Raw genomic sequence first — 72,089 nt, forward strand, 5'->3', positions numbered from 1 at the left:
CTAGCTTCTATGATCTTAACTTCTTTCTGCCTTTCCAGACTGTTCATCTGTTGGAGCTGTGCCTCGAATTCAGCTTCAATTTGATGGCTTTGTGCCTCCATTTGAGCTTCCAATTGATAGCATTGTGCATCCTTTTCAGCTTCCATTTGATGGTGTTGTGCATCCCTTTTAGCTTCCATTTGATGGCATTGTGCATCCTTTTCAGCTTGCTTTTCAGCCATCAGTTGACGCTGCACCTCAATGGCAGCTTCCATCTCAATTTCTGCTTTCTTGACAGCAAGTTGTTCAGCTAATTCCTTTCTTTTGGCTGAAGTATTTGAGGACTCTGATATGTGGGTGGCACTTCTGCTAGCGAAGAAAGTCACACTTGAGATTGTGGTTCCCCCTAAGGACCTAGCATAGTCTCTCATAAAAAGCTAGTTCATTCTACTTCTTGCTTTAACTTCATCATAGTTTGCTGCAGATGATTGTTCTCTCATGAGCTTTACTAAATCTTTAGTGACCGCAGTACATGTGTCCATGTTCCTTACAATATCCCGGGAAGGTGTGGTAAACGACCGCAGGTTGACATATGCTGCCATAAGCTCTGATTCAGATTCTTCTACCGTCTCTACCATATCACTCAAGTTCCCTTTTATACTTTTTTGCTTTAGCTTTCTACGAATGTCTTTAATGTATGATTTCCACCTATCATACATCCGGGCAAACTTTTTCCCTTTTAATGCTGCTTCTTGCTCCAAGTTTTCCAGCATCTTTGAGGCCGGTTTCCTGACACGTGATGAACGTCTTAGTTCATCTGTTTGGGCTATATTTGCTTGAGGCAAGACTAATGCTGCATCAGACTCTTTTACCGCAGACAGGTTCCCTTGCTCTTCAACTTCTACTCTATCTATCTTTGTATCCTCTAACAGTGACATGGTTAATACTAGGCTTAGACATTTTACTTTAAATGCTATAACAATCAATACAAATATTAAGATGCTTTTCACTTTAAATGATATAGGATCCGTGTAATACAAACTGTCCTTTGTTTTACTTTAAAGTCTTTATCTGAACACAAAAATGTCTCTTTATGCCAAAGCCTATATGCAATGATAAGTAATAAAAGGAAAGCTCTGACCTTATTCTGAAGAGCAGGATACTGCGATCTGAAGGTTGCTGGAACAAATGTCTGTCTTAAAGGAGACTTGTCTTTTCTTGATGTGATGCGATGTGACTTGCGATGCTCTGTGCAGACTTGCGATGCTCTACACTGAGTTACGATGCTCTGTGCAGACTTGCGATGCTTTGTGATGCGCTGGCTTGGATACACTGCTGCAGGCTTTGGGCCTAGTGGCGGGAAACAAGCTGGCTGCAGTACGTGGTCTCTCTGGGGATAGCGGTCCAGGCACTCTAGCTCTGGACTTTGGCCTCCCACCATGCGTCTCTTTCTCTCTCTAGGGATCGCAGGAGGGTTGGCGCTCTGACTATTCTGCCTTTGCCGTTCTGCCACTTTAAGAGTCGGCTGCAGTTTGACTAATGCGCATGTTCTATGGCCCCTATGGTAGCTCCACTGAGGTGTCTTTGCTTGCTCACTCAGGGAATAGTTGCTGCGCGGTGGTATATGCTGGCGCTCTGCTGCTCTAATGCGCTCTTTACTGTGCAAGTTGAGGAGCACTATCACTTAGCCCTCTGAGGGCAATAGTTCCACTGTGGCAGGCGCAGCACTATGGAGTGCCTTTTGCGCTGTGGCATTAGAAGAATTTTGATATCTCTGACTTTTAGTTTAACCAAATTCCTCTAGCGCCGGTCTATGGAAACAGTAGGTTTAAAGAGCACACCAAATGCTTGAAATAACTTCTTTATTAACTTCAACTTTACTTCATACAGTATATAACACTGCCGCCTCTGCAGCAGATAGTCCATCTACAAAACACATGTTGAAAAGATATCACAAAATGGCGGTATGCATAAGATGGTGGTTCAACTGTTCAATCTTGTCATTCAACATAAAATGGTGGATATATTTCTCTCTTGAGTATCTGTACTCTCACTTTAAGTTATTTAAGCACTTTATGATCTCTCTGAGAGGTACAGTACAGACCAAAAGTTTGGACACACCTTCTCATTCAAAGAGTTTTCTTTATTTTCATGACTATGAAGGCATCAAAACTATGAATTGACACATGTTGAATTATATACATAACAAACAAGTGTGAAACAACAGAAAATATGTCATATTCTAGGTTCTTCAAAGTAGCCACCTTTTGCTTTGATTACTGCTTTGCACACTCTTTGCATTCTCTTGATGAGCTTCAAGAGGTAGTCCCCTGAAATGGTCTTCCAACAGTCTTGAAGGAGTTCCCAGAGATGCTTAGCACTTGTTGGCCCTTTTGCCTTCACTCTGCGGTCCAGCTCACCCCAAACCATCTCGATTGGGTTCAGGTCCAGTGACTGTGGAGGCCAGGTCATCTGGAGCAGCACCCCATCACTCTCCTTCATGGTCAAATAGCCCTTACTTTCAAAGTTTTCCCAATTTTTCGGCTGACTGACTGACCTTCATTTCTTAAAGTAATGATGGCCACTAGTTTTTCTTTACTTAGCTGCTTTTTTCTTGCCATAATACAAATTCTAACAGTCTATTTAGTAGGACTATCAGCTGTGTATCCACCTGACTTCTCCTCAACGCAACTGATGGTCCCAACCCCATTTATAAGGCAAGAAATCCCACTTATTAAACCTGACAGGGCACACCTGTGAAGTGAAAACCATTTCAGGGGACTACCTCTTGAAGCTCATCAAGAGAATGCCAAGAGTGTACAAAGCAGTAATCAAATGTTTGTTATGAATATAATTCCACATGTGTTAATTTATAGTTTTGATGCCTTCAGTGTGAATCTACAATTTTCATAGTCATGAAAATAAAGAAAACTCTTTGAATGAGAAGATGTGTCCAAACTTTTGGTCTGTACTGTATATCTGAGGTCTAACTAATAGTTCTACTTGCAGTTAGCAGTGACTATTTGCAGATTGGTTGAGTATGATCTGGTATGGTTGTATGCAATTTGGATTGCAATATGGAATTTGGATTGTGAACTTTGTAGTTTGCAAACACACATAACTGGTTCAGTATACATTTCTAATCACAATACTAACAATATGAACATTATATAACTGTTCTAAATACCTATTTTGGCCTCTTGTTCCCATAAAACTGGACTCTGACTGGAACTATGTGTCTGTTCAGCTCCTCTCTCTGGTGAGTAATGATTTCCAGCTAGGCTGTGTGTGAGGCTGGCTGTGATTGGTGAAAACTCTTGCTGTGTGAGAAGCTGGCTGTGATTAGTCTAGACTTCTGCCCAGCAACAACAGTTTAACACTATGCTTTCTGTTGTTTTTGCTGTGTCACTGAGCTTACCTTACATTACAAAATGAATCTTAAAGGCATATTATCTTTTTCTGCTTCTGCGAACAGTTATATGACATCCAAAACATGATGTCACAGTAAATAACTCTGCTTTTGTCTTTAACACATAAACATAGGAACTGTATTAAGGTTATTGGCAGTGCTAGCTGTATACACATATAAGCTATACTAGCAACCTAGGACAGGTCTTAGCTGGCCAGCTACAACCTTTGGTTGGCCAAGTTCCGCATTATCTCCTCTGCAAGTAAGCATATGGTAGTAGACGGTTCCCATATACAATCCAACTGGGTACCTCCTGCAAGACTAATTCGCTTAGGTAACATGGTTGCCCCTGTGCCCTGGTGTCTGAGGTAATCAGAAAGCCCCCCTGGTCCCCTTCAGTACCAGTATTATAAATGGCCTATAACAGACATGTTACAGATTTTTTCATTTGCACCTTTTGGGGACTCTCTTGCCCCTAATGAGCCATGGCGTTTGCCACAGACCAGACCTAACGACAGAAACCTTATGCCCCACCCCCACCCTCATATTTCCATGTTTTATATCAAAACATTGAGGGCCATAAAACAGGGAGGTTTGGAGCACTGAGTAGTAAGTCAAACACTGGCCAGATGCTTTAATTTTCTACTGCAAACAGCAGATCTGTAAATATGCGAGCAGAAGGTGGAGAAGTCGAATATTTATAGAAGAACCAACACAATTACTGAGAACGCTACCAGCCAGCTAGTGGACGTGGGGAAGGGTTAATGCCAAAAATATGTTGGAAAACGGGTTTAACCCGTTGTGTTCCTGCTGACCTTAAAGGGTTTCTGTCACTGGAATTTTCACTATTAAACTGTCTGACATTAGCGATGTGCCAATGTCAGCTGCAACTAACTATGCTATTCTTGTGATTATTCATGCCCCCATTACACACCCCCAAGTCTTGATTGACAGGGCCAGGCAGCGTTCGCATCCTCCTGCCGCCTCTGTGCGCTGGGGAATTCTCGCGACGTTCAGTATTCGGCGCAGGTGCGGTGAGGAAGCTGGCAGCAAGCGAGCATCCTTCCCTCACCACGCCTGCGCCGTATGCTGAACGGAGCGAGATTGTCTTGCTCTGCTGAACATAAGTTTTTAAACATCTGAGAAGATCAGTGTTAATATTTGGTACAAAAGCCTTTGTTTGTAATTACAGAGGTCGAACGTTTCCTGTAGTTCTTGACCAGGTTTGCACACACTGCAGCAGGGATTTTGGCCGACTCCTCCACACAGATCTCCTCTAGATCTGTCAGGTTTTGGGGCTGTCGCTGAGCAACACAGAGTTTCAGCTCCCTCCAAAGATGTTCTTTTGGATTTAGGTCTGGAGACTGGCTCGGCCACTCCAGAACCTTGATATGCTTCTTACGGAGCCACTCCTTGGTTATCCTGGCTGTGTGCTTCGGGTCGTTGTCATGTTGGAAGACCCAGCCACAACCCATCTTCAATGCTCTGACTGAGGGAAGGAGGTTGTTGCTCAAAATCTTCTCCTTAATACAGTGCAGTCGTCCTGTCCCCTTCACAGAAAAGCACCCCCAAAGCATGATGTTCACCCCCCCCCCCCCCACCCCATGCTTCACAGTAGGGATGGTGTTCTTGGGATGCAACTCATCCTTTTTCCTCCAAACACAACGAGTGAAGTTTAGACCAAAAAGTTCTACTTTGGTCTCATCTGACCACATGACTTTCTCCCCGGCCTCCTCTGGATCATCCAGATGGTCATTGGCAAACTTCAGACGGGCCTGGACATGTGATGACTTGAGCAGGGGAACCTTCCGTGCAATGCATGATCTGAAACCATGACGGCGTAGTGTTCTACCGACAGTGACCTTTGAAACTGTGGTCCCAGCTCTCTTCAGGTCATTGACCAGCTCCTCCCTTGTAGTTCTGGGCTGATTCCTCACCTTTTTTATCATCAGTGATACCCCACGGGGTGAGATCTTGCATGGAGCCCCAGTCCGAGAGAGACTGACAGTTGTCTTTAGCCTCTTCCATTTTCTAACAATTGCTCCAACAGTTGATCTATTTTCACCAAGCTGCTTGACAATTGCCCTGTAGCCCTTTCCGGCCTTGTGGAGGTCCACAATTTTGTCTCTGGTGTCTTTTGCCAGCTCTTTGGTCTTGCCCATGGTAGTAGTTGGCGTCTGACTGACTGTGGGGTGGACAGGTGTCTTTAAAGAGCTCAGACAGGTGCTACTAAGTAAGATTAATGAGTGGAGTAGAGGTGGACTTTTTAAAGGCACAGTAACAGGTCTTTGAGAGACATAATTCTCGCTGTTTCTCAGGTGTTCAAATACTTATGTTCAGCAGTGCAAAGACAAATACATTCTTTGAAAATCAGACAATGTGATTTCCTTATTTTTTTTTATTTTTTTATTCTGTCTCTCAGAGTGGAAATGCACCTAAAATGTAAATTTGAGACCCCTTTGTGATTTCTAAGTGGGAGAACTTGCAGTGTTCCTCACTGTAGGTGCAGCCGACATTAGCACATCGCTAATGTCAGCCAGTTTAATAGTGAAAATTCTAGTGACAGAAACCCTTTAAAGACTGATGCAGCCCTTCACTTTTCTGTTCCCACCACGTATATATATGTGTCCTTTCAATATACACAACCGTGTCCTGATGGTATAAAGAAAGTTTGGGGCATTTTGATTTCTAATATTCCTGATAGTCTTGTTCATCCAGGAGATAAGCTTTATAATAGGAGTCTGGCAACTGCTTATCTCTCCTTCTTTTGAGCTACACATACAATTTGGACAATCTGGGAGTGCACGTCTATGGGAGAGGGTTCAGCCAACAGCTTGTTTCGTGTATGGTCAGCTTTGGGTTGCACCTGGATGGCTGCAATAGAGCATTGTGCCACCAACCCATCATACCATAGAGGGCACATTGCAGATGCCATGGGTCCTACAGAGAGTGAAGACAAGTAACTCCATCCCTGCAACTTGCTGACCCTTTCCAATGCTAGAAGAACATGATTAAAGGAGGGCAAGCACAACTGGCCAAGGATGGGACTGTGAAGAAAACAGGTTTGAAACCCTCCTATCTCCATAGTATGTGGTGGCGCAAACCAGGAGGAAGATCCCTGTAATTGGCATGTGTTTCCTGAGGAATCTTTAGGTGCTTTCACCATCTAGATGCCCAAGTGTATCATAGACCCCCTATACATTAGTCTATTGTCAGCCAAACCCTCCATTTTCGTCAGGGCCGGCAGACAATCTTACGTATATGAGAGCTCCCAGGGGAGAGAAGGATTGTGCGGCGTTGAATTTCAATGCTCAATCCTTTTGTTCTCCCATGAGATAAGTAGCTTCTGGTGAAGTCTTTCTCCACTCTTCCCATTAGACAGAGTGTGTATATATGGGGGAGTTGGGAGAGAGAGAGCTGTTGGACGAGTTGTATGGGCACCTTGAAATATCAAAGAGGACCAGGTTCGCCCAAACATATTATCCGTTCCCGGCCAACCTGAGTTCTTGAAGATTATTTGGGATGAGACTACATTTGTAATCCAGGATTTACCTGTTGATTCAGACTAATCCCAAAGAATTGATCAAGATCAGTCATACACTTAAGAAGCTTGATCCTCGGGAACCAAGTTATTACTTCTGGGGTGGCGGTAACAGGGCTTAGATGCGTGTGTGCTATCTTTCAGGGTGCTAAGGTGAGCGAGTACCCAACAAACAGGCAGTGTAGGGTGACTCCTACCATGGGCACCATATCTAATGACATATGTCAGGTCTACCACGATGCAAATAAGTCATCTTCTTATACGTTAGGGAGCCATTAATGCGGTCCAGTCAATGTTCCATCCTAGGGGTCTGATCTGAAGCTTGGCTTGGACCCATAACAGCGTCTGGCATAGTGAAAGATATTTCCAGTAAGCTAAGCCAGCAGCTTTGAGGGTTGAGAGGCATGGATGTTCTCATGAAGTTCTTCAGGACTTGTGTAGAAACTGTCAAGCAGAGATGGTCAAGCAGACATGTCTATTGTTGGAGCAGGGAGGCTCAATAGGAGCATCTAGAACTAGGTTGAAGTACATTTTTCTTAGGATACATCATAGAAGGTGACCTCCAAAAATGAATTCAGACCATAGTGGTAAGCGATTGGCTCCAAAGTCAGTTCCAAATGGGTTTGTCTTCTGCATGACTTGTTGTCTCCAAGCCTGGGCCCAGCCTATGGTCCCATGGAAATTTTATGGGCTTGAGAATTGGATGGAGAACCTGAGTTCCCGCATCTTCGCCCAAATCTAAAGCCCCAACAATACACATAGTCTCCAGTTATATTCCTGCAGCTTCAGCGGTAAACCCCGTACCCTGCATCGGCCGCCCCCTCCTTGCATTGCCTCCCTGTTATCCCATGTTCTTGTCCATTCAGCTGCTCTTGTTTTTGTTTTCATCTGCAATGAACTGTGGAAAATGTCAGTGATAAACATGCCACAATTCTATCACTATCTGGATATCTTCCATGCTGATAAAAAGCCGCAGCTGCCCGAGGGCTGAGACTTGTTTAAGATTCCATTGAGCTCCATTGACACTGCTGCTGGCTAAATAATGCCCTGCTACATCAAGACTATGACCGCAGTGCACAAAGGTGAAAATATGTGTAACGTCCTTCACAAAACTCTCACCAGACAGAAAAGTACTAGAAATGGCTGCGCAACAAGCCACATAGAGTGCGCTATACTGTTCGTATTAAATGGGGTTTCCAAGACCCGGCAGGTTCCGCAAACTCACCTTAATTAACCAGTACACACCGTAGGAGACAGTTTGTAATATACAGTTGCAAGAAAAAGTATGTGAACCCTTTAGAATGATATGGATTTCTGCACAAATTGGTCATAAAATGTGATCTGATCTTCATCTAAGTCACAACAATAGACAATCAGAGTCTGCTTAAACTAATAACACACAAATAATTAAATGTTACCATGTTTTTATTGAACACACCATGTAAACATTCACAGTGCAGGTGGAAAAGTATGTGAACCCCTAGACTAAAGACATCTCCAAGAGCTAATTGGAGTTAGGTGTCAGCCAACTGAAGGCCAATCAATGAGATGAAATTGGAGGTGTTGGCTACAGTTGCCCTGCCCTATAAAAAACACACACCAGTTCTGGGTTTGCTTTTCACAAGAAGCATTGCCTGATGTGAATGATGCCTCGCACAAAAGAGCTCTCAGAAGACCTACAATTAAGAATTGTACTTACTATCCAGAAGTTGGGTGGATTAGCCTCCCAGGAACCCAATCATGTGATGCTCCTCTTCTGAAAATCCAGCTTCCGCAGACGGCACGTCTTTTACCAGATTTCTGGCCTGGGCTATGAACGGGATGTCACTTCCACTGTGGACAGGACCAGAACTACTCCTCTCCCTGGTGCATGTACAGGTGAGGTGTATTCAGGAGTTTGCGCACGCGCCACGTAGAGGAATAGTTCTGGTCCTGGTAGAAATGAAGTCCCCTCCTTAGCCCAGGCCAAAAACTTGGTAAAAGAAGGAGACACCCGTGGAAGTTGGATTATCAGAAAAGGGAGCGCTACCTGACCGGGTTCCTGAAAGCCCGATCCAAACGATTTCGGAATAGTAAGTAGATTACACAGAATACAACTATAGCAGAAAGTTTGCAATTGAGGTGGCATTGTGGGACCTGCCGGGTCCTGGAAAAATCCTATAAGGACTGAATATCAAGTGTGGACAGCCTTGTCTGTATGTATTCTGTCTAAAACCCATGTCAGGCAATGCTCTATGTGAGCGTGCAGTACACCACAGCTGGGCTCAGACCATGTGTTTAGTGCCCTCTGGTGGTCATGCTCAGCTTTGCAGTTGTCACTGCTGAGCGCTCTGCTCCACCTCTGTGACAACACAGACTAGGTTAGTTTTATCTATTGTTCTCATGTACTGGAAATGTCTCACTCTCATTCTGGAGAACTGTAAACCGCTGCGGGAAAAAATTGATATTTATATGTATCTGGAGCATATCCATTTTCCATGCCCAAAGTAAATAAGTATCATATTTTCATACTCATACATTACCTGTTGTATTGGCATCTGGACCGTAGACGGGACACAACAACGACTTCATTTAAAGTGCGTTTACTTCTTCAGACAAAGTTCTTCATCACAGTTTCACAGCACAAATTCATATGCGTTATCCATGGCAATTGAAAAAAACGCAGCATCTGAATACAGTCCAAGACCATCCATTAGTTCTTCCATTTCAGTTCAGGTGGAAAGGCAGCGTGTTCACACATGCAGCTTGTGACATTTTTGGGGGTCACGCTCCCTTCTTCAGGCATTCGCTGTATTGGTCCTATAGTATTTAGGGTACTTTCACACTAGTGTTTTTCTTTTCCGGCGCTGAGTTCCGTCCTAGGGGCTCAAATCCGGAAAAGAACTGATCAGTTTTATCCCCATGCATTCTGAATGGAGAGCGATCCGTTCAGGATGCATCCAGTTCAGTGTTTTTTACTGATCAGGCTTTTCAGAAAACCGTAGCATGTTGTATTTTTACCTCCGGCCAAAAATCCGGAACACTTTGACTAAACGCCGGATCCGGCATTTTTCCCCATTGACTTGCATTAATGCCGGATCCGGTGCCGTGTGTTCCGTCAAACCGGATCCGCCTTTTACATGTTAAACCCGAAAAATGTGAAAAAAAGTTAAAGTCCATAAATGGCGGATCCGTTTTTTCCAATGCATTTTTTCATTGTGATCAAAATCCTGATCAGGATTCAAATGTAATCCGTTTTCACAAGTTTTTTCCGGATCCGGCGGGCAGTTCAGGCGACGGAATTGCCCGCCGGATTCAAACAACGCTAGTGTGAAAGTAGCCTTAAATAGTTAGAACTGGCAATAACAAAAATATACAATAAAACCAATTACTTTTTACAAATAAACAAACACCAATACTTATAAAAAGACCTTTCAATTACAAGCTTCATTTAATCCTTTCAGGTCACTAACTGGTAGAGAACTACGTGGGTCACACAGACAGGACTATATTATGTATTCACTGGGAACCTAACACCGAAACATGTATCATACCCTGGGCACTGTTTTATTCTATCTATCTATCTATCTATCTATCTCATATCCATCTGTCTCTCTATCTATGTCATATCTATCTATCTATCTATCTATCTATCTATCTATCATCTTTCTAATGTCTATCTATGTCATATCTATCTATCTATCTATCTATCATCTTTCTAATGTCTATCTATGTCATATCTATATATCTATCTATCGTCTATCTCATATCTATCTATCTATCGCATATCCATCTGTCTCATATCCATCTGTCTCTCTATCTATGTCATATCTATCTATCTATCTATCTATCTATCTATCTCTATTTCTATCTCATATCTATCTATCTATCTATCTATCGTGCCATTCATAACACTGGTATCTTCTCACGTGGCAGGCACCAGGTCTTGGGTGGAGCTTCTACCTTCTAGCAGGGGTGCACTACCTGCAGCCCGGGGGCCACATGTGGCCCTCAATACCATTCTGTGCGGCCCCCAAGCATCTGGCAAAAGACATGTAGGTCTATGTCTTATGGCTTCTTTCATGTATTCTCCTATTAGATGGGAGTCTTAGAACTGTAACTATGACATTTATAGTATATACTGTATGTTCAATATGCCAAAAATACAGTATTTCAGTTGGTAATACCCCTTTAAGTTTTATTTTCGGCCATTGGAATTGGTTGAGGCTGACAATGTGGCCCCCCCAACCAGAAAAGGTTGTGCCCCCCTGCCTTATAGTATTAGGCGGGGCGGCTCCTCGGTCCCTTCTAGAATCTTTAGATTTGCAGCCTGCACCTCCCCCATCCTCTCTCTCTTGGATAAGTTGCATTGAACACAGAAGACACGTGTATTGTGTAGGGGAAAAAAAGTCTAATTATCTTGGCACATGGCTTCTGCCCCCCCTCCCCCCCCCTCCATGACGGTGGCGGCTGATTGGCTGGAGCTGTGAGGACTGCAGCATAAAAGTAGGAGTTGCAGATGAGAAGTTGCAGGTTGTGAGCTGTGGGTGTGAGGACTATTAGTGACTGAGGAGCCGAGGCGTGCAGAGCTTCTCATCTGATACAGACGTGTACAGGTCACCTCTGCAGCACATCAGCTCCACAGCTCTCCTCTAGCGATCCAACTCCAAGGAGACATCACCATGTCCATCTCGGTGCAATCCAATGGGACAGTTCGCCTGGTCTTCATGGGAGCTGCCGGCGTGGGCAAAACAGCCTTGATCCAGCAGTTGTTATATGACCGCTTCGAGCCAAGACACCGGTGCACGGTGGAGGAGGTCTACTGCTTGGACCCGGAGCCAAATGCCCTCCAGTTACGTATCGAAATCGTGGACACCAGCGGCAGCTACTCCTTCCCGGCCATGCAGAAGCTGCGTATCCAGCAAGGAGACGCCTTCGCCTTGGTCTTCTCGCTGGCAGACCTAGAGTCCTTCCAAGAGGTGGAGAGACTAAGGGAAGAGATCCACCGGATCAAGGGGGAGACCGACGTGCCCATCGTGATCATTGGAAATAAGACGGACTTGTTCCCCGGCGTGGAATCTCAGACAGGACAGCTCATGGCACTACAGGCTGCGGCTACTGCAGAACTGGAATGGGACAGCGGCTACGTGGAGACCTCAGCCAAGCTCAACCAAAAAGTCCAGGAGGTGTTTGAGGAACTGCTGCGAAGGGTTAACCTCCCTTGCTTACTGAGCCCTGCCTTAGAGCGGCGCCGAGCCAGCGCACAACCAGAACCCAGGAAGAAACAGCCTCGCCGGAAGCAGCAGAGTTGTATCTTGTCTTAGAGGAACCCTGGTCCCCTGAACTGACGGAGATGGAAAATTTAGGAGAGGCTGCTCGCTCCTGAGGAACGCAAGTCATGTTGCCTCTTCTGAGCCATAGATCGCCAAGTGTGGCTCTTTGGCGTTTGCGGGACCCAAAGTCCCTGTACATTGTGCTAACCAGATTCTGATCTGTGCTGCTGGGACTTGTAGTCCTATGGTTGGTTACTGGTTGCCTTTAGGTCTTGTGCACACTATGTAGATTTGTGAATATTATGGGGAGGGGGTAATATCCGTAACGCAATACCGACTTCTTTGATCACCATAGAGGTCAATGCGATCATTTGTTCTATGCTATTTGCGATTAAAAAATGTTAAAAAAAAAAAGGGGGAAATGGGTAAAATCTAGTGTGCATATCACCTATAGGTGCTGGCGAAGTGGTGGATACAGTAGGAAAGTTTTTAGGCATTGATGACTTGGATCAAATTTTGCTGCTGATTTTTTATTTTTTTTAAATGTAAAAAAACCTTTCTGTTTTTGTTTTTGTTTTACTATAGATATGTAATTGTATTTTACAAGTGATCTGGGGAGAGTTAACTTAAAGCGCCTGCAAAATCTTCATCAGGCCCCCTATGTATATGGTATGTCACCTATGGGTCAAATACTCTTTGGGGGCCCCCCTATAGGACCTAGGCAGCCTCTGCCCCCCATAGCTAAGCCCCTGATTGTGTTGCTTGTGTTTCGGCCACATACCGTAGTACGCCTGGGAATCAATGATCCTGTGTGGACTGAAAATATTTGCACAGTGTGGGCCCGGCCCGAAGCTTTTTATAGACCCGGACAGAATGTAATGAGCCAAGCACGTTCCCTTATCCGGCGGTTTAAAGGGCAACGCTGATTTTTGTTATTGTTTTTTTTTATTATTTCTTTGCTGTGTAATGTCATCCATTGTATTGATGGTTGGGAGGGGGGGTGCTTGCACTTTACCGATCATCCACCGATGGCATCAAAGAATGTACAGTTTGATGATCAATCAATAAACAATGTGAATTTAACAACTTGTGTGCAGAGTTTCATTTTCTTGTTATTTTCACCCATTTGGATGCAGAGAAGTGAATGTAAGAAAATGCCCTTGCAGCCACAGATTATAAAGTACATCCTCTATTGAGGAGGGATTCTGACCCCGGAACCCCCACTAATCACAAGAATGGAGGCCCCCATATGAATGGAGCATGCACCCTGTCGCTTCTTTCATATGGGGGTTGGGGCACAGGAATCCCCAATCTCATAATTGGTTGGGGTTCCAGGGGTCAGGCCCAGATAGGGGAACAACCCCTAGAGTTAAAGCAATCACGAATTATGGGGTGCACCCTCCTATGGGGATAGGGGTTTCCTCCATCTCTCACATACTGATTCTCTAGGAGGAGGGATACACTCACTTTCCACCCTTAGAAGCAGCAAATGCTGCGTCTTCATGATCAACACTTTTCCTTAACCATTTCAAAATCTGCGCATGCTGTCAGTGAATGAAAACACTTGTGCATATATCCTAACCCCCCCCCCAGCTTTATGGACCATGTGCAGCCGATATAGTAGCTTGTGCATGGTTCTTTACAGTGCATTCAAGTCTAAGGCTACCTGCACACGAACGTTGCTTGTTTCCGTGTCCGTTCCGTTTTTTTTTTGCGGATAGGATTCATTTTAATGGGTCCGCAATAAATGCGGACAGCACACCGTGTGCTGTCCGCATCAGTATGTCCGTTCCATAGCCCCGCAAAAAAAATAGAACATGTCCTATTCTTGTCCGTTTTAGGCATTGTTAAAATGGATCCGCAAAAAAAACAAAAACAGATGGCATACGGATGGCATCAGTTGTTTTTTTTGCAGACCGCAAAACACATACGGTCGTGTGCATGTAGCCTAAGGATGAGTTTCCATTCCCTAAAAGCAAGCAGCGATCTTCAATCCTGTTAGTCACGGTCACTGGCTGACTGCTCATTTTCACCAATGTGTCCATGTAATCCGCTGTGTCTTTGCTTTGTGTAGCGACTTTTTTCTCTCTGGCTACTACCAGGGAGTCCTGATTAGCCCCCCCCCCCCCTCCCCCTCCCCAAATAACTTCATATATCCTAATAGAATATATGGGAAGATATTTTCCAGCCAACTTAATTCTCCCTTGCTGTGTGTCAGTCTTTACTGCACTTCTGGCATTCTGTTCCTCAGACTTGGGATGATTAGTAGCAAGCTGCCTAGAATAGCTTTTTGTGTTCCACACTTACTGGCTCTGGATATAACAACGACAATGCTGTGGATGAGGACACTGAGAACAGTACGTACAGAATGTTTGCCCTCACTAAATAACGCTGGAGCCATATTGTAATTCCAGCTTCTATTCCACTTGCACGTACCGAGGACAAGGCAAGAATCGTGTAACAAGAGCAAAAACCGCCCTACAACCTCGGTACAACTACACCCCCGGGGTGTCAATAAAACACCTCTGCGCCAGTGACTTCCATCCAAGTGAATGGTGGAATTGCTAGATTTGGGGTATATGGGGCCCATAAGGGTAAGGCCATGTGAAGGCATAAAATGGGCCAAATTTGAGTGTAAAAGGAATTGGGATGGGGGGCATAGATTCTTGTGGGCATGCTTGGTGACCAGGTGACTAAAGACCTGGCTGATTTGGTTGAACATCCTGTCTTCAGTCACACAGAGAAGCGCAGCTCTGGAGCACAGAGTGAAATACCGTACAGGTGACGCGACTGCGATGATGGTGAAAAGTGACCTTGCGACTGTCGTGAGCAGATAGTTTTAATTGGTGATAATGGTGAATGTCCTCTCTTGCCGTAATTCAAGACAAAGTTTTAAAGGGGTTGTCCCAAAAAAAAAAAAGGGGGAAAAAAAGCTTCAGAATGGAATAAAAAAAAGAAGCGATACTCTCACCGCTCCCACTCCTGCTCTTCTTGGATCTCTGCTGGTCTTCACTTCCTGCTGACAAACAGGAAATGACAGCTCAGCCAATCACATGCAGGGGCGGGTCTCTGCAGTGATCAGTGATTGGCCAAGTGGTCTATTTCCTATGTCAAGAGGCATCAAGAAGTAGAGACCAGCGGGATATGTCGGAACGGGAGCTGCAGGGGATTGGTGAGTATATCTATTGTGACATCTCGGGGTCACTTAGCATTCCAGGATCGCCGTCTTCTCCGCTTAGACGGTTGGCACACCTCAAGAAGCCACTCCAACACTGCAGATTTGGGTGCAAACTGGCCACAGCCAGCTTTATTGTCATATTAAACAGCAGATCAAACATAAATCATAAACACAAATCCTAGGCCGTCTGGCCACTGATTATACAGTAGTTCCCCCTCTCTATCGGGATCTGGGTCTACCACGCAGCTCCCCAAAACACAGTACCGTGTTTACCCCACACAGGGTCGGAGGGTCCCGGCTCCCGCAGGCCTTGGCGCAACCTGCTCCTTCCCCAGACTGGGAGCCCTAATTGAGATGCTCAGCCCACCATTACCTGAGCTCCTCAGCTGGCTGCTAATTCTCTTAATTACCGGCCTAGCTGCTGCAGACAGTGGGGAAAACCTTTCCTGTTCTCACCCGGCTCCTCTGGGTGAGATACACCATTTCAATGGCCCTCTGGCAGCTCCATTGCCACACTATATATATATATATATATATATAGAATGTATTTTATTTTTTTAAGTAAATAAATAAAATTTCCTCCAACCGGACAACTCCTTTAAGATGCCCTCCAGAGTGTTCCCAGACATTACAGAGAGTTGCTCAGAAAAGACTTGCCCAATATTATCTTTGAAATTAAAGGGATTGTCCACTCCTTTAAAGGGAACCTGTCATCAACTTTATGCTGATCTCACTGAGGGCGGCATAAAGTAGTGACAGAAATGCTGATGTCAGCGGTGTGTCGCTCATGAGTTAAAAGTAAGTGGTTGCCGAGAACCAGCATCATAATCATTGCAGCCCAGGCCTTGAAAAGAGTCAAATCTGCCTGAGAAGAGTCCTGGTTATTATAATCTCCTGCTCTCCCCCCATCTGCTGATGATTGGCAGTTCTCTCCTAGAGGGAAAGGTAGAAGACTGTCAGCCATCAGCAGGAGAGCAGGAATTCATGACTCTTCTCAGGTCAGTGGCGGATCCAGAGCCTGGTCTCAGGAGGGGCACTTTCAGATTATTTTCTGTCCGCCGCCACAAAACAATGGTGCTTATAGAACAGACTACACAGTGTAGCGGTATACTGTATATTGTGTGTCACAGTGTAGAGGTATACTGTATATTGTGTGTCACAGTGTAGAGGTATACTGTATATTGTGTGGCACAGTGTAGCAGTATACTGTATATTGTGTGGCACAGTGTAGCGGTATACTGTATATTGTGGGGTACAGTGTAGAGGTATACTGTATATTGGGTGGCACAGTGTAGCGGTATACTGTACATTGTGTGGCACAGTGTAGAGGTATACTGTATATTGGGTGGCACAGTGTAGCGGTATACTGTATATTGTGTGGCACAGTGTAGCGGTATACTGTATATTGTGGGGTACAGTGTAGAGGTATACTGTATATTGGGTGGCACAGTGTAGAGGTATACTGTATATTGTGTGGCACAGTGTAGCGGTATACTGTATATTGTGGGGTACAGTGTAGAGGTATACTGTATATTGTGTGGCACAGTGTAGAGGTATACTGTATATTGGGTGGCACAGTGTAGCGGTATACTGTACATTGTGTGGCACAATGTAGGCTATATGTGTATAACATAAACATATTTCACATGAAAACTTACAATTACTTGGCTTGGCCCTTGGGGATCTCGGACACCACTTCAACACTTTGGCCGGGGGCTCGGCGGAGCTGATGTGTTTTATCCTAATGAGAAAGATTTCATAATAAGGATTTGGAGAAGAGGCAGAGGGATAGCAGAGCAGAGAGAGGCTGCTACTAGGGGGGGGGGGTCATACAATGGGGGGAGTAATAAAGCCCACCATAATGCCCCCCCAGTAGAAATAATTCTTCTTATAATGTGACAGTGCAAAAAATACCCCCTTGTAATGCCCCCAGGTGAGCTAATGTCCCCATAGTGCCCCCTAAATGTGCCAGTATAAAATACCCCTATATAGTGCCCCCAGTAAATGCCCCCATAGTGCTCCACACCCTCCTTCCTCCTAGTGCCCCCCATAATGTACCAGTATAAAATGCTCCAGTAGATGCCCTCAGTGTCCCCCATAATTTGCAAGTATAAAATACCCCTTCTTAGTGCCCCCCGTAGATGACCCCATAGTACTCCTCTCCCCCCTTCCCCATAGTACCCACCATAATGTGTCCCAGTAGAAAATTGTTCTGTACAGAGCGCCCCATATAAAACACCCCTTCTTTGTGGCCTCAGTAGATGCCCCTATAGTGCCCCCAATCATGTGCCTGTATTAACAGCCCCCCATGTGCCAGTAATAATAACAGCCCCTCATGTGCCAGTATTAATAACAGCACCCCATGTGCCAGTATTAATAACAGCCCCCCATGTGCCAGTATTAATAACAGCCCCCCATGTGCCAGTATTAATAACAGCCCCTATGTGCCAGCAATAACAGCCCCCCATGTGCCAGTATTTATAACAGCCCCCCATTTGCCAGTATTAATAACAGCCCCCCATGTGCCAGTATTAATAACAGCCTCCCAAGTGCCAGTATTAATAACAGCCCCCCATGTGCCAGTATTAATAACAGCCCCCCATGTGCCAGTATTAATAACAGCCCCCCATGTGCCAGTATTAATAACAGCCCCCCATGTGCCAGTATTAATAACAGCCCCCCATGTGCCAGTATTAATAACAGCCCCCCATGTGCCAGTATTAATAACAGCCCCCCATGTGCCAGTATTAATAACAGCCCCCCATGTGCCAGTATTAATAACAGCCCCCCATGTGCCAGTATTAATAACAGCCCCCCATGTGCCAGTATTAATAACAGCCCCCCATGTGCCAGTATTAATAACAGCCCCCCATGTGCCAGTATTAATAACAGCCCCCCCATGTGCCAGTATTAATAACAGCCCCCCATGTGCCAGTATTAATAACAGCCCCCCATGTGCCAGTATTAATAACAGCCCCCCATGTGCCAGTATTAATAACAGCCCCCCATGTGCCAGCAATAACAGCCCCCCATGTGCCAGTATTTATAACAGCCCCCCATTTGCCAGTATTAATAACAGCCCCCCATGTGCCAGTAATAATAACAGCCCCCCATGTGCCAGTATTAATAACAGCCCCCCATGTGCCAGTATTAATAACAGCCCCCATGTGCCAGCAATAACAGCCCCCCATGTGCCAGTATTTATAACAGCCCCCCATTTGCCAGTATTAATAACAGCCCCCCATCTGCCAGTATTAATAACAGCCCCCCATGTGCTAGTATTAATAACAGCCCCCATGTGCTAGTATTAATAACAGCCCCCATGTGCCAGCAATAACAGCCCCCCATGTGCCAGTATTTATAACAGCCCCCCATGTGCCAGTATTAATAACAGCCCCCCATCTGCCAGTATTAATAACAGCCCCCCATCTGCCAGTATTAATAACAGCCCCCCATGTGCTAGTATTAATAACAGCCCCCATGTGCTAGTATTAATAACAGCCCCCATGTGCCAGCAATAACAGCCCCCCATGTGCCAGTATTTATAACAGCCCCCCATGTGCCAGTATTAATAACAGCCCCCCATGTGCTAGTATTAATAACAGCCCCCATGTGCCAGCAATAACAGCCCCCCATGTGCCAGTATTTATAACAGCCCCCCATGTGCCAGTATTAATAACAGCCCCCCCATGTGCCAGTATTAATAACAGCCCCCCATGTGCCAGCAATAACAGCCCCCCCCCCCCCCCCGTGCCAGTAAAAGTATTGCATATATAAAAATAAAAATAAAAACACAAAAAAAAACACACACTTACCTCCATGTCAGCGATGCAGACCTCTTCCGGACTGTGTCCCGCGCTGTACGGCTCAGGCGGCGCGATGACATCATCGCGGCGCCTGCGCCGGCCTCTGATAGGCTGCCGGCCTAGTGCCTGCAGCCTATCAGAGGAAGGGAAAGGGACACACCTCTCCCTCCCCTGCCTCAGCACAGCCATCTGTATCTCTGTCCTGAGGACGGCGATACAGATGACTATGGAGATGAGCGCTTCCACAATGGAAGCGCTCATCTCCCTGTGCCCCGTCGCCGCCAGCTCGGGGGGGGGGGGGCAATTGCCCCGTTGACACTTTCCCCCCTGGATCTGCCACTGTCTCAGGTGGCCATGACTCTTTTCCAGGGCCGGTCTGCAATGATTGTGATGTTGGTTCTCGGCAACCACTTACTTTTAAATGGCAGAGCGCTGAAATCAACTCACCTGTCTCTACTTTATTCTGCCGTTAGTATGGGCAGCATAAAGGTGATGACAGGTTCCCTTTAATATTGACGGCCTATCCTCTGTTTGGGGGGGTCTGACATACCACACCTCCGACACTCAGCTGTTCGGCAGTAGATCTGATGCCGAGAAGACATAACTCTTTCCATCTTGTAGTGGGAGGAGCCTCTCCCATTCACTTCAATAGGAGCAGCGCTGCAGTAACCAGCTTCGGCCACTACAAGATGGATGGAGCTGTAGTTCTAGCGCCAAACTAGCTGATCGTCAAGGGGTGCGGGGTGTTGGACTCTCCTCTGAGGATAGGCCTTCAATATAAAAGAAGAAGTGGACAGACCATCACTTTTTAGGGCCCTTAGACAATCACATTGGTACCAATAATAATGTTCTGTGTGGGAAATTAAATGCGTTAGCCCTGACCGGTGAGGTGCAGAACACAAGGAGGGTTACGAGTTCCTGAATATTAGTCAGAGTCACCGGCTGCCAGGAAGCCGAATCCTTAATGTCCTGAAAGTCACAGTGACATCATATGTGTATTAACGCTCAGCAAACACTCTAATGATTACGAGCGGACGGAGCACCAAATATGGAAGTAGAAGAATTCACACGCGGTGACGCAGGCATGAGAATAACAATATCTGATGAGGTCACTTTTGATTTTTAGGGCAAAGAGAAAGTTTGATTTAAAGGGAATGTCCACTCTGAACACAACTGGTGCAAGATTCTGTGCAGATTAAAGGGGTTGGATATTGAGGGTCTATCCTCAGGACGGGTCATCCATATCTGATTGGTGGGGTTCCAATTGACTGCACCACTGCCGATCAGCTGTTTAATGAGGCTGCAACGCTTCGATGAGCGCTGCAGCCTCTTTTCCTCGGCCAGTGACTTCGCGCTCATCGGTCACTTGGCCTAGGCACAGTTCAGCCCCATTCAAGTGAAGGAGCCTGAGCTGACTGGAGGCGGTGATGGGATTCGGACCCCCACCAGTCAGATATTGATAGCCTATCCTAAGCACCCGAATACCCCTTTCATTTCTTGATATGTATATAGGATCAGTGCTCTATTTTTCTGGTAGAGCTACAAATCCTTCACATAAAAATTATGCGATAAATGATAAAATTCTGTTCTTCACCACCACTAGAGGGAGCTCACTGCATACTGTTCACGCATTGAATTCAATAATAAAAACAGTAAGCTCCTGAGATCCCCCTAGAGAAGGGGTCCGCAACCTTCGGGACTCCAGCTGTTGTAGTGAAACTACAATTCCCAACATGCTCTATTCATTTCTATGGAAGTTCTGAGAAGGACAGAGCAAGTATGCATGCATGCTGTGAGTTGTAGTTTTTACAGCAGCTGGAGGTTGCCTATCCCTGCCCTAAAGGAGTTTGCAGGCAACCAGATAGGAGATCTAGAGCTCAGTATTAGATTGGACTGCGATACACTTACAGAATGGTTATCAGATCTGTATCCCGTTACAAGGCCTGCGCCTGTGTATGACCTTTGAGCAAGGAAGGCTCCTACTGGATAACAGCAAGCAGAGATCATGAAAACCATAAGGAATTGATAATTAAAAGGGTTGTCCACATTAGAAAACCCTAAAACTACCCCATTAGAGAATGTTAATAGAGGGGGGTCCTCTGTTCAGAATCCTCTCCTCTTGGCCAAAGAAGGTCTCTGGCTTTGGAGGACCTACCCTGTCCTTCATTACACATGCGATCCATTGACATGCATGGAGAATGTGTAATGCTTCATTCCCCCTGTGGTGGCGCTGCAGGAAAACTGAACACTTGCTTCCAGATTTCCCTACAGATAGGCTGATTGCTGGAGGTCCCAGCAAGAGGACACATTGTGACCAGCTTATTGTCAAGGGGCCATTCTAGCAATTAGTGACTGTCCAAAGCTGAGAACCCCTTTAATTGATGCAAAGACCATCAGAGGTCCATAAACCTATATTTTTGCACCTGGTCTTGATGTGCCACCTTCATGAACTGCTAACAAGATCTAATGGACCCCATTTGTCTATGAGATATTGAGTTCTTGGCTTTTCTCAAGGTGAACCTCCAAGACTGTGGGAACTGGGCTGTGGCCAGGGGTAGGCGGAGTAGGCAGCTACCTATTGTGCCGTTGTGGAGAGTCCAACGTGTTAGTTCAACTCTACCAGTACTATGACTACTTGTATGGATTATGTTTTGGTGTGGTGGCTCTGGATATATTTAGCCTGGTCCTCACATAACCCGTCGTCAGTCTCCCACGTGTTCCCCTCCGTCCACCGTTCACTCCAGATGAGTGTACACCGAAGCCGCTATCTGTGTGTGCTTTACAGGTGGACACTCCTTCATTCAATATACAGACTCAGAGCATCGGAATTACAGAGCGTTCTGTTCAAATGACATCCGCAGTACACGTGACCCTTCTGTAAACGGTGCGGTCTGGGGGAGTCACTGGGGGGGGGGAGACGGAGGTAGAGAAGGACTTTTAGCATATTTTTCAAGGGGTTGGGGTTGTCCAAGATTCTAATATTGATGGCCTATCCCCAGGGGTCCAACACCCTGCGCCCCACTGATCCCCTCGTCACCAGAACTACACATGTACTGGACGGGGCTGGTAACTGCAGCGCTGCTCCCAATGAAATGAATGGGAACAGCCTCGTCCACTACACAAGATGGAGCAGAGAAGTTCTGGTGACGAGGATCCGAAATACACTCGATGACAAAAAAATAAAAATCCTGGACCAAGAGGGACTTGTTGGGATGGAATGAGATTTTCTATGTGTAATGTAATGATGTTATATAGGAGGGGTTACAAATTATAATAAATAGGAGACATTTACTGGGGAAAACTGGACAATTAAAAGGAGGCTCTAGGACCCTGTTGGCACTCCTCTAGCCTGGAGATGAGATACGGCCTCTAGCCTGGAGACGAGATGAGATACAGCCTCTAGCCTGGAGATGAGATGAGATACGGCCTCTAGCCTGGATACAGGATGAGATACGGCCTCCAGCCTGGAGATGAGATGGGATACTGCCTCTAGCCTGGATACAAGATGAGATACGGACTCTAGCCTGGATACAAGATGAGATACGGACTCTAGCCTGGATACAGGATGAGATACGGCCTCTAGCCCGGATACAGGATGAGATACGGACTCTAGCCTGGATACAAGATGAGATACGGCCTCTAGTCTGGATACAGGATGAGATACGGCCTCTAGCCTGGATACAGGATGAGATATGGACTCCAGCCTGGATACAGGATAAGATACAGCCTCCAGCCTGGATACAAGAGGAGATACGACCTCTAGCCTAGATACAGGATGAGATACGGCCTCTAGCCTGGATACAGGATGAGATACAGCCTCTAGCCTGGAGATGAGATGAGATACTGCCTCCAGCCTGGATACAGGATGAGATACGGCCTCCAGCCTGGATACAGGATGAGATACGGCCTCCAGCCTGGATACAGGATGAGATACGGCCTCCAGCCTGGATACAGGATGAGATACGGCCTCTAGCCTGGAGATGAGATGGGATACTGCCTCCAGCCTGGATACAGGATGAGATGCGGCCTCCAGCCTGGATACAGGATGAGATACGGCCTCCAGCCTGGATACAAGATGAGATACGGACTCTAGCCTGGATACAAGATGAGATACGGCCTCTAGTCTGGATACAGGATGAGATACGGCCTCTAGCCTGGATACAGGATGAGATATGGACTCCAGCCTGGATACAGGATAAGATACAGCCTCCAGCCTAGATACAGGATGAGATACGGCCTCTAGCCTGGATACAGGATGAGATACGGCCTCTAGCCTGGATACAGGATGAGATACAGCCTCTAGCCTGGAGATGAGATGAGATACTGCCTCCAGCCTGGATACAGGATGAGATACGGCCTCCAGCCTGGATACAGGATGAGATACGGCCTCCAGCCTGGATACAGGATGAGATACGGCCTCCAGCCTGGATACAGGATGAGATACGGCCTCTAGCCTGGAGATGAGATGGGATACTGCCTCCAGCCTGGATACAGGATGAGATGCGGCCTCCAGCCTGGATACAGGATGAGATACGGCCTCCAGCCTGGATACAGGATGAGATACGGCCTCCAGCCTGGATACAGGATGAGATACGGCCTCCAGCCTGGATACAGGATGAGATACGGCCTCCAGCCTGGATACAGGATGAGATACGGCCTCCAGCCTGGATACAGGATGAGATACGGACTCCAGCCTGGATACAGGATGGGATACGGCCTCTAACCTGGATACAAGATGAGATACAGCCTCTAGCCTGAATACAGGATGAGATACAGCCTCCAGCCTGGATACAAGAGGAGATACGACCTCTAGCCTAGATACAGGATGAGATACGGCCTCTAGCCTAGATACAAGATGAGATACGGCCTCTAGCCTAGATACAGGATAAGATACAGCTTCTAGCCTGGATACAAGATGAGATACGGCCTCTAGCCTAGATACAGGATAAGATACAGCCTCCAGCCTGGATACAAGATGGGATACGGCCTCCAGCCTGGATACATAATCAGATACAGCCTCTAACCACTGTGGTGGCCGGATGTCGTGCACATATCACTGAGCTGTTAGTGTCCCTCATATCCAGGGGTGGACTGGCCATAGACTCTACAGGGAAATTTCCCGGTGGGCCGATGCTCAGGGGGCCACCCAAGTCCTTCTTATGGCCGCCAGCCAGGTAAATGAAGATCTGATGCTCTCAGCAGCAATTAATATAGGAACATGAGGCACTTATGCACCCGACCAGCAGCCACAGGTGCCCTTCTAAATTCAACTGTATTGCAATCCTCAGGATGATGATACCATTTTAGGCCGAATGCACACGATCATACCAGTGTATTACTGTAGTACAGTGGCGGCATGAAGCGCACGGCGTCATAGCAACCAATGACGCCATGCGCTCCTGCTCTGAGCAGGATGCCAGGCCGGGATACCACGGACCGCTCACAGCCGTGTGCATTCGGCCTTAGGCCTATTGCACACGACCGTATGGCTTTTTCAGTGTTTTGCGATCCGTTTTTCACGGATCCGTTGTTCCGTTTTTTGTTTGCGTTGTGTTTCCGTTTCTGTTCCGTTTTTCCGTATGGCATATACAGTATACAGTAATTACATAGATAAAATTGGGCTGGGCATAACATTTTCAATAGATGGTTCAGCAAAAAACGGAACGGAAACGGAAGACATACGGATGCATTTCCGTATGTGTTCCGTTTTTTTGCGGACCCATTGACTTGAATGGAGCCACGGACTGTGATTTGCGGGCAATAATAGGACATGTTCTATGTTAAAACGGAACGGAAAAAACGGAAATACGGAAACGGAATGCATACGGAGTACATTCCGTTTTTTTTTGCGGAACCATTGAAATTAATGGTTCCGTATACGGACCGTATACGGAACACAAAAAACGTCCAGTAAACGGGAAAAAAAAAAACGTCCGTGTGCAGGAGGCCTTATACTGAGGGGGTATTTTGTGCTGCACTATGGTATTGCTGGTCCTGCCTACTTCGGTTCTTCCTGCCTACAGGTTATGGCCTCGCCTACTTGTGTTCACCCAGCTTCTGTCAGCTTGGGAACACCTACAACATGGGGCCACTTTTAGGTTCCCTGTCCGCCCCTGCTCGTATCACTACTAGGCGTGACCGACTGTCGTATGCGATTGCTCCCCAGATCACCACACCAGCAGTGGGGGCAGTGTGTCGCTCCGCAGCAAAGGCAGGATTGAAGCGCTCACCGCGAGGCCTCCACCGACTTCCCCGACGACATGGGATCCCAAACACATCCAGGATTCATTCCTGAAGACTATATGGTTCCAGTCCAGGTTTCTCCTTCGTGACACCACTGCAGATGGTTGGCTGTACATGGCAGGATACAGTAATGAGTGCCATGACACCATTACTGGAAATGGTCCGGGCAGAGACAGAGGTGTGCAATGAAGGTGCCTCTGTGTCTGGATGGTGGGCAACAAAACTGTGGGAGCTGCTCGTGTTTGTCGGTGGATCACATGATCCTCTCTACTAATGGTCTGTCTGGAGCCCGTTTGCCATGTGTGTGCCCTCACGTAACCACTGCTCCCAACATCTCCTAACAGCTAGGTCAGAATGTCCTAGGTGATGGGCAATTCGTTGAAATGACCATCCTGCTTCTCTCAGTCTGTCAACTGGCCAAAATGTCTTCAAGTGCGTTGTACAGGCATGTCTAGCATTTAGCGATCTCTCACCAAGAGGTACACTGCGCAAAAGTAGCCTCTGAGAGCCTTTATATAGGGATACACTTTTGCGCCCTCTTGTGGCAAGACCCAGTGTCTAATCAGACAACACCTGTAATCATTTACATATCCGTCTGAGACATAACTGCATGCTGGGTTTCGCAGCAATCCGACATTTCTGTCTGGGTTTAGCGGATTGGCGGGTGGTGCCGGATGTGGAACTCTCGCTGATCCGATATCGATTGCCCTGGGGTGGTTAGGCACCATTTTGGACGATGTAGCCTCGTTTGGTTACTGAATAAAATCTTTTTTCCCGTTTGGTAATTAGCGTGGGAGCTGTGAACACATATCGGCGCCTGACTACTGTGCCGTCCGCACCGAGAAACGTGACGACTTGTGAATCCTCGGCTCATCATTTGCTTTCAATGGCGGTGTTTGTTACCATGGTAACGTGGTTATTATAGCTGACGCCTGAGCGGTAATAAAAACCCTGTGATCCAGGCAGGTCGGATGGCCGTGTAGACAAATATTATCATGTTGCCTGCTGGATACGCTCGCCTGCTGCCCCGTCGCTGGGTGATGCGTTAATATTTATATCTCGCGGTATTGCTATGGTGATTTATAAGCAATTATCTCATCTGCCTCTCAATAACGGAGGACACCGGAGAGGTGGCGACATCCAGCCATTTCTATAGGAATTATGGTATGGCGGTAATCAATTAAATGGAGCACAGCTGCAATACCAGACACAGCCTGTGTGCGAGAGTAGCGCTGTTTCTGGGGGGGGGGGGTCATCACTTTTTGTTCGAATCACCAGGCACTGCATAGTAATCTAACGTAGGATACTGTTAGAACTGTGTCTATTGACAAGCTTGCTGACCGTTTCCAATAACAACCATCAGAAATATAAAGACAGCTCTGGAATGAAATACTATAAGTAATGTAATGTACACAGTGACTCCACCAGCAGAATAGTGAGTGCAGCTCTGGAGTATAATACAGCATGTACCTCAGGATCAGTACAGGATAAGTAATGTATGTACACAGTGACTGCACCAGCAGAATAGTGAGTGCAGCTCTGGAGTATAATACAGGATGTAACTCAGGATCAGTACAGGATAAGTAATGTATGTACACAGTGACTCCATCAGCAGAATAGTGAGTGCAGCTCTGGAGTATAATACAGGATGTAACTCTGAATCAGTACAGGATAAGTAATGTAATGTATGTACACAGTAACTCCACCAGCAGAATAGTGAGTGCAGCTCCGGGGTATAATACAGGATGTAACTCAGGATCAGTAATGTATTTACACAGTGACTCCACCAGCAGAATAGTGAGTGCAGCTCTGGAGTATAATACAGGATGTAACTCAGGATCAGTACAGGATAAGTAATGTAATGTATGTACACAGTGACTCCACCAGCAGAATAGTGAGTGCAGCTCTGGAGTATAATACAGGATAAGTAATGTATGTACACAGTGACTACAATTTTCTGTTCATCACCAGTAGACCCGGTACAGTACAGTAGATACGGATAAACTGATGTCATTATTATGGCAAAATTTAGTCCTAGCGCTGCTGACAGGGACACGTTCCAGCAGAAGAGGTCCAGCTACATTACACATGATCCTGTCACAGCAATCACCGGGGATTAATGGAGCTTCCATGAACACAGGTATACTCCAGACCAGAACATTCTGTAATATCCTCAGTCATGGTGAATTATAACAAGACACAGAAGGGATGGGTGAGAAAACTGCTTTCTCCACACTTTAATATGATACAGTGGACGCCTCTCATGTAATATAAGAAGAGCTGTGATTATGTAACGAGCAGGACTTTTGTCACTGCTAAAAAAACGTTCACCCGAAAGGACCCCTTCATAGTCAATACGATCTGTTCTGCTCCGTTCCTGTCGGTTACGCGAAATTGTGTGGCGAAGCTACAGACCCCACTGCTTTACACTGCAGCTCAGCTTGTTCAGATTGGCTAATGTATATCCGCACAAGCCCAACAGAAGCTTCCCAGGAGGTCCATGCATGGAAAGCTGATAATCCAGAACCTTTGAGGTCTCCTTAAAAGGGTTATCCAACCCCTATAATGACCCCCCCCTTCCCAATGCCCGGGCCCCTCGCATACAATATACTTACCCCGCGTTGCTCCAGATCCCTGCATGGCCACCGCTGCATCTCCCCGGGACTCAGATAAAAACATATGGCGGTGGGGGGCGGGCAGCCAATAGCAGGCCGCGTCAGGGACGAGCCTCCCTAGCATCACCCGCGATGTAGGTAAGTATATGGAATACGAGGGGCCCGGGCATTGGCTACATTCACACAACCGTATGTTCGTCAGTGTCCAACCCACAATTTTTTTTGGAATTGCACGCCTGGACCTATTGATTACTATGGGGCGGCTAAAAATGCGGACTTCATCCGTGTTCTGTCCGAATCTGTGCGGCTGTTCCACAAATTATAGAACGTCTGTAGGGCCCATGTAAAATGTGTGATGTACATGGCCAGTTTCCGTTTTTTGAGGATCTGTAGTCTGCGGAGCGCAAAACACATACAGTCGTGTGAATGTAGCCTATTGGGGAGGAATTTTACGCTATACAAGTCAACACTATAAACATGCGTATTAAAATCAGGACTGTTCCGGTAGATTAGGGACCGCTGGACGCCCTGCCACTATGGATTCCTGATTTCAGGGTAAGCGTCATGGCGGTCATAGTTTTACATCATCGCTTTTCTAATACGGCAGGTGAAAAGACCTATTTTTGAAGATGTGTTTTGTTCCAATGTCTGAAGGACTCAGGAGCCACCAACAGGAACACCACGAACCGTAGAGAACCGGTCGGGTGGGTGCGGGATCCTGTATGACGTGAGGTTAAGGCATTGTGCTGAAGTCAACCGAAACGCTCAGGATTTGCTGAATGGGTGACAAAAGGGCATACATTCACTGACATTACCCTCCTCCACCTTCCCCCCGACTGATGACAGGTCCTCCATGTTCTGTAGTGTTTACCTAGCTAAGCAAACCATAGATGAACATACTATAAAAAGGATTTCCCATACCATGGGTAGTATGACCGCCAAATACTAGCACCCAGCATGCTGGGGGTCAATGAAAGACCGTGGAGACCCCTGGACATAACACTATGACCCTTCCCCTCATATTGAAGGATGAGAAATATATAAAGGCTATAAAAAATCAGCTTAAGGCTACATGCACACGACTGTTGTGTGTTTTGCGTTCCACAAATTGCGGATACGCAAAACACGGATGGCGTCCGCGTGTGTTCTGCAATTTGCGGAACGGCACGGACAGCCTTTAATATAATTGCCTATTCTTGTCCGCAAAGCGCGGACAAGAATAGGACAGGTTATATATTTTTTTTGCGGCCCCATTGAACTGAATGGGTCAAAACTGCGGCTCGGATGCGGACCAAAACAACGGCCGTGTGCAAGAGGCCTAATAAGTGCCACTCTATGCCCATATTATACCGCCATATAGAGCTCACATAGCAACATATAGGGAATTAACTAGTGCTGGAGATTGCCAGATCAATGGATCCACTTGTTTCCATAGATTTGATGCCGCTGAAATAAGATGTCAGTTGTGTGCGCTGCACAAAGTAGAGGTCCCGGGGTAATTGTCCCTCTTATAATCTTGCCTAAGGGCTGTAATAGGTGCTGTCTCATTAAAATCAATTATTTTAAGACCCCCAGACACCTTAGGTAGTTGTCATTCAATAGCTATCCCCCTATATGCACACACCCTCGGCTCGGCTGAGCATGCATGTGTTGTCCATGAGGATATGAGTGTATGTAGCTGACAGACTTCTCAGATGGCAGCTTATCTCCCTTGAGAACAAAAGGATCAGGCATGTTGAAATCCAACAGCCCAATCCTTCTTACCCCTGAAATCAGCAGGCAGCATAAATTAGAATGCTATGGATTTAAAATAGATTATTTTTTTTAAATCCCAGAATAGAAAAGAGATTTCATGTACTAAAGTTCTACGCCAGTATTTTTTAGTGTAAAAGTTGCAAATGTTTTCACAAGTGCCGTTTTGCGGCAAAACTGACTACTTTTTAGCTTTATCCAATATCCCCGCCACTTTTCCAAAAAGTGGACAGGAGGAGGTCGTCGTCAGGTTGGAAAAACCGGCACACATTACACCGGAAATCGTCTCCAGCTCCAGATTTCTGTTCTGGCACATGGACAGCAGACAATGCACCACATTTATCAAGAATCATGCCCCTCTTAATAAATAGGTCAGAGTCTTCTGCCAGCGGGACTAAGACTGGCATGTGAAATGCTGGTCTTCAGTAAATGACCCCCATTTTTTCAAGCTCCAAATGCAATGATGCAAGTGTATAGAGGCCAAATGAGCAGCGCCGCCTGGTGGTCATCTGGAGATATATCACCTGTTAGACACACAAGCCAAGGTGACATGGTGCTGCGGTTTCCAGCGCGTGATGAAGGTTTTGCCCTCTGAGACGTACACCTAATCACTATATAATGAGACGTTACACGGTTTTACAAATGGCTGCTTTGCTTGTGGGCCACAATAGGAAGCAATGTCACAGCGTTTTTCAGGATGTGTCACGGTGCAGCCCACACCCTGGGGAGTTTGTGGCACCCAATGTGAAATATATAAAATGCTGTCAAATATATAGTGAAGTCCTTCGGGGGGTGTTCTAGTCGCTTTATCTTTATAAAACAAAAAGTTCTACAACTTTCTAATATACTTTGCGTTGATCCTGCACCATTTTGAAGACATGTGCTTGCTGTCAGTAAATGCAAAGGCTATTGCTCACATTCAGAATCTGAAAAATTAAAAAAAAAAAAAAAAACATCCTTGGAGCTCCAATAATGTATCCACTTGGAATCCCAGCAGGGCTATGGAAAAAGGTGGGCAAAGTAGGCGGCTGCCTAGTGCCCCACGGAAGAAGGGGCTCAAGCACTGACTGAATGTCTGACAGCTATCACGCTGAGCTCCAGGTCGGTGGTGGTGGTCAGGGGAGTGCATTTTGAAACCCTTGCCAGGACAAGAGCGAGACTTGTGCCGTAAATTTGGAACAAACATGAACTTAAAATGATTCCATTCACTGAAAGCAAGCAGAGATTTTAAAAATATTTCTAAATATATATATATATATATATATATTAACCCTTTACATGACTGGGTGATATAATATCTGATGCCGGGCTTATTGGGAACCCATTTTGAAACTGAAGATGGCGCCCTCCATGGCTATTATGGGGACGTACAAGTTATATTATAATTAGAACCGGAGGGTTCACCTAGAATTCAGGGGTCAGCAAACTCCAGCTGTGGTGAAACTACAACTCCCAGCATGGTCCATTCACTTCTATGGGAGTTCCAAGAACATTAAGGCAAGTGTGCATGCTGGGAGTCCTAGTGCCGGAGGTTACTTATCCGAGTACTGGATTACAAAAGTATGTGCACCCCTTTAGGGCGAAGACCTAGGATATTTACCACCTGCCCCTCCTTACTCCGCACGCCGGTGGTTCTAGGATACCGCATCCAGCTGTCGAGAGTGCGTTTGCTCATGTCTAAAGATCCTTTCTTCCAGGTACGACCACTGAGATTTTACATGAGAAGATATTACATGTGCTGACCTCTAGTGGCCAAACATGTGACACTGCAGCCTGGTATAACTGTCTCGCTTTACAGCCTGTGGTAAAACTGAGCGGCCCAAATTTACTAATGCGGGTGCGCCTTAATTATGATATAATGCGGTGCAGTTTGGCACATGTAGGTTTAACGTATTGATCTGTGCCCAGCTGACAATTGGACGTGGCTTAATGGGAAAACAGGGCATGGTATAATATGCTATATGGCATCCAAAAATTGCGCCACCGTTCTGTCTCAAACTAAGCCCACCAACAGAGTTAGACAAAAGTATCTAGCCAGCCGCCAAATCCATCATCCAGCCTGAGCCCCTGTGATTACGCCATCTACAGGATTAACTAAATCTGCCCCATAGTTATCAGCTCATTCACACTAATAGGCAATAATTGGCGACAGATAGCCAGCTGACAGCGAGGGGGCGGGGTTTTTAGCAGGCTGATGATGATGTCATGAAATGAGAAGGCGAAGTTCTTTAAGGATGGCTAGTGATGTCACTGCCCATTATAAGGGCTCATGCACACGGCCATATGCATTTTGCGGTCCGCTAAAAATACGGATGACGTCCGTGTGCATTCTGTATTTTGCGGAACGGAACAGTGCTATCCTTGTCCGTAATGCAGACAATAAGAGGACATTTTCTATTTTTTTGCGGAGCGGACATATGGACACGGAATGCACACGAGGTAACTTCCGTTTTTTTTTGCGGACCCATTGAAATGAATGGTTGCGCATACGGTCCGCAAAAAAAGACGGAACGGACACGCAAAGAAAATACGTTTCCGTGCATGAGCCCTAAGTGTTATACTCCTTAAAGCATCGCTCTCCTGCTAGGAAGGGAGGCTGAGGGTCGGTTCTATGGGGGTGCCGGGTCCTGATGATAACTATGGGGCGCCATTTGTTTACAGTGCAATTTGTGACCAAAAAAAGCATTTTTTGGATTCATTTTGTAGCATTCTACGTCACAAAATGAACCGAATTGTATTTTGTTGCACAGAAAATTTTTACAAAATGAATTTTGTCTGTACAAAAATGTTTTTTTGTCACAAAGTGTTCTGTGAACCTATGGCGGCCATAGATAACTGCAGCTCAGCCCCATTCACTTCTAGGCCGGCAATATTTAAAGGGGTTGTCTCTCACTTCAGTAAGTGGCATCTATCATGTAGAGGGGGTTAATACAAGACACTTACTAATGTATTGTGATTCTCCATATTGCCTCCTTTGCTGGCTGGATTCATTTTTCCATTACATTACACACTGCTCGTTTCCATGGTTACGACCACCTTGCAATCCATCAGTGGTGGTCGTGCTTGCACTCTATAGGAAAAACTGCTGGCCCCTCTGATGGCCTGGACCGTGGGAGCGCGCATAGTCTGGCTCTTTTTCCCATAGTGACCACAAGTACGACCACCACTGATGGATTGCAAAATGGTCGTAACCATGGAAACAAGCAGTGTATAATGTGTTAGAAAAATGAATCCAGCCGGCAAAGGAGGCAATATGGAGAATCACAATACATTAGTAAGTGTCTTGTATTAACCCCCTCTACATGATAGATGCCATTTGCTGAAGTGAGACAAACCCCTTTAACTCTCCGACAACCGTGACGTGCAGCTCTGATACTCCAGACCCGGGCTAACGCAGCGCTCTTGTAACGGTCTGAAGTCACCTGGCGTCCCAGCCCTGTTCCTCTGTGATGGGCGTATAAAAGGCGATTGTACAGACAGAAATGTCCCGGCGATAATGGCGCCCAGTGTACACAGCCGACGGGGACATCTGATTAACCGGACCTTATCACTCTGACAACATCTGGGGTCAGATAAGGGCCCCGGACCGGCTGTACCTTGTGTTCTGCCTCCATGGGAAAGTTTATTAAAGGAGGTGAATTGGTTCCGACACTGTATGAGCTGGCCGGGAGCGTGGTAACGCGGTGTACTCCCCGCTCGCTGATATGGAGGTGTGCGGAGAAGACGTCCGCAAGTGAGCGGAATACAATGGCTGCCGGCGGGGAGACGCCGGAAAACACACAGTGAAGAACGTGTGCAACCAGACGCAAATGCCCTCCACACTGTGTGCTTTTCCAACCGCCCCTTTAAGATGCTATTTCAGGGATTTGTGTCAGTTTGTTTTTGTTGTTTTGCATTTTTAAAGGGGAAATTCCGTCAAAGTGAGAATCATAGATAACAAGGACACACTGGTGACGTCTCAGACCACCAGTGACTTCTAGGGGGGAGATCAAACTGCAAATCTGACTAAACAGCTAATGTAAGGTCCATTCAAATCGATGTCGTGTTACAGAGGTTGTGGTTGTACCGTGAAGCTGAGGGGGTGCAAAGGCTTCTGAGGATACCAGTACTATAAATGACATGGTATTCGGGGACCCCTTTAAACGGCATCTGTCAGCAGTTTTGTACCTATGACACTGGCTGACCTGTTGGCAGCTGAAGACATCTGTGTTGGCCCCATGTTCATATGTGACCGCATTGCTGAGAAAAATTATGTTTTATTATATATAAATGAGCCTCTAGGAGCAACTGGGGCGTTGCCATTACAATGAAAGGCTCTGCTCTCTCTGCAACTGTAGCACCCGATGCACTTTGATTGCATGTGATCCTGTCAAAGTGCAGAGGGTGCAGAAGTTGCAGAGAAAGCAGAGCCTCTAGGAGTAACGTCAACGCCCCCTTTGCTCCTAGAGGCTCATTTGCATATATTAAACCATCATTTCTTTCAGCAATGCGGGCACATATGAACATGGGACCAACACAGATGTCTTCAGCTGCCAAGTGCACTTGTAACAGGTCAGCCAGTGTCATAGGTACAAACCTGCTGACAGATGCCCTTTAAAGATCTTGGGTCTATGGAAGGGGCTCTTGACCTGGTTTCAGTTACAATCCCCGTGACATTTTAGCTCCCATACGTAACCAATGGTTCCCCTTCCACAGATGCAAGTTTCTATGGGGCCTGTAGTAGGGAGTGAACCAGTAGGGGGAGCTCACTGCATAGAGATAACTGTGAGCTCCCCCTAGTGGTGACCACAGGCAGCCAAAGTTTATCATTTAAAGGGTTCGTCTTATCAGGACATTTATGGCATATCTACAAGATATAGATGCGGGTCCCACCTCTGGGCCTCATTACTATCTCAAGAACGACGCCCTGTCACGTGCAGCTAGGAATGGGCAGGTGCGCACCTCTCTCCATTCACTGCTATGAAAATAGTTGAACATGCTTACTCAGCTATTTTCGGTAGGTCCGTATCAGTGAATGGAGATAGCTCTCCATTCCTATCAACGTGTGAGCAGAGAACCCCGTTTCTGGAGATAGTTGTGGGTCCCAGAGGTGGAACCGGCATCTATATCTGGTGGATCTGCCATAAACATCCAGTTATGGGCTCCCAGTTGACACCAATGCCACTGACCGACTGCCCGTTCCAGTAGGGTTGGTCACCAGCCTTATATACGGATAGTCGTACTGAGAATAGTAATAAAGTTTCACCAGCAAATAACAATATCTATGATCTAGTTTTTTGGCAGCGGAGAGCCCCAAAACAATGGAAGCCGCCCAGTCAATGCTGGGAAGCAAATGCTTTTGGACACCGTAAGCTCCAATTTTTAATGAAACCTGTTTAAACATTGCAGCCGGTGCCAAGTTTTAATAGACACAGGTGCAGCAGCTAAAACAATGCAGCCGAATGAGATCATCGGAGCAGGACCGAGGTGTTTCTCTAACTTTTAATAGTTTTCTATGAAAATATTAAAATCACTTGATCAACATAAACATCATTGTGCACAGGCCGCATGACGGAGACACGTGAGCCATCACTCACCGTGCTAATCCCCGAAATACAGAGAAAGAAGAGCAACATCTCTGCCCCTGGAAGATCCTGCAAAATCTGAAACATGGCCCCCAACCCTCACATGTCATAGTACTGGTCCCTTTTTATATGGGGTAGAGGGATCTTTTAAGCATCAGGACCCAGGTGTGATTCCAAGAAGTGATTTATAAATAACTACAGACCCCTAAATAAATAAAGCTCCCAGACCAGACCCCCTAAATAATTACAGACCCCAGATCCTCTGAAGAACCACATAGACCAGACGCCATAAACAAATACAGACTCCAGACAAGACCCCCTAAATAATTACAGAACCCCAATTCCTCTAAAGAACCACATAGACCAGACCAGACGCCATAAACAAATACAGACTCCAGACAAGACCCCCTAAACAAATACAGACCCCAGACCAGACCCCCTATATAAATACAATCCCCAGACCAGAACCTCAAAATAAATATAGAACCCAGACAAGACCCCTTTATAAATACAGACCCGCTAAATAAATACAGATCCCATACCAGAACCCCTAAGTCAAAACAGACCCGCTAAATAAATACAAATCCCAGACTGGAGCCCTAAATAAATACAGACCCCAGACCAGACACCCTAAACAAATACAGAGCCCAAAACAGACCCTCTAAATAAAAACAGTCCCCCAAACAAATACAGACTCCAGACCACACCCGCTAAACAAATTCACAGCCCAAAACAGACCCCCAGACGAATACAGACTCCAGACCACACCCGCTAAACAAATATAGACCCCAGACCAGACCCCTAAACAAATACAGACCCTAGACTCGCTTTGGCTGAGTGTGCATGTGTTTACAATGAGAAAAGGGGAATAAACCGCTGCCAGACACCTCCGACAGCGGATGATTTCCCTTGAGAATATGTGCTCCGCCACATTCATCCCTTCTTCCAAATGAACATCTGCCAAGCCTTTCATGCACATTTGGTGGGTTTAGCCAACTTAAAGGGGTTGTCCTATCTGGATTTTTTTGGTGTAGTGATAGGATATGCCATAAATATCCGACAGGTGTAGGTCCCATCTAAAGAATTAATGAGCAGCTTTCTCCTTTCACTACTATGGGACTTCTGAAACTAGCCAGCAGACAGCTATTTTCAGACGTCTCATAGCAGTGAATGGAGCGGATGTTGCGCATGCGCCGCTTGGTGTCCGTTCACATCTGTGCACCGCTCTTGAGATAGGAGCAGGTTCTAGAGCTGGGACCTGAGCCTATCGGACATTCATGGCACATCCTATCGATTCATATCCTATCAATTCATATCCTATCCCTTTAAGTCTAAAGTGCACTGTTCGGACCATGAGCAATTCCTATGTCTATAGCATTGCCAGGACTGGTCCAGGCCAAATCTAGGATCTAGAACGGTGGGAAGGGAGGTGGATGGTTCCTTTAAGACTGGCTGAAAATTTACATGTGAAATATACCATCAAATAAAAGACTTGTATTGCGAGCACAGTCAGGACGCAGCGCTCATACAGCATTACGCCTCTTAGCACGTGCAGTCATCGACAGGACCACGGATAAGGATGGGACCCAGCCCTAGGACATCACATGTACGATGTCTGAACAAACAGAGAGGCCATTCAGCACCGAAGTCGAGAAGGAAGCTGGAGACAAGACACGCAGGTCAAGGACAAGACTGACTGCCGGTGCCAAGAGACTATGATCTGCTGTGAAACTATAACCCTCATCATGTCTCGACAGTCTGTGGAGAGTCACCAGTTGGAGTCAACGGCTCTAAGCTATGATGACAGGAGGAGGAATAACATGGGGTTGTAAGGGGTGCACCACCAATGAGGCCAGGTGAGGCGATTGCCTCAGGCACCACCAGGTAGAGGCAAGAGGGGGGCAGCGGAAGGGCCATGGGCAATGAGAGCTTTGATTGTGGCAAAGGGGTTAGGTTAAAAAATTTGCATGGGGGGGGGAGCGCCGTTTCAGTTTTCGCCTCAGGCAGCAGAAAGGCTAGGTGCACCCCTGGGGGTTGTCCCCATGGGGCACAACCACATACCTTCATGGATCGTCAGCGCCGCCAACCTCAAAACGGAGGCGATGGACTAGTATCAAAAGAGCCTTCCATTTATGAATCGGCAGGGGTACCCCCCCCCCCTCTCCTCTATGGTGTCCATATGCCCCAATGATGTCTTGATCCAACCCTCTGGGGTAGTTATGTTGGGGGGGGGGGGAGCAGGGATAACGATCCCTGGATTCTGCAAAATATCAGTGGAATTTATTGTTACATTGGCGGCACGCATCTCATAAGACATTAATCTGCCCGTCACGCGAATTATTCGCTGGAGGTGTAAACACGGATGAGACTCAAATCAAACAATGACTTAAATGAGAAATGTCAGAACAAACAGTGAGGGAAATTCAAGACGGGAAAAGAGAAGGAAGCTGGATGGGGAAAACCTCAAATATTCCCAGAACCATGAATTACTGGCAAACCATACAGGGCTGGCCAAAGCCTCGACTCTGGGGGGAGACTAGAAGGAGTATGACTTGTCACAAGTGCTCTGGGTCTAGCGCCGAGCTCCTGTTTCTGCTGCTTATGCTCCCAGCTGGTCTTCCATCTACGTGACTCAGGAACGGAACAAGTCCCCTGCGCAGGTGACCGCTGAGGCCATTGATTGGCCAGCAGCAGTTATGTGCATGTGCAGTTGGGGTACTGGAAAGGGCCAATTGTTGAACTGTTACATTACTAAGTAAAATGCTGTGAATTACTGTATTTGTATACCTAATAGCACTGTATGGACACTGTATGCTCATCCCCTTAGGTTACCAGGAGATGGACCGGAGTCCACCCCCTGGTTATTTCAGTCAGTATGCAGTGAGAGTCTAGTTGAGGATGACTGAAGAACTACTTGTACAAGCTGCTTAGAGCTAGGCCCAAACCTTTGTCTCTGAGACAACCTACGGCCAACGAAACAGAAGGTCCAGAATCTACATGGCCGTGCATTGGAGTCAGTCAGCAAGGTATTGTGCACGTTATGGCAGAAAAACCTTACTGCTGTGGGAGGGAACATTGACAGCGCACCCTTCCACACTTGGCGGTGGTCTGGCCAGCCGAATTTGAAATCTGCACCCCACGGTCAGAAACAATTACCAAGAACCTCATTGCCAGCCTGAGGTTCTGCAGAGAGACGGAGAGGAGTACTATAACCCCTATCATTGCTGTTGTCAACACATTGTGACTGGGGAAGGATTTGTACTGTGATCTACTTGGAACTGTGCCTTGGTACTGTCGGATGTACTACTACTCCTATTCTGCACCTTAGTAAATGAGACTTATTAATCTTCACCATCTGACCTGGTTATTGACTCCACCATACACTGGCCGCAGCACCTACACCTCCTGCCTTGTACCCAGAACAACACCTAACACTAAGGGCACCCCAACTACCACCTGGCAGGAGTCCCAGAACCAAGATATGTCCCGAGGGAAGAAAGTGTGCGCCCTACAGTCCCTGCAGGGCCCCCGGACAGCCAGCAAGGGGATTACCACTGTCATCTGTGAGCACAACAACCACTCTCAAGGCCACAACTACCACTCTCATCCTCTGCTTCCCTCTCCTGGACTGTGGGTGACAGGAACTTCCTCTCACAAATCCATCATAATTTCATAAAATATCTTCATAGCAGATTGGCTCCTGTATTTTTTTTTCTGCCCAGGTCCCTCTGCTTCCTTTCGCACAGCCTTATAAGATATAATTCTGGCTGTGTGCAGCCACCACTAGGGGGAGCTAGCTGCACATGGATTTATGCTGCTAGAAAAAAGCAATATATTCTGTGTGCACTGCGCTCCCCCTGGTGGTGGTTACTGTTAATTCCTATTATAGTTTCAATTGAGGTATATGCTAGGCCTCTGTGGCAGTCACGACATGTGATCAGCCCCAAATGCTAAATACACCACTGTACTGTCACGGCTGTATGTGGGCAACAATAGTAATACACAGTACAGAGCTACTGACTGGACCCAGAACTAGGGAGGATAACGGGTGACCCCTGTCCGACCCTCAACGCTCTCCCTATTCTGCTAAAGCACATGCCCGGATCCAAATGGCGGAAAGAGGCATGCCCACGTGCCTAAGACTAATGACCACTGTAACCCCTACAATAGTGGAAGGGGCACGGCCACCAGTGCCCTACTCAGTATATGGAGGGAACCGTGGCCACCTCAGATCCAGTCAGAAAATAAACAGGAACACAACAATGTCTGCACACTTAGCTGACGTTGTTGCAGCCGCAGAGAAGACGGATCCAAGGACAGGCTGGCAATATCCGGAGTGCTAGCTGCAGCAGAACACAGGTCCAGTGAACTGATAGCTACAAGTGAAGAAACTAAAGCCAGAGCTACAACTGAAGTGAGAACTATAATCCACATCCTATCATAGGAGGAGGGGTGATATAAAGAGAGGAAAATCAAACACATGAAGGACAGCTGTGGTGAAAGAAACCAAAAGTAAACAGAGTAGTGAGAACTCCTCCCAGCTCTAGTAGTGACATCATCACAGGGGTGGAGAAACAGAGCTGTGAGAACGTCCCAAAGCTCTGGTAGTGACAGTACCCCCCCCTCTACGGGTGGACTCCGGACACCCAGGACCCACCTTCTCAGGATGAGCCCTATGAAATGCCCTGATGAGGCGAGTGGCTTTAATGTCCGACACCGGAACCCACATCCTCTCCTCAGGACCATAACCCTTCCAATGAACGAGGTACTGAAGAGAACCGCGGACCATGCGAGAGTCCACAATTCTGGAAACCTCAAACTCCAGATTGCGATCAACCAAAATCGGAGGAGGAGGCAAAGAGGAGGGTACCGTGGGCTGGACATATGGTTTTAAGAGAGATCTGTGAAATACATTATGTATCTTCCAAACCCGTGGAAGATCAAGACGGAAGGCAACAGGATTGATGACTGACAAGATTTTATAAGGCCCAATAAACTTGGGACCCAATTTCCAGGAGGGAACCTTCAACTTAATGTTTCTAGTAGACAACCACACCAGATCACCCACATTCAGGTCCGGACCAGGCACACGTCTCTTATCAGCCACACGCTTATACCTCTCACTCATCTTTTTAAGATTACCCTGAATCTTTTGCCAAATGGTAGACAAAGACGAGGAAAATCTCTCCTCCTCAGGTAAACCAGAAAGAGCCCCTCCCGAGAATGTCCCAAACTGTGGATGGAACCCATATGCACCAAAGAATGGTGACTTATCAGAAGATTCCTGACGACGGTTGTTCAGAGCAAACTCAGCAAGAGGGAGAAATGAACACCAATCCTCCTGGTTCTCTGAAACAAAACAGCGCAAATATGTCTCCAGATTCTGATTGAGGCGCTCAGTCTGACCATTCGACTGCGGATGAAAAGCAGAAGAGAAGGACAGCCGAACCCCCAGGCGAGAACAGAAAGCCTTCCAGAACCTGGACACAAACTGCGTGCCTCTATCGGAAACAATATCAGAGGGAATGCCGTGCAATTTAACAATATGGTCGACAAAAGCTTGCGCCAACGTTTTAGCATTAGGTAAACCAGGGAAAGGTACGAAATGAGCCATCTTGCTAAAACGGTCCACCACCACCAGGATCACCGACTTCCCCGAGGAACGAGGAAGATCCGTGATAAAGTCCATGGACAGGTGTGTCCAAGGACGGGAAGGAATGGGTAACGGGAGAAGGGAACCTGAAGGCCGTGAACGAGGGACCTTAGCGCGAGCGCACGTCTCACAAGCAGCCACAAAACCCTCCACCGACTTACGAAGAGCCGGCCACCAAAATCTCCGAGCAATGAGATCCACCGTGGCTCTACTCCCGGGGTGACCAGCAAGAACCGTATCATGATGCTCCTTAAAGAGTTTGTGACGTAGCTCAGGAGGCACGAACAACTTCCCAGAAGGACAACGGGCAGGTGTCTCAGTCTGGGCAGCCTGGACCTCGGCCTCCAAATCGGAATATAGAGCAGAAACAACTACCCCCTCCGCCAAAATGGGACCCGGGTCCTCGGAGTTTCCTCCTCCCGGAAAACAGCGAGAGAGAGCATCAGCCTTCACATTTTTTATCCCAGGTCGGAATGTAACAACAAAATTGAATCTGGAGAAGAACAGAGACCATCTGGCCTGTCTCGGATTCATACGCCTGGCCGACTCCAAGTATGCCAGATTCTTATGGTCGGTAAAAACGGTGATAGGGTGCCTGGCCCCCTCCAACCAATGGCGCCATTCCTCGAAAGCCAACTTGATGGCCAACAACTCCCTATCGCCCACATCATAGTTTCTCTCTGCCGGGGAGAGTTTTTTAGAGAAAAAGGCACAGGGTCGCCACTTGGCAGGGGAAGGGCCCTGGGACAAAACCGCACCCACACCCACCTCGGAAGCATCCACCTCAACAATAAAAGGTAAGGAAACATCGGGATGCACCAAGACGGGAGCAGACGCAAAATTCTCTTTAATCTTAGAAAAGGCTGCAAGCGCCTCCTCCGACCAAGAGGAAAAATCCGCCCCCTTTTTTGTCATGTCAGTGAGGGGTTTGACAACAGAGGAATAATTCAAAATGAACTTTCTGTAATAGTTCGCAAAACCCAGAAAGCGCATCAATGCCTTCTGATTCTCAGGAAGCTCCCACTCAAGTACAGCACGGACCTTCTCGGGATCCATGCGAAAACCAGAAGCAGAGAGGAGAAAACCCAGAAATTGAATCTCCGATACCATAAAAAGACATTTCTCCAGCTTGGCGTACAATTTATTTTCCCGCAGAATCTGCAGAACCTGAAAAAGATGATCCTGATGGGTCTGAACATCAGGGGAAAAAATCAAAATATCATCAAGATACACCAATACAAATTTCCCCATTAAATGATAGAAAATACTATTAACAAAATGCTGAAAGACGGCTGGAGCATTCATCAGGCCGAAAGGCATAACGAGATTCTCGAAATGCCCGTCAGGGGTATTAAAGGCCGTTTTCCATTCATCCCCCTCTCTGACCCTGACCAGGTTGTACGCGCCTCTCAAATCCAATTTGGAAAACACCTTGGCCCCAACAATTTGATTGAAGAGGTCCGGGATCAGAGGAAGGGGATAGGGATCGCGAATCGTGATACGGTTCAGCTCCCTAAAATCTAGGCAAGGTCTCAGAGAGCCATCTTTCTTTTTAACAAAAAAAAAACCAGCGGCCACAGGTGACTTTGAGGGACGAATATGCCCCTTTTCGAGACTCTCGGAGATGTAAGTTCGCATAGCGATTCTTTCCGGTTGTGAGAGATTGTAGAGGCGTGCTTTTGGCAGCTTGGCGCCGGGAATGAGGTTAATGGGACAGTCAAACTCCCGGTGAGGAGGTAGCTCCTGAACACCGCTCTCGGAAAACACGTCCGAGAAATCAGAGAGAAATGATGGCACCGTTTTAGTAGACACCTCTGCAAAAGTCGCTGTGAGACAATTCTCTCTACAAAAGTCACTCCACTCATTTATTTGCCTTCCTTGCCAATCAATAGTGGGGTTATGTCTAGTGAGCCAGGGTAACCCCAAAACTAGAGGAGACGGCAATCCGTTAAGGACAAAACAAGATATATCCTCCACATGAGTGTCACCTACAGCTAGCCGGATATTGTGAACAATGCCTTTCAGAGATCTCTGTGAGAGTGGAGCAGAGTCAATAGCAAAAACAGGTATATCTTTATCTAATGTGCAAACCTGAAAACCATGCATGGCTACAAATTGAGTGTCAATAAGATTGACGGCCGCTCCACTATCGACAAAAATCTCACAAGAAATGACTTTGCTCTCTAGCGCCACCCTGGCAGACAGGAGAAAACGGGAACTGCAGGTCAGAGGAAAAGCATCAAATCCTACATCAACTTTGCCCAAAGTAGCAGATGAAGCAGAACTTGATGATTTACCTTTTGAGATTTTTCTCTTATTATCGCTCTTAGTACGGTTCAAGAATCTCCTAGATGGACAAACATTTGCCAAATGACCTATGCCCCCACAACAAAAACAGACCATACTCTGAGGACTAAATCCTCTTTTATCAGGGGCAAGTCGACCTAGCTGCATGGGCTCCTCCTCAGAGGGGAGCGAGACAGGATGAGGCCCCTGCACACTGAATGAGTCCGCACCACTTCCCCTAGACTGACAATGGCTGGACAGAGAGGTCTCGTTTCTTTCTCTTAGACGCCTGTCAAGGCGTACCGCCAATGACATGGCAGACTCTAAGGACGTTGGTCTCTCATGGAAAGCAAACGCATCTTTTAATCTCTCCGAGAGACCATGACAGAACTGACTCCGGAGTGCAGCATCATTCCAACCCGAATCAGCTGCCCATCTCCGAAATTCAGAACAATAAAGCTCCGCAGACCGTTTGTTCTGGCATAAAACACGTAGGTTAGATTCGGCCAGAGCAACACGATCCGGGTCATCATAAATCTGCCCCAGGGCCACAAAAAATCCCTCCACGGATCGAAGGGAGGGATCCCCTGATGGCAGCGAAAAAGCCCAAGTCTGAGCATTACCCCTGAGCAGGGAGATGACAATCCTCACCCTCTGCTCTTGATTACCAGAAGAGAGAGAGGACACAAGCAAAAATGGAGTTTGCATGCCTCTCTGAAACGAACAAAATTCTCACTGCCCCCGGAGAACGTCTCCGGAAGTGAGACCTTTGGCTCGCAACAGACTCCATGAGCCGGAGCAGGGCCCAAAGCTTGAAGCTGAGTCATAGATTGACGGAGATCCGCTACTTCCAAAGAAAGACCCTGCATGCGGTCAACCAGGCCAGAAAGCGGATCCATGTCAAAAAAGGACGGTTTTGGTGGATTATAATGTCACGGCTGTATGTGGGCAACAATAGTAATACACAGTACAGAGCTACTGACTGGACCCAGAACTAGGGAGGATAACGGGTGACCCCTGTCCGACCCTCAACGCTCTCCCTATTCTGCTAAAGCACATGCCCGGATCCAAATGGCGGAAAGAGGCATGCCCACGTGCCTAAGACTAATGACCACTGTAACCCCTACAATAGTGGAAGGGGCACGGCCACCAGTGCCCTACTCAGTATATGGAGGGAACCGTGGCCACCTCAGATCCAGTCAGAAAATAAACAGGAACACAACAATGTCTGCACACTTAGCTGACGTTGTTGCAGCCGCAGAGAAGACGGATCCAAGGACAGGCTGGCAATATCCGGAGTGCTAGCTGCAGCAGAACACAGGTCCAGTGAACTGATAGCTACAAGTGAAGAAACTAAAGCCAGAGCTACAACTGAAGTGAGAACTATAATCCACATCCTATCATAGGAGGAGGGGTGATATAAAGAGAGGGAAATCAAACACATGAAGAACAGCTGTGGTGAAAGAAACCAAAAGTAAACAGAGTAGTGAGAACTCCTCCCAGCTCTAGTAGTGACATCATCACAGGGGTGGAGAAACAGAGCTGTGAGAACGTCCCAAAGCTCTGGTAGTGACATGTACATGACGAACACAAGTCAGCAAATATATTAGGGGGATAGCGAATGTCTAGGTAAAGTGTATGACCTGATCCTAAAATTCTGCAGTTTTCACACTGGCCACTGAGCCTGATTGAACTAGATAGATGATCGATACATAGATAGATAGATAGATAGATAGATAGATTTAGATAGCTAAGAAGGCATCCAATTCACTAGCAGTGAGGTCATAGCATATCTACTCCCCCTCCCTGCACAGTGACCTCTGCACAGGTTACAGAGCATGCCCACAATACTCTAATGGTTGTATGAAGCATCTTTACCTCAACTTTTTGGTCTATAAATGAAAAAAAAAGAAAATTTCTCAAAAAATCTGTTACCTACAAGGCAATTTAGCCTGAGGATAGGAACGTCTGACAGAAAGGTAAATTTAATTTGTAAATCATACTTGTGTAACTTGTTCTTCCAGCAATGTTAATGGAGGAATAAGGCTTTGAAGAGCCAGAAATGACATTCCTGTCACCTGCTATATGCTTGCTCTTACAACGTATACTATTATTTGATAGTAACCAGTCAGTGTCCATATACACCGCTATACAGTGCTCAAATATCATCGCTACATTGTGACGGTACAATACCTCCATTTTTGGTGCAGTTCAAGATGCTGTCTTCTGCAGGAACAGCGCCACTCTTGTCCACTGGCTGTTTCTGGCATTGCAGCTAGGACCCATTCAGCATCAGAAGTCTGGATAATAAGCGCAGGTAGTCCATCAGCCTGAGGCCTCATGCACACGACCGTTTTTTTTTTGCGGTTCGCAAAACGGATTTCCGTTGTTCCGTGATCCGTGACCGTTTTTTCTTCCGTGGGTCTTCCTTGATTTTTGGAGGATCCACGGACATGAAAAGTGAAAAAAAAAACTAAGTCAAGTTTGCATTGAAAATGATAGGAAAAACGGACACAGATCACGGACACGGATCACGGACGCGGATGACTATCTTGTGTGCATCCGTGATTTTTCACGGACCCATTGACTTGAATGGGTCCGTGAAAAAAATAGGACAGGTCATATTTTTTTCACGGACTGGAAAAACGGATCACGGACGCGGAAGCCAAACGGTACATTTTCCGATTTTTCCACGGACCCATTGAAAGTCAATGGGGCCGCGAAAAAAAACGGAACAACGGCCGCGGATGCACACAACGGTCGTGTGCATGAGGCCTGAGAGGGGATGAAATGCAGCACAGTGTGTGGAAGCGGCACATCCTATAGATAGGAATGGGAATACTTTTATGACTGTAATGGCTTTGTCTGCAATTTTTCTATAAAGGTTAATATATATATTGTGGGGTTTCGCTCTGGTAGATAGGGTAAGCGGGCGCAGTACAGAGGCAAAATACAAGTTCTTAACTCAAAACATCAGTGTTTATTCACACTTGAGGCAATTGCACAAAACAGCACGTAACTGCAGTCTTGGTGTTAATTCACACACAATGGAAAGTTCATATAACACAAGTCACCTTGCTGGCAGTTCTGCCTCCAGTAGTCCACAGCAGGCTTTAGGGGGCCTGTTTCCCCAGCATGCGGCCCTCAGCCCTCCAGCACGGCACAAAGCCCCAGATCCCAAAAACAGAGACATCTCTGCTGAGCCCAGCTGCCCATTTAAGGACAGCCAGGTGCTGCCAAAACCCGGACCAGCACTTAAACTCCGGTCCTGTATTTGACCTCATATGACTGGAAACCAGTCCAGCCGCACATGCTGGGAGGAAAATACCTGCCTTGTCAGACACAACCCCTCACGGTGTCACAATATACACAGACAGTCGAGTCACATTATTATGACCACCAGGTGATATCCAGAGTAGCAGCGCGGACAGCAGCTAGACAGGCTCAATAAGGTCCTGGTAGGTTGTCACAGGTATCTGGAGCCATGCTGACTCAGGGCATCCCACAGCTGCTTTGTTCTTTGATGTTCCTCTTCTGACACGCCAACATCCATCCGTTCCATGAAGCAGAAGATGTGACTCGTCAGACAAGACGACCCTTTGCCAATCAGCGGAGGTCCAATTCCCATACTGCCTCGGAAACTGAAGCCTTTTCTGCTGATGTAACTTGGTAAGCTGAAGAGCAGTGACCGTCCGTCTGCTCCGGAGCCCCATATACAGTAGGATCTCTGACCTGTAGTGTTAGACACACGTCTGGTGACTCTGGTTCACTTTGGTGATGAGCTGCTCCACTGTAGGGTGTCGCTCCACCCTCGCGCACCTTCGTAACCGACATTCACCTCTCACATCCATGACACATTGTGCTCCACAGCTTCCACGTCGCTTATTCACAATGGGGCCATTTGTCCACTCACCTTACACTATTACCCCAGCAGCACGAAAATAGTTCACACTGCGCAGATTCAGAAATACCGCCACCCGGGCCCGAAAACCGATAATAATACCATCCTGCAACTCTGATAAATTGCCCTTTTTACCCCTGACAGTATCAAGGGATATGTGTGCAGACAGCCTATCACACACCTTATATACCCACCGAGCCAGCTCAGCACACCTTATATACCCACCGAGCCAGCTCAGCACACCTTATATACCCACCAAGCCAGCTCAGCACACCTTATATACCCACCGAGCCAGTTCAGCACACCTTATATACCCACGAGCCAGCTCAGCACACCTTATATACCCACCAAGCCAGCTCAGCACACCTTATATACCCACCGAGCTAGCTCAGCACACCTTATATACCCACCGAGCCAGTTCAGCACACCTTATATACCCACGAGCCAGCTCAGCACACCTTATATACCCACCAAGCCAGCTCAGCACACCTTATATACCCACCGAGCCAGCTCAGCACACCTTATATACCCACCGAGCCAGTTCAGCACACCTTATATACCCACGAGCCAGCTCAGCACACCTTATATACCGACCGAGCCAGCTCAGCACACCTTATATACCCACCGAGCCAGCTCAGCACACCTTATATATGCATCAGATAATATCATGGGCCGTTTGGGGATCATGGGGTCTGGATCTCTAGTAAGTCCTCATAATTCATGACCTAGGGAACAGAAAGCTGTAGAAATGAATGTAGTATGGCGGTATACACCTGGGTGAAGTCCTATTCTAGATTGCTCACAGCTCTTTACTGCCCTCTAGTGGAGCTGCCATGCATTGATCTGATAAAGGATTCGCATTGATTTATATTGTGATTACCTGGCCCATAGTGTTGTACAAAATACCATATAATTAAATTAAAATATTGAAAAATAACAGATTTTTTATTTTTTTACAAGCATTTTTACTGCCAAGCCTGTATGCTGTAGTGCAGACAGCTGTTCAGCATACACCCGTCATGGGGGAGGGGGCGGGAGTGCCCCCGGTTCCCCTAAATGAGCCAGAATGGAGAGACAGTCTGTGTAAGTGGCCCCCTTTCTGTACGACTTGAGCCGTCTGTGTGTTACATTGATGGCCATTCAACTGAATAACCGCCATATAATACTGTATTTCCGCTGGCCACGGCTTTAGCTGTTTGCCGGGGACGCTGGGATCAGGAAACGGGGCGATCAGCTAATTGCCACAAATAGCTGCATTTCTGAAAGGGGTTTAGCATATTAGGGTACGGCTACACAGCGCACTGGTAGCGTCCAGGATTGCAGGGTCATCACAGAGGTGATCCCATAGAAATTAATGGGGTCACAGCAGTAGGGCTCATGCACACGACCGTATGTATTTTGCGGTCCACAAAACACGGATCAGCAAAAAATACGAATGTCGTCCGTGTGACATCCGTATTGGATACGTTTTTTTTTTTTTGCGTATCCATTGTAACAAAGCCTATCCTTGTCCGCAAAACAGACAAGAATAGAACATGTTCTATCTTTTTTGCGGAACGGCCATGCGGACATACGGAAACAGAATGCACACTGAGTCATTTCCGTTTTTTTTGTCGATCCATTGAAGTGAACGGTTCCGCATACAGGGCGCAGAAAGAACGGAACGGACAAAAAAATAAGTTTGGACGCATGAGCCCTTAGTTGCATGTGTGCCGCAACTGTGACCCATGAATCGCAAAAGATCCAACTCTGCTGTGCCGTGCGACTCGTGCTGGGACCTCATTCATTTCTATAGGATCACCGATACACTGCGATGCCTCTGCGATCAGTACCCTAATATGTACAGTGCCTTGCAAAAGTATTCACCCCCCCTTGACTTTTCACGTATTTTGTTACATTACAGCCTTAAGTTCAATGTTTTGTTAATCAGAATTTTATGTGACGGATCAGAACACAATAGTCTAAGTCGGTGAAGTGAAATGAAATGAGAAAAATATATAAATAAAACTATTGTTTAGAAATAGAAAATTGTCCTGTGCGTATTTATTCACCCCCTTTGTTAGGAAGCCCATAAAAAGCTCTGGTGTAACCAATTACCGTCAGAAGTCACATAATTAGTGACACGATTTCACCTGTGTGCAATCTAAGTGTCACATGTTCTGTCATTACATATACACACCAGAGGCTGCAACACCTAAGCAAGAGGCATCACTAACCAAACACTGCCATGAAGACCAAGGAACTCTCCAAACAAGTAAGGGACAATGTTGTGGAGGAGTACAAGTCAGGGTTAGGTTATAAAAAAATATCCAAATCTTTGCTGATCCCCAGGAGCACCATCAAATCTATCATAACCAAATGGAAAGAACATGGCACAACAGCAAACCTGCCAAGAGACGGCCGCCCACTAAAACTCACGGACCGGGCAAGGAGGGCATTAATCAGAGAGGCAGCACAGAGACCTAAGGTGACCCTGGAGGAGCTGCAGAGTTCCACAGCAGAGACTGGAGTATCTGTACATAGGACGACAATAAGCCGTACGCTCCATAGAGTTGGCCTTTATGGCAGAGTGGCCAGAAGAAAGCCATTACTATCAGGCAAAAACAAAAAGGCACGTTGTGAGTTTGTGAAAAGCCATTTGGGAGACTCCCAAAATGTATGGAGGAAGGTGCTCCGGTCTGAGGAGACCCAAAATGTATGGAGGAAGGGGCTCTGGTCTGGTGAGGCTAAAATAGAACTTTTCAGCCATCAAAGAAAACGCTATGTCTGGAGCAAACCCAACACATCACCCAAAGAACACCATCCCCACAGTGAGACCTGGTGGTGGCAGCATCATACTGGGGGGACTGGGAAACTGGTCAGAGTGGAGGGAAAGATGGACGGTGCTAATGCAATGAGCAGGACACTGGGTCAGTGGGGATGCTATGCAGTGGGTCAGTTTATATGTGTAATAGTTCGTGACGCCAATTGCAGCTTGCGCAGGTACTGTAGCAGGGCCCTTTAAGATGTTATAGCTCACGTACCAGGTGAGGAATGCCAGAGGGGGATAATGTCTCTGTATAGCAGATATGGTAGTGTCAACGGTGTCTCCTACCTTGGTACGGCTGGACTCCTGGATCCTGGCTCACTTGCAATAAATTGAGTGTGGTCAGTAGGAGTAATGGAGGAATAATTGAGATCCAAACAGGTAATAGGATCCAACTTGTCTTTACTTAGTGGTTGGCAGCTTTGATCCATACAGTTACAGCAATAGTCTGGGGTCCCAGCAGGTATTGGCAATATGTGGCAGGAATTATATATCTATTCTGCTTCTTATCATATGCCTAGTAGATCTGGCAGGTATCTGTCTTCTGCTCTGTCTGTAGTCTGCTTAGTAGGGGCCTGACTAGCTGAGGAGGTACTTGGTTTCTCTTTGTCTTTGGATCTGTACTCACAGGACTGCTCGCAGGGTATGATGTCTTCTTCCTGGACATCTATAGTTCTGTAGATGGCTGCTTTCTTGTCAACCAGCTGAGTTAGATGACTCAGGCTGGGAAGAGTGATCCTGGGCCTCAGCCGAGGCTTGGATCCTAGGTTGGGATCCCTGTTTGTGGGAGTTCCTACCAACACAGCCTTCCCCAAGGAGGGGGCTGGTACACACTAACTAGAACTTTCCTTCCTCCCCATGAGGCAGGATGTGGGAACATTCCACTCCTCCTCAAAGAGGGGGGAGCTAGGTTGGAATGACCTATTCCAATCTAGCAATACTAAACTGGCTAAGATCCTGTTACATACTGCTGCCACCTGCTGGTGTACATTGAAATTACAGCAAATATATAATACAGACCTGGAAATACATATCATGGCAATGCACAGTTAGATTACACTAGATGGAAATACACATATACACCTGACATTATTGTAGCAGGGATACAGAAGTTTAGTGACATACTTCAGGATGTTACACTAAATACAGGGATATTCCTGAGCAGAACCTGTCCCTCTGTGCGTGATGTGAGGCCAGGACCAAGGTTCTCCTTCCAGCAGGACAATGACCCCAAACACATGGCTAAAGCAACACTTGAGTGGTTTAACTGGAAACATGTAAATGTGTTGGAATGGCCGAGTCACAGCCCAGATCTCCATCCAATAGAAGATCTGTGGTCAGACTTAAAGATTGCTGGTTACAAGAGCAAACATCCAACCTGAAGGAGCTGGAGCAGTTCTCAAGGAGGAACGGGCAGAAATCCCAGCGGTAAGATGTGGCGACTGCTCCTAGAGACTTATCCAAAGTGACTGGGAGCTGTGATTGAGGCAAAGGGGGCTCTACAAAGTACTGACTTCAGGGGGGTGAATAGTTCTGCACATTGACTTTTTCTGTTATTTTGTCCTATTTGTTGTTTGCTTCACAATGAAAAAAAACAACAACAAACATCTTCACAGTTGTCGGCAGGTTCTGTAAATTACATGATGCAAATCCTCCAACAATCCATGATAATTCCAGGTTGTGAGGCACCAAAACACAAAAAAAGTCAAGGGGGGTGAATACTTTTGCAAGGCACTGTATCCAGTGATGGGACAAACTTCCTTGGTGCTCAAAGCAAGGGTTTCAGGATATGCGCCCCCCACCATTCAGCATGATATTTAAAGGGCATCTGTCAGCAGTTTTGTACCTATGACACCGGCTGACCTGTTACATGTGCGCTTGGCAGCTGAAGGCATCTGTGTTGGTCCCATGTCCATATGTGTCTGCATTGGTGAGAAAAATGATGTTTTATTATATGCAAATGAGCCTCTAGGAGCAACGGGGGCGTTGCTGTTACACCTAGAGGCTCTGCTCTGCCCCGCCCTCTGCACTTTGATTGACAGGACCAGGCGTGATGGTGTTTTCACTGCCTGGTCCTGTCAATTAAAAAGGAGAGGACGCAGCAGTGGCAGAGAGAGCAGAGCCTCTAGGTGTAATGACAACGCCCCCATTGCTCTTAAAAGCTCATTTGCATATATTAAAACTTCTCAGCAATGCGGACACATATGAACATGGGACCAACACAGATGCCTTCCGCTGCCAAGCGCACATGTAACAGGTCAGCCGGCGTCATAGGGACAAAACTGCTGACAGATGCCCTCTAATAATTCTTGCATATCCCCTCCCCACTTATATATACTGTATGCAGTGGGGTCTGTGAGCTGCTGCAGACCCTCTTCCAGTTCCATCACTTATATACCTGTAGCTATATCATAAGTTCATAGACTGAGCCACTTCTCCCAATGGTGCCCTAGGCAGTTGCCTACTCTGCCTACCCCTCATCCTGGCCCTGAATATAGGAACACTGCCAGGAGTGATTTGATCGTTGTATACAGAGAGCAGTGTGGCTTCGTGGTACCCTGCCATCCTAACGCCACCTAGTGGTTGTACTGCAGAATAAGAAGATATGGAAACTCTATAAGACTAGGCCCGAGGCACGAAGAATCACCGCCTCGGAGAGGTTTACATCAAGAAAGCCATTGTTATATTAAAGTAATCCAGAGAGAGAGGGAAGGAAGAAATAGAAGGTCCAGAATCTGCAAGGCCATGCACTGGAGACAGTCAGTAAGGTGCTGTCACAGGGGCATTGCTAATACACCCTTCACCCCAGCCGCGTCTTACTCCTGTACCCCTCAGCCTGGGAATTACAGATCGGTTTCACAAGATCCTCATTGACAGCCTTAGATTCTGCAGAGAGAGAAAGACCCCCCATCGTTGTTCCTATCCATACATTGCTATCGGGGAAGATTTGCATTGTGAACTGTTTGGAACTGTGCCTTTAAACTGTTGGATGTACTACTACTCCTATCCTGCACTTTAGTAAAGAGAGATTTATCTATTTTCAACATCTGTCTTGGTTACTGACTCGTCCGTCAATGCATCCTTACAAAACGCTTAACATCAAGGGCCCCCCAACTACCGTCAGGCAGGAGCCCCAACATCAGGGTGTCCCCCCATAGGAAGAAAGGGTGTGCCCTCCTGTCACTGCCCTGGCCCTAGGGAACCTCTGTATGAGGACTGCCACTGCGCTCCTCCTGGGCTCGTGGCACGAAGTCCCCTCTGCTATACTGCACAGACAGGTTTAGGGTGTCCTCTCCTAGACCTCGTGATCCCTACTGCAACAGATCCCCATTATCAAGTGAGGACTTACCAATGTTTAGGGCAGGCATCCTCAAACCGCGGCCCTCCAGCTGTTGTAAAACTACAACTCCCACAATGCCCTGCTGTAGGCTGATACCTGTAGGCTGTTAGGCATGCTGGGAGTTGTAGTTTTGCAACAGCTGGAGGGCCGCAGTTTGAGGATGCCTGGTTTAGGGGAATCCAAAACCCCACCCCTAGGAGTGCCCCAACTCCACCCAGAAACGCCCATTTATGGGCATGGCTAATGTCACCCCACCCATTTTCAGCCAGGGACAGCCCGAATTTGCTGGGACAGTCCCTGCAAATTCAGGACAGTTGGCAATTATAATTGTGCAAAGTAGTAGTAGACCAAGGTACCACTCGGAACCGAACCCGAGTTCAGGAAATGTTTTTTTTTACAGTAGAAATTAATTTATGAAGTTATTATGCGAAGTCTCGCGGAACTTCGCAAAGTAATAACTTTGGCTCATCGGAGCCAATACATTTTAATACTGTACGGAGCTCCTGCTACAGTATTGGAACGCAGTTTTATGCGAATCGACTTTGGATGTTTCATCCGAAGTCGATTCGCTCATCCCTACCCCCCAACCTTAGAACTCAGCTATTTTCGGTGCTTCCTTAGAAATGAATGGAGGGTGGCTGTGCATGTGCAGTGCGCCCTCCTTCACGTTCTAAGGATAGGTGCGGGTCCCAGATATGCCCCCAATGTCCAAGATGAGACGACCCCTTTAAAGTGGGCCTGGAAAAAAAACTAAGACTGGGCCCATGTTGTAGGTGGATCCAAATTGACAGAAGGTGGGACAACAGAAGTAGGCGGGGCCAGCAGAACCAGACACCACAGTGCAGCACAAAATACTGCCCCAGCAGAACCAGGTACCACAGTGCAGCACAAAATACTGCCCCAGCAGAACCAGGTACCACAGTGCAGCACAAAATACTGCCCCAGCAGAACCAGATACCACAGTGCAGCACAAAATACTGCCCCAGCAGAACCAGATACCACAGTGCAGCACAAAATACTGCCCCAGCAGAACCAGATACCACAGTGCAGCACAAAATACCGCCCCAGCAGAACCAGATACCACAGTGCAGCACAAAATACCGCCCCAGCAGAACCAGATACCATAGTACAGCACAAAATACCGCCCCAGCAGAACCAGATACCACAGTGCAGCACAAAATACCGCCCCAGCAGAACCAGATACCACAGTGCAGCACAAAATACCGCCCCAGCAGAACCAGATACCACAGTGCAGCACAAAATACCGCCCCAGCAGAACCAATACCACAGTGCAGCACAAAATACCGCCCCAGCAGAACCAGATACCACAGTGCAGCAAAAAAATACCGCCCCAGCAGAACCAATACCACAGTGCAGCACAAAATACCGCCCCAGCAGAACTAGATACCACAGTGCAGCACAAAATACCGCCCCAGCAGAACCAGATACCACATTGCAGCACAAAATACCGCACCAGCAGAACCAGATACCACAGTGCAGCACAAAATACCGCCCCAGCAGAACCAGATACCACAGTGCAGCACAAAATACTGCCCCAGCAGAACCATATACCACAGTGCAGCACAAAATACCGCCCCAGCAGAACCAGATACCACAGTGCAGCACAAAATACCGCCCCAGCAGAACCAGATACCACAGTGCAGCACAAAATACCGCCCCAGCAGAACCAGATACCACAGTGCAGCACAAAATACTGCCCCAGCAGAACCATATACCACAGTGCAGCACAAAGTACCGCCCCAGCAGAACTAGATACCACAGTACAGCACAAAATACTTCCCCAGCAGAACCAAATACCACAGTGCAGCACAAAATACTGCCCCAGGGGAACCAGATACCACAGTGCAGCACAAAATACTGCCCCAGGGGAACCAGATACCACAGTGCAGCACAAAATACCGCCCCAGCAGAACCAGATACCACAGTGCAGCACAAAATACCGCCCCAGCAGAACCAGATACCACAGTGCAGCACAAAATACCGCCCCAGCAGAACCAGATACCACAGTGCAGCACAAAATGCTGCTGCCCGCACCACAGTATGAAACTGTCTCATTCTCCTGAGGATGGAAATACAGTTGAATTCAGGTGGTCCCTTTCGGATGCCCGTGTCTGATCCTCCTACATTAATTAATGCTGAGAGCATCAGATTTTTATATACCTGGCTGGCAGCCATGAGGAAGGCTTGGGCGGCCCATGTGTGCAACCATCAACCTACCTCTATCTAATCTCTACTAGTGTTGATCACGAATTGCAAATTTTTATCGCGAATATCGGCACTTCGAGAATTCGCGAATATTTAGAATATAGTGATATATATTCGTAATTTTGAATATTCTAGATTTTTTTTAAATCAGTACACATGATCCCTCCCTGCTTCTAGCTTGTGGGCCAATGAGAAGGCTGCAATGTCTTTGACTTTAGGAGTAGTGTTGATTGCGAATTTTTCAACTGCCGATTTCCACAATCAAGAAAATAATGACTGGAGATAACGAATTCTCGAATTCGTAAATATATGGTGAATATTCGCAAAGTATTACGAATTCTAATATTGCCCCTGCCGCTCATCACTAATCTTTACCTGATGAGCATCCTGATGACAAAATCCATCTGTGGCAGGAGAGGAGGGCACTAACCTGTGACAGCTCCAGATACAGACAGTTGTCACATCCGAGTGTCCCAGCCATTGCATTTGGTGCAGTTTCTTTTTGCATTAAACATTAGGGGGGCGCTACTGTCCATATGGAGGGATACACGGCCGCTTAAGGTACTAATACACTGACAGATCAGCCAGGCGATTGTCAGGAGGGAAGCGTGAGGAGGAGACCGATGCTATTACATGCAGCGATCTCCTCCTCAGTATAAGGACAAACGATCGCTGGTCCCTATACTGTCTCATTATTTGCCGGCAGCAGAGCATCTATTACACGGCGCGATCTGCTGCCGGCAAAACAGAATTTTTTTAACATGCTAAAAGATCCCAATTACCCCAAAGAGCGTTTGATCGTTTATCGGGTAATCGGCGATAGTATTACACTGCCAGATGGTCGCTAATGAGCATTCATACAATCATCTTAGCAATAATCTCCCCGTGTAATAGGACCATTAGGCCTCGTTCACACTTCAGTGATTTCTATCAGTGATTGGCCTCATGCACATGACCGTTGTTTTGGTCCGCATCTGATCCGCAGTATTTGCGGCTCGGGTGCGGACCCATTCACTTCAATGGGTCCGCAAAAGATGCTGGCAGCACTCTGTGTGCTGTCCGCATCCGTTGCTCCGTTCCGTGGTCCGCAAAAAAAATATAACCTGTCCTATTCTTGTCCGTTTTGCGGACAAGAATAATCAGTTATATCAATGGCTGTCCGTGCCGTTCCGCAAATTGCGGAACACACACGGACGCCGTCCGTGTTTTGCGGATCCGCAATTTTCGGACCGCAAAACACACAACGGTCGCGTGCATGAGGCCATTGTGAGTCAAAACCGGTCAAAAACACAGCAGAGGTGCAGATCTTTCCCTTATCTTCGTGTACGCTTCTGGTTTTGGCTCACAATGACTGATGGAAATCACTGACCAAACACTGAAGTGTGAACTAGGCCTCGCTGAGGCGTGAATATAAATGACCCCATGAGGTCCTACTGAGCTTTTCAAGTGATGCTTCACTCCTACAACAGGATATACTGTACAGGACGAGTGGAAGGGATCCCCATCATTCACACCAAACGTATGGCGTCCCCGGGGATGTTTTATTTCTGTTATATATAATTGTAGAGATATGATTAAAGGGAGTCTGCCCCCAGGAAGGTCGCGGGTACAAGAGGCACAGCTGGTGCATAGGGCTGCAGTAAACTAATATTTTAGTAATCGAGTATTCTATCGATTATTTTTTACGATTAATCGAGTAATCTGATAAGAAGAACCTTCCTTGCCCTCAAATCAGTCCCCCCATGCCGCAAGCCCGCAATCAGACCGCCTGCCCCCATGATCACACCCTCCCTTGCTGCAGTGCAATCAGAGCCAGACCCCCATGCCATCCATTGCCATGACCCCCAGTGCCCCCATGATGGCACTGCCATCAGCCCCTCCATGCCATCCAGATTGCCATGATGTCCCGTTCCCCTGTGCCTCCATGCCATCCACCATGTCCCCCACTCCCCCAGATCAGCCCCACCATGCCAAATCACAGGTGCCCCCATTAACCCCTCTCCATCCCCCCACCTCCCTCTCATATCTCTTTATACATGCCAAATCACAGCCTGGTGCCCCAATTAAACTGTCTCCCCTCCCCCAATAACATGCCATTGCCAATTCACAGGTGCCCCCATTTTCCCCATGGCCCGTCCGCAGGAGACGCGTCTTCATCCCAGCATGTACTGGGACCTGACGTCACACACAGCATCAGCCGGCGCACTGACGATGTGTGCACGCAAGGCCCTGCAGTGCGGTGCCGAGTCGGGACTCGGGAGGCCACGGTGCGGGGAGTTAGAAGCTTCTTTCACTCCCGCTCTGTGGTCATGTGATTAAAACGATTCTTTCCCTCCATCGAGGATTTTTTTGCCTCGATTTAATCGATGAATCGTTTAAGCCCTACTGGTGCAAAGCAAAACTGGATTAGTTGCCCATAGCAACCTATCAGATTCCACCTTTAATTTTCCAAAGGAGCTCTGAGAAATGAAAGGTGGAATCTGATTGGTTGCTGTGTGCAACTACACCAGTTTTCCTTTACACCGGTTTGATAAATCTCCCCCAGTGTCTTATACGGCTAGCTCATATGAATATGATACCTTTGTGTCATTCTGGCGAAAAAAATACTTTTAAGACATATATGAAAATTAGCTGTTAAGTGCACAGAGCGGCCCAAGACACTCCGTGCAACCTTGCTCCTCCTCCTTCCTCTTCCAGCCCCTCCCTTTCCTTCTTGATTGACAAGGTCAGGGTCCTGCATAGTCCTCGCACCTGGCCCTGTCAATCCAGAAAAAAAGGGAGCACTCTGCTGGCAGTGCTATTTATGGGGGCACTCTTCTGGCAGTAGTATTTATGGGGACGCTCTGCTGGCAGTACTATATATGGGAGCGCTCTGCTGGCAGTACTATTTTTGAGGGCGCTCTGCTGGCAGTACTATTTATGGGGGCACTCTGCTGTCAGTACTATTTATGGGGGCACTCTGCTGGCAGCACTATTTATGTAGACGCTCTGCTGGCAGTACTATATATGGGGGCGCTTTGCTGGCACTGCTATTTATAGGGGCCCTCTTCTGACAGTAAAATTTATGGGGGCACTCTGCTGGCAGTATTATTTATGGGGACGCTCTGCTGGCAGTATTATTTATGGGGACGCTCTGCTGGCAGTATTATTTATAGGGACACTGCTGGCAGTATTATTTATGTAGGGGCTCTGCTGGCAGTATTATTTATGGGGGTGCTCTGCAGGCAGTATTATTTATGGGGGCGCTCTGCTGGCAGTATTATTTAAGTAGGGGCTCTACTGGCAGTATTATTTATGGGGGCGCTCTGCAGGCAGTATTATTTATGTAGGGGCTCTGCTGGCAGTACTATTTATGGAGGGCTCTGCTGGCAGTACTATTTATGGGGTGATCTGCTGGCAGTATTATTTATGGGGGCGCTCTGCAGGCAGTATTATTTATGGGGGCGCTCTGCTGGCAGTATTATTTATGTATGGGCTCTGCTGGCAGTACTATTTATGTAGAGCTCTGCTGGCAGTACTATTTATGGGGTGATCTGCTGGCAGTATTATTTATGGGGCGCTCTGCAGGCAGTATTATTTATGGGGGTGCTCTGCTGGCAGTACTATTTATGTGGGGGCTCTGCTGGCAGTACTATTTATGCGGGGGCTCTGCTGGCAGTATTATTTATGGGGACACTCTGCTGGCAGTATTATTTATGTAGGGGCTCTGCTGACAGTATTATTTATGGGGGCGCTCTGCAGGCAGTATTATTTATGTGGGCGCTCTGCTGGCAGTATTATTTATGTAGGGGCTCTGCTGGCAGTACTATTTATGTGGGGGCTCTGCTGGCAGTACTATTTATGTGGGGGCTCTGCTGGCAGTACTATTTATGAGGGCGCTCTGCAGGCAGTTTTATTTATGGGGGCGCTCTGCTGGCAGTATTATTTATGTAGGGGCTCTGCTGGCGGTATTATTTATGGGGGCGCTCTGCAGGCAGTATTATTTATGTAGGGGCGCTCTGCTGGCAGTATTATTTATGTAGTGGCTCTGTTGGCAGTACTATTTATGTGGGGCTCTGCTGGCAGTACTATTTATGGGGGTGATCTGCTGGCAGTATTATTTATGGGGGCGCTCTGCTGGCAGTATTATTTATGTAGGGGCTCTGCTGGCAGTATTATTTATGGGGGTGCTCTGCTGGCAGTACTATTTATGTAGAGCTCTGTTGGCAGTACTATTTATGTGGGGGCTCTGCTGGCAGTATTATTTATGGGGACGCTCTGCTGGCAGTATTATTTATGGGGACACTGCTGGCAGTATTATTTATGGGGGTGCTCTGCAGGCAGTATTATTTATGGGGGCGCTCTGCTGGCAGTATTATTTAAGTAGGGGCTCTGCTGGCAGTATTATTTATGGGGGGGGCTCTGCTGGCTGTACTTTTTATGGGGATAATCTGCTGGCAGTATTATTTATGAGGGCGCTCTGCTGGCAGTATTATTTATGAGGGCGCTCTGCAGGCAGTATTATTTATGTAGGGGCTCTGCTGGCAGTACTATTTATGTAGAGCTCTGCTGGCAGTACTATTTATGGGGGTGATCTGCTGGAAGTATTATTTATAGGGACACTCTGCTGGCAGTATTATTTATGTAGGGGCTCTGCTAACAGTATTATTTATGGGGGCGCTCTGCAGGCAGTATTATTTATGTGGGCGCTCTGCTGGCAGTACTATTTATGTGGGGGCTCTGCTGGCAGTACTATTTATGTGGGGGCTCTGCTGGCAGTACTATTTATGTGGGGGCTCTGCTGGCAGTATTATTTATGGGGACACTCTGCTGGCAGTATTATTTATGGGGACACTCTGCAGGCAGTATTATTTATGTGGGCGCTCTGCTGGCAGTACTATTTATGTGGGGGCTCTGCTGGCAGTACTATTTATGTGGGGGCTCTGCTGGCAGTACTATTTATGTGGGGGCTCTGCTGGCAGTATTATTTATGGGGACACTCTGCTGGCAGTATTATTTATGGGGACACTCTGCTGGCAGTATTATTTATGTAGGGGCTCTGCTGACAGTATTATTTATGGGGGCGCTCTGCAGGCAGTATTATTTATGTGGGCGCTCTGCTGGCAGTATTATTTATGTAGGGGCTCTGCTGGCAGTACTATTTATGTGGGGGCTCTGCTGGCAGTACTATTTATGGGGATACTCTGCTGGCAGTATTATTTATGGGGGCCCTCTGCTGACAGTATTATTTATGGAGGTGCTCTGCTGGCAGTATTATTTATGTAGGGGTTCTGCTGGCAGTACTATTTATGTGGGGGCTCTGCTGGCAGTACTATTTATGTGGGGGCTCTGCTGGCAGTACTTTTTATGGGGATACTCTGCTGGCAGTATTATTTATGAGGGCGCTCTGCAGACAGTTTTATTTATGGGGGCGCTCTGCTGGCAGTATTATTTATGTAGGGGCTCTGCTGGCGGTATTATTTATGGGAGCGCTCTGCAGGCAGTATTATTTATGTAGGGGCGCTCTGCTGGCAGTATTATTTATGTAGTGGCTCTGTTGGCAGTACTATTTATGGGGGTGATCTGCTGGCAGTATTATTTATGGGGGCGCTCTGCTGGCAGTATTATTTATGTAGGGGCTCTGCTGGCAGTATTATTTATGGGGGCGCTCTGCTGGCAGTACTATTTATGTAGAGCTCTGTTGGCAGTACTATTTATGGGGGCGCTCTGCTGGCAATACTATTTATATTTGGTACAATACTGGTTATTATGGTGGCTCACCTGGTCGTTACCATGTGTTGGGCGCTCAATGTCTATGTGATTCACCCAATCAATAAAGTAAAATGTAATATATCTGTATAGACGGACTCTCCTCACCGGGTCGTACGCAGAAAAAATATTTATTACTAAAAAATAAATGTGAAGATAAACAATGCTGATAAAAGTATTTATAAAAAATATACATAAATAAATAAATTGTGTATTTATACAAATATGGATGCACAAGGTCCTTGAAGTATGGGAAAATTCTTGTAAAGTATAATTTATGGGGGCACTCTGCTGGCAGTACTATTTATTTAGGGGCTCTGCTGGCAGTATTATTTATGGGGATACTCTGCTGGCAGTATTATTTATGGGGGCACTCTGCTGGCAGTACTATTTATAGGGGCACTCTGCTGGCAGTATTATTTATGTAGGTGCTCTGCTGGCAGTACTATTTATGGGGGCACTCTGCTGGCAGTATTATTTATGGGGCGCTCTCCTGGCAGTATTATTTATGGGGGCGCTCTCCTGGCAGTATTATTTATGGGGGCGCTCTGCTGGCAGTATTATTTATGGGGGCACTCTGCTGGCAGTACTATTTATAGGGGCGCTCTGCTGGCAGTATTATTTATGGGGGCACTCTCTTGGCAGTATTATTTATGGGGGCGCTCTGCTGGCAGTATTATTTATGGGGGCACTCTGCTGGCAGTACTATTTATAGGGGCGCTCTGCTGGCAGTATTATTTATGGGGGCACTCTGCTGGCACTATTATTTATGGGGGCGCTCTCTTGGCAGTATTATTTATGGGGGCGCTCTGCCGGCAGTATTATTTATGGGGGCACTCTGCTGGCAGTATTATTTATGGGGGTGCTCTGCCGGCAGTATTATTTATGGGGGCACTCTGCTGGCAGTACTATTTATGGGGGCACTCTGCTGGCAGTATTATTTATGGGGGCGCTCTCTTGGCAGTATTATTTATGGGAGCGCTCTGCTGGCAGTATTATTTATGGGGGCGCTTTGCCGGCAGTATTATTTATGGGGGCACTCTGCTGGCAGTATTATTTATGGGGCGCTCTGCCGGCAGTATTATTTATGGGGCGCTCTGCCGGCAGTATTATTTATGGGGGCACTCTGCTGGCAGTACTATTTATGGGGGCACTCTGCTGGCAGTATTATTTATGGGGGCACTCTGATGGCGCTGCTGTCATTACATATGGGCATATTATCCGTGCACTATATGGCAGCACTGTCTGGTTGACGTCTATAACGGCTCCTGCCTGTCACACACGTGTGTGGTATCATTATCACATTATATCGGACGTAAGATTTTCCTTAACCACTTTTTAATAAGCCTCCGTAGAAACTATGGCAATACCCTTCTATAGGAAGCTAGTCACACTGTTTGCGTTGCCGCAGGCCGCAGATACCGCTGGCTGCCCCTCCCCCTGCCTATCGGTCCTCAGCACGGCTTTTGTCCGTTTGTCTTCCTAACCGCTGCCAATAAAGCTTGTTCACCCTCCCCAGGCCTTTTAAATCGCCAGCCTCCCATGCTCCTCCGCGGCAGGCGGCTTTGGAATTTAAATCCTAGCAGCCAATCAGGAGAGCGCATTCTGCTTCAAAACCAACGGCGGCAGCAGGGCCGGGAGCAGAGGGATTAAAGGGCCGGCAGGAGCAGCACGTCAGCCCCGGAGTCTCCGTACAGTGTTCAGTGTAGTCATGGCCCAAGTGGACGGCAGGACGACGGCTGCGCAGCCAGCCAAGCCCCCGGGGGTGTCCGCGGCGAAGGAGATCCCCGAGGTCCTGGTAGATCCCCGCACCCGGCGCCGCTTCCTCCGCGGACGCTTCCTCGGTAAAGGCGGCTTCGCCAAGTGCTATGAGATCACCGACCTGGCCAGCCGGGAGGTGTTCGCCGGGAAGATCGTCCCCAAGTCCATGCTGCTGAAGCCCCACCAGAAGGACAAGATGACCATGGAGATCGCCATCCAGCGCAGCCTCTCGCACAAGCATGTGGTCGGCTTCCACGGCTTCTTCGAGGACAACGACTTCGTCTACGTCGTGCTGGAGCTCTGCAGGCGGCGGGTAGGAGGGCTGGGGGGACTACATGTCACAGCATGCCCCCACTGGCTATGGAGCCTAGGGATAACTGGCACCAGCAGCTCTGTGTATGGGGACTACAGATCCCAGCGTGCCCCCAGCTATGCAGATCCTATGGAGGACTACAGATCCCAGCATGCCCCTAGCTATGTAGAGCCTGTGATAACACCAGTAACTGGGGGACTACAGATCCCAGCATGCCCCTAGCTATGTAGAGCCTGTGAGGGAACTACAGATCCCAGCATGCCCCTAGCTATGTAGAACCTAGTGATAACACCAGTAACTGGGGGACTACAGATCCCAGCCATACCCACTCCCTCGCTATGGAACCTAGGGAAAACTGACACTAGCATCGCTATATGATGGGGGACTACAGATTCCAGCATGCCCCTAGCTATGTAGAGCCTGTGAGGGGACTACAGATCCCAGCGTGCCCCTAGCTCTGTAGAGCCTAATGCTAACTGACACTAGCAGCTGAGGACTACAGATCCCAGCGTGCCCCTACATTTCTGTGCCCTATGGATCATGCTATCTACGAGTAGGGGCACCAGAAGTCCCAGCATGCCCTCCGAAGCTGAGCTGATACAGGGTTCTTAGTGCAGTTAACGGTTCTCCCTTTGTGCTGGTTCCGGGCGGACTACAGGTCGCAGCCTGGCCTCCTTATGTAATGGGGCTGCATGATTGACAACTTGGTGCTGCAGCAGTTGTTTCCACTTCCATTGGGGATTTGAGGGGGGGAGGGGTTCTGGTGTTGGTTCTAGAACCTGGTTCCGTCCATGGCCTGAGGCTCAATAACAGTTCACATACCAACTGGCCCTGCTCTCTGCTGCCACCCGCTGGCCGCTCCCCGCACCGCAGCTCGGGACCGTTTAGTTTCCTCTCCTCCCTCCTCGGCGTCCTCTCCCTCCCCCGGGGCCCATTCTTGGTCGCTTCTCCCACATTTCTACCATGTTTGTCACTATTTGGCAAAAAGTGCAGCAGGGGATGATTGGGGTAGTAGTTGGAGACGACAGATTATTATATTTTCTTCTTCTCCTGGGTCTTGACTCCTGACTGTTTCCTTCTACAGTCCTTACTGGAACTCCACAAGAGGAGGAAGGCGGTGACCGAGCCGGAGGCGCGCTACTACCTGCAGCAGACCATCCAGGGCTGTCAGTATCTGCACGGTAACAAGGTCATCCATCGCGATCTGAAGCTCGGGAATCTCTTCCTCAACGATGAAATGGAGGTCAAGATAGGTAAAACCGGGGCTCCCCTTTATCCTGTGCAAGGTGCTGTCAGTGCCCCTGTGCTAATGGCATATTTGGTTGGGCATTACGTTCTGCACTACCAAACATACAGGACAATACAGCTCCCCATACCTCTTACATCCAGCGGCGTCTCCTCTGATGTAGTCCTTCTCGGTCCTCATCTTCTCCATTGGAAGCAGACCGCCATGATGGTTTCTTCCCAGCAGAGTTTACCACACACCTTAGATTACTCACTTTTCCGTCATCTTCCGCATGTTCCAGGTGCCCCAACATTGTTATCCTGTTGCTACCCCCAATAATGTGCCCACTGTGCACCCGATGCCCTGAATAGTAACCCCCCCCCTATAGTAACAGTACTCCTAAAAGTACTACCAATGCCCTCATTACTATAGTGCCTCTACAGTGATAATGCTCCCTGGCAGTGCCTGTTAGTAGTAGTGATCCCCCATATTGTGCCCAATCATTCCCCCCCCCCCCCCCACAACCTCCAGTAGTAATGCCCCAAGGTGTCCCAAAAGTGGTAATAAGGCATCCAGTAGAAGCCTATTAGTAATACAGCCCCTATAGTGCTCCCACTAGTTGTATTGCCCCCTGTGAGGGTGGCGGTTCCTGTGCCCACCACACTATTCAACTGCATCTCTGTCCTGAGGGTGATACGCTGGTGGTTGCAGTAGGGCAATACTTCCGGGGTCCTGGGCAAAAACACAGCACCTAAGTCCCAGACGTCCTGGCCTAGCGATGCCAGGGGCAGCCCACCCCTGCACTGGCTCGTGGCATTTGCCCACTGGGCTGTCTGAGTGTTGCTCCCTGCGAACCCTGATGGCGTCAGTCTGCTGGGAGTTGGCTTTGAGACGGTCTGCAACCACTGATCTGCAGAGGGGATGATGTATTATAGTCTGGGTGGTCGGACCTTCACTGATGTCAGTTACCTCCTTATACCCGAAATACCCCTTTAATCATAGATTTATCTTCTCAGGTGACTTTGGATTAGCGACCAAGGTAGAATTTGATGGGGAGCGAAAGAAGACCCTTTGTGGGACCCCTAATTATATCGCTCCTGAAGTTTTGGGCAAGAAAGGACACAGTTTTGAGGTGGACATCTGGTCCTTAGGATGCATCATGTAAGTAGGTGCAATGGGCATCTACATGGCGGGTGGTCACTGGACTGATGGCCATATGTTACTTGGAGGGTGTCTCCAATTTGCGGCAAAGAAGGCACCTTCTGCTGCTGGAGCCATGGGGTGGTCACGCGTACTGGCATCCCCTGCCGTGACTTTGGCCCACAATATCCTACATTTCCATAAATGTAGAAAATGCAGGATAGATGCAGTCAGCCTACACCTAGCCCTCCTGTAGGTGTGATTGAAAGACTGCTTGGTTGCCACCTTGTGGCTGCCTGAAGAATTACACTGTGGTGACATCTCTGTCCTGGCAGGTACACGCTGCTGGTTGGTAAACCTCCCTTCGAGACGTCGTGCCTGAAGGAAACTTACTTGAGGATTAAAAAGAACGAGTACTCCATTCCAAAGGTGAGCGGAATCGGGCCCTGGGTATTCACACTGCAGTTTCAGTACGGAGGGCAGACTTACTAATGTAATGGTCCAGCACCTTGTAAGTTTTAGTCGCGGGGGGGGGTTGGTGTATGTGGACCCCTCTGTATGGTGTGCATGTCAATCCACCTCTCCAGTCACTTCTATGGGACTAACAGAGGGTGAGGTTGTTCAGCAAACTCTGCTGCAGGACCCCTGCTGGCCAGGTTGAGCACTGCAACTCCCATTGCAGTCAGTGGACGGTGCAAACAAATGGAACACTTTTGATGTAAAGACCTTTTCGTGAATGGGGGGGGGGGGGGGGGGCATGGCTCTTCCACTAGGGTCACCATTGAATTTGCACAGAAACGCGTCCACAGTGCTTGCTGCAGCTTACATTTTCTATTTCTTCCAGCACATTAACCCAGTCGCCGCCGCCCTCATACAGAGGATGCTCCGCTCGGACCCCACCACCAGGCCCACGATAGATGAGCTGCTGACGGATGAGTTCTTCACCAGCGGTCACATTCCCAGCCGCCTGCCCACTACCTGCTTGACCGTACCCCCACGGTTCTCCATAGCACCTAGCACCATTGATCCAAGCATTAGGAAACCCCTTACTGCTATAAATAAAGGTAGGTCCCCATCACTGTAGGTCTTCAGCCCCTGTAAATACATGATGCTGGTTTTGGTCCATCTAACATGCTGTATTGGTTCCAGGCCAGGACTCTCCCATGGTAGAGAAACCTGCACTTGCCAAGGACGAGGATATGGTGCCCCCGGAGTTGGCGGAGCCTGCCGACTGCTACCTGTCTGACATGATGGTGCAGCTCACCAGCGTCAATGCTGCTAAACCCTCAGAGTTGGCTGTGGTTCGTCAAGGTAAGGGGCGTCCATTGGCCGGTCTGTTTTTTGCCACGTGTGACTATAAAGGACACTGTCCTAACGTTGCGCTCCCTTTGCAGATGAAGCGGAGGATCCGGCCTGCAACCCCATCTTCTGGATCAGTAAATGGGTGGATTATTCTGACAAGTACGGCTTAGGTAGGTAACACCCTGCAGCATCCCCAATCGTGGTCGCCCATCAGTCCATGTCATGGGCCCCTTTGTTCCCTCCAGGTTACCAGCTCTGTGACAACAGCGTCGGCGTTCTGTTCAATGACTCGACTCGGCTGATCATGTACACCGATGGCGACAGCTTACAGTACATAGAGAGGAACAACACGGAGTCCTACATGAATGTGCGCTCCTACCCATCCGCTCTGACCAAGAAGGTAAGCCTATGGTATAGCAGAACCGCCTGCCTGCTGTGTTGGCGATGGCAGTGGTTGGCTCATGTGCTGGAACTTTTGATTGGTACAATAAAAGGGTCACAGCCCAATCAATTTGCCATGGCGCACTTTTTGCACTAGCAGTCAACAACCTTGTTGCCGATCCACAGGCGACCATGAAAGTGCCACTGGAGTGAAGAGCGGGTGTTTAGGTGCTATTCCAAAGGGGTTGTCCAGGAGTTTACTATGGGCCGTTGATATATGATCAGCTGGGTGTCAGACGCCCACCAGTTGGTTGTCTGGTGAGGCAAATGCAGGAACCGGCTCAATCCACTGCACGAGCTATGTAGTTTGATGTCAGAGCTACCCCGATCCAGTTTACTGGTGGGTTGAGGACCCCTGACAACTGCGTATTGATGGGCTATTCTCAGGATAGGCCATCGGTAGTAAAATTCTGGAAAACCCCTTTAAATACAGGGGTAGATATCACAGCTATGGACAGTATTCAGACCCTATACACAATCTACCTAACGGCATACTGGCTGGTTAGTAGCCCCAAACCAGCTGACGGGGATCCCTTTAAATACTGTCCTACAGTCTGGCTTGAGGTGGGCCTGCCATTGCCTGCCTAGGAATAGTTGCCATATTGGCTTTTGCGCAGACGCTGAACCCCATCTTGCTGCCTGCAGATCACACTACTGAAATACTTCCGAAACTACATGAGCGAGCATCTGCTTAAAGCTGGTGCCAACATCACCCCTCGGGATGGAGATGAGCTGGCTCGCCTTCCCTTCCTGAGAACTTGGTTCCGGACAAGAAGCGCCATTATCCTTCACCTGAGTAACGGAACGGTCCAGATCAACTTCTTCCAGGTGAGTCCGTAAGGAAGGTGCTTGTTCAGACACTGCAAACGCTTGGGGATCCTAAACCATTGGTTATACCGCCAGGATGTGCCACAGGCTTGTGATCAGCAGGGCTCTGCCCTCTGTGCCCCTGTTAGATATGGAACAGACACTGCATCAGTGGGGGCAATGTCTCCACTCCTGATCAGCTTTATTGTATCACGTCTTACAGGGGTGGTGGGGAACCCCTTTAATCTTGATCCGGTCAAGTTGCGGGTTGCTCTTTAGGTTTTAGCAATATTGCCTTCGTCCAGCTGATGTTTTCTTGTATCTGAGATGTTGGTGGCCTATCGCTAGGATACTTTGTAGAAGGGGTGAATGACCGCAGCACTCGGTGTCTTCAGAAGGTTTTATTCACAAACTGACGTTTCGACTTCAGTCTTTCTCTTGCTTGAGAGACTCTGAAGTCAAAACGTCGCACAGTTGGTGAATGAAACCTCCATGCTTCTGAAGACACTGAGCGCTGCGGTCATTCACCCTCTACACCGTGGGCACCGCCACCATATTGGACGGAGTGAGTAGTGCTGTCTTACCTTTGGATTATATTGCTAGGATATGCCATCAATGTCAGGTGTGGGTTCCACCTGGGATCTGCAGAATGGGACCCCCCAAAAGTGAGTGGAAAGCAGCTGTGCATGCGCGGCCGCACTCCATTTCTATGTGCTGAATATAGCAGAGCGCAGTCACTCCGCTATCTTCAGAACTCCCATAGAAACTAATGGAGTGGGCACTGCACAAGTGCAGCCAGTGCTCGGCTATTCTCAGCAGTCCCATAGAAACTAATGGAGGGTGGCTGTACATGCGCTGTGCACTCTTCACTTTCAGGGGCCTGTTATGGAGATGGGTGTGGGTCTTGGAGGTAGGGCCCCCACCTATCCAACTTTGATGGCATAATCCCTTTAAAAAGGATGTCCTTCCCAGGCCCTCATCTGGAATGCACATTGCCGGTGTCTGTGTTTTGCGGATCCGCAAAACACACACACTGAGTGAATGGACCCTAAACAGGGTGATGTCCTGCAGAGGACTGAAGGGCAGCGCTGAATCGGAGGAGAGGTTAGATTTTCAACCTCCCTGCAACTTGCCTCGTGACCACTTTCACCCTGGACAGCCCCTTAACTAGATCTCCTCCATTTTCAGGATCACACCAAGATCATCCTGTGTCCCCTCATGGCTGCGGTCTCTTATATTGATGAGAAACGGGAGTTCCACACATACAAGCTGAGCCTCATAGAGGAATTCGGCTGCTGCAAAGAACTGGCGAGCCGGCTGCGTTACGCCCGCACGATGGTGGAGAAACTGCAGAACACGAGGTCTGGAGCCGCCGTACACGTTAAGGCCTCTGCGTAGCTGGACTACAGAAAAATGGACGCCGTCTCCTCTGCATCGCTCCCGGGGCCCTGAAGTCTTATGTATGATAGTAGGAGTTTAACACAGACCCGGGCGGCAGCAGAAGTTTGTTTGTTTTTTTTATGCCAGAACTGAGAAGTTGTGTATTAAACTAGATGTCTAACTTACCGGACTGTACGTTCATTACTCTGATCTGCATGTGCACTTACTGTTAGTGCGGAGGGCGACTTCTGTGTAACTGGTTACTTATCATGAACCTGTCACTTCTCAATGTACCTGTCTGTCACTTTTCAATGTCAGGTTTTTATGTAAAATATCAGATTTATAACTTTTGTATATTAATGAGATTAAAGTTCTTTGTTTATGTATACGGAGCCTTGTCTTATGCCAGTGTGAACGAGTCCTTGGATCTTTTAGGTGCCTCGTAAGTAGTGTGGAGCGAACTTCTGTTTTAAGTTCGGCGTCCGGTTAGCGGAGAATCCCGATATGGATTCCGAATTCCGTTGTGGTCCGTGGTAGCGGAATCAATAATGTCCGATTATTGATTCCGCTACCATGGACCACAACGGAATCCATATCGGGATTCTCCGCTAACCGGAAGCCGAACTTAAAACAGAAGTTCGCTCAACACTACTCGTAAGGGAATGGTAGGCTTCTGATGAGGTTGAAGGGGTTTCTTGTTTTACACTGTCCTATCCTCAGTATGTGATCGATGGGCATGACAGGAGTTAGACCCCCGTCGATCAGCTGTTGGCGGGAGCCGTGCCTTCACTGGAGCTTCAGTAAGCTGCACATGACCAATGGCCTAAGGCTACTTTCACACTAGCGGTTTCCTTTTCCGGCATAGAGTTCCGTCCTAGGGGCTCTAGAGCGGAACTGAACTGATCAGTTTTAACCAAATGCATTCTGAATGGAGAGTAATCCGTTCAGGATGTCTTCAGTTCAGTCTTTGACTGTTCAGGACGGAGATAATACCGCAGCATGCTACAGTTTTATCTCCGGCCCCCAAAAAACTGAACTTTCTTGAATGCCGGATCTGGCATTTTTTCCGTAGTAACTTATTCGTGCCAGATCCGTCCTTCCACTCTGCGCATGCACAGATTGGTAAAAATGTGAAAAAATAGAGACTGATCCGTTTGTCTATGACAAATGGACAGACTGTTCCGTTCTTGCAATGCATTTGGTGAGATGGATCCATCTACAAATGCTGTCAAGTTGCATGCAGATTGCCTGATCCGGCAGGCGGTTCTGGTGCCGGAACTGCTTACCGGATAACTCTGCCACAAGTGAAAGTACCGTAAGGTTGGCTGAGAAGACCATGGTGCTTATAGGAGCGCTGCAGCCACCTCAAACAGCTCCTTGAGTGTTGGACCCCCCCCCCCCCCCCCCCCCCCCATGGTCAGGATAGAAGAGTCAGAAGACCCCTGGTACTTCAGCGATGTAGGTTGTCTACTAAAATTCCTGACTTATTATAGTTTCGATGGAAGGGTCTGGCGATCAGTGGAGCAATGTGCAGATTTGGCTCACCTTGGAGGTTAGGATGATATATGGTTTGTCTAATGCTTCTGGGGAGCAAGCAAAGGGAGTATATTGCAGCAGAAGGGGCATGGTGGGCTAAGCTACAATGATGACTGGGGTCTCTTCAAAGACCCCTACTGATCTAATATGAAGTGTTGTAGCCTTTTTCTAAGATATATATTGGAACACAAATGGCTGTGGTGCAGCTTTTGCTTTTAAGGGGTTTTCCACTGCTTGGAATCGAGCAACTATAGACCAGTGAGTCTGACATCAATAGTAGGCAAATTAATGGAAACCCTATTAAAGGATAGGATTGTGGAACATCTAAAATCCCATGGATTGCAAGATGAAAAACATGGGTTTACTTCAGGGAGATCATGTCAAACAAATCTTATAGATTTTTTTGACTGGGTGAATAAAATAATAGACGGTGGAGGTGCAGTAGACATCGCATATCTAGATTTTAGTAAGGCTTTTGACACTGTCCCACATAGAAGACTTATCAATAAACTGCAGTCATTGAGCATGGACTCCCATATTGTTGAGTGGATTAGGCAGTGGCTGAGTGACAGACAACAGAGGGTTGTAGTCAATGGAGAACATTCAAAACAAGGTCATGTTACCAGTGGGGTTCCACAGGGATCTGTACTGGGACCAATTTTGTTTAATATCTTCATAAGTGATATTGCAAAAGGCCTCGCTGGTAAGGTTTGTCTTTTTGCTGATGACACAAAGATATGTAACAGGGTTGATGTTCCTGGAGGGAAACGCCAAATGGAAAAGGATTTAGGAAAACTAGAAGAATGGTCAGAACTCTGGAAACTGAAATTTAATGTGGATAAGTGCAAGATAATGCACCTGGGGCGTAAAAACCCAAGGGCAGAA

The 72,089-nt window shown here is 47.5% G+C and overlaps 2 protein-coding genes across 2 annotated transcripts; both read left to right on the forward strand.

Annotated features, from left to right (window-relative positions):
• The first annotated feature begins 11,463 nt into the window (after positions 1-11,463).
• On the forward strand, positions 11,464-12,584 carry LOC121007818 (ras-related protein Rap-2c-like). Its single transcript, XM_040440045.1, has one exon. The coding sequence runs from the start codon at positions 11,591-11,593 to the stop codon at positions 12,230-12,232; it is 642 nt and encodes a 213-aa protein (XP_040295979.1). The 5' UTR covers positions 11,464-11,590; the 3' UTR covers positions 12,233-12,584.
• A 50,341-nt stretch (positions 12,585-62,925) lies between these two features.
• Positions 62,926-70,056, forward strand: PLK1 (polo like kinase 1). The gene is made up of 10 exons (XM_040439967.1): positions 62,926-63,373; positions 64,458-64,626; positions 65,615-65,759; positions 66,074-66,167; positions 66,583-66,802; positions 66,888-67,049; positions 67,133-67,210; positions 67,286-67,440; positions 68,127-68,309; positions 69,477-70,056. Exons 1-10 carry the CDS (start codon positions 63,011-63,013, stop codon positions 69,684-69,686), a joined length of 1,779 nt encoding a protein of 592 aa, XP_040295901.1. The 5' UTR covers positions 62,926-63,010; the 3' UTR covers positions 69,687-70,056.
• The last annotated feature ends 2,033 nt before the right edge of the window (positions 70,057-72,089 follow it).

Source organism: Bufo bufo, chromosome 7 (genome assembly GCF_905171765.1).
Source record: "Bufo bufo chromosome 7, aBufBuf1.1, whole genome shotgun sequence".
In the NCBI taxonomy this organism is placed as follows: Eukaryota; Metazoa; Chordata; class Amphibia; order Anura; family Bufonidae; genus Bufo; species Bufo bufo.

What these genes read in the sequence shown, in the direction of transcription:
- LOC121007818 (XM_040440045.1), top strand. Translation starts at nt 11,591, where the DNA reads ATGTCCATCTCGGTGCAATCCAATGGGACAGTTCGCCTGGTCTTCATG.
- PLK1 (XM_040439967.1), top strand. Translation starts at nt 63,011, where the DNA reads ATGGCCCAAGTGGACGGCAGGACGACGGCTGCGCAGCCAGCCAAGCCC. An exon ending in TTCTGACAAGTACGGCTTAG is followed by an intron (nt 67,211 to 67,285) that starts GTAGGTAACACC and finishes TGTTCCCTCCAG; the next exon opens with GTTACCAGCTCTGTGACAAC. An exon ending in TCCAGATCAACTTCTTCCAG is followed by an intron (nt 68,310 to 69,476) that starts GTGAGTCCGTAA and finishes CTCCATTTTCAG; the next exon opens with GATCACACCAAGATCATCCT.